At 36.8% G+C, this 72,089-nt stretch overlaps 1 protein-coding gene and 1 pseudogene across 1 annotated transcript; both read left to right on the forward strand.

Moving 5' to 3' along the window:
* Positions 1-1,621: 1,621 nt before the first annotated feature.
* Positions 1,622-2,581, forward strand: LOC141488308 (non-selective voltage-gated ion channel VDAC1 pseudogene; annotated as a pseudogene).
* Positions 2,582-8,477: 5,896 nt separating this feature from the next.
* RAB39A (RAB39A, member RAS oncogene family) lies at positions 8,478-31,385 on the forward strand. The gene is made up of 2 exons (XM_074216612.1): positions 8,478-8,720; positions 26,456-31,385. Exons 1-2 carry the CDS (start codon positions 8,494-8,496, stop codon positions 26,880-26,882), a joined length of 654 nt encoding a protein of 217 aa, XP_074072713.1. The 5' UTR covers positions 8,478-8,493; the 3' UTR covers positions 26,883-31,385.
* The last annotated feature ends 40,704 nt before the right edge of the window (positions 31,386-72,089 follow it).

Genomic DNA, 72,089 nt, shown 5'->3' on the forward strand with positions numbered 1-72,089 from the left:
AAAATAAAAGAAACAAATCAATAAAATGTCAAATAAGCAAGGCTAAATAACAACAGAACTAGAAAAAAAGGAAAAATCAGAATTTATTAATACAGTAATGTGCTAACAAAATGGAGAACACAAAAGAAACAGAGGGATATTAAAAAAAATAGAAAGAAGACCAAATAGAGATTGTAAAAAATGCAATCTTAAGAACTAGCTGTAGTTACCTTTTCTGATCTTGATGTATTTATAGGAGACTTCTACTGAACTTTTCTAGAACAATTAGTCTTTTAAAGGTACTAGGTTTTTTATTTTATTCATCATTTCCATGAGTCCCTCCCCCCTTGTTTTTCTGTTTCTCCTCTAATTTTTAATATTTCCTCACATAGAGTTGGCTAGGAGACAGAGTGAATAGAATTCTGGGCCTAGAGTCAGGAAGATCTGTGTTCAAATCCTATCTCAAACACTATGTGACCCTAGGCAAGTCACAACTTCTGACTATCCCAGTTTCCTTAACTGAAGTAGGGATATAGATATAGATTAGATATAGAGACAGAGATAATAGATAGAGATAGAGATAGAGATAGAGATAGAGACAGAGACAGAGACAGAGATAGAGACAGAGACAGAGATAGAGATAGAGATGATAGAGAGAGATGATAGAGATAGAGATAGAGATAGAGATAGAGATAGAGACAGAGATAGAGACAGAGACAGAGACAGAGACAGAGACAGAGATAGAGATAGAGAGAGATATAGGTATAGATAGACAGACATAGACATAGACATAGACATAGATATAGGTATAGATATATAAGATGGAGATAATAGGCTTGCTGTGAGGATCAAATGTGATAATATTTAAAGTAGGTGCTTATTAAATGTTTTATTGACTTTTATGTTTATTTTAAATGTGTTTATTCTCTAATTCTTTTAAATGTTTTTTCAGTTTGTTTTGTTAATGTATGATTATAGAGAGAGGATTTTTCTCCTAAAGACTGCATTAATTAGAAAGAAAGTTAAACTTAAATCAATAAATATGTCAATATCCTGGAAATTTTGGCATACTGTTTCATAATGATTATTTACTATCACATAATTATCCATTGTTTCCATGATTTAGTCTCCATGATTTAGTTTCCATGATTTTCAATCTCTCTGAGCTCTAATGATCAATATTTTTAAAATTCCCTGAGATACACACACACACACACACACACACACACACATATATATTCTTTCACAGTTCCATTTGGAAGACAGCATAGGTCTTATTGTTCTAGTTTTTCCAGCAATAAATTCAATTCTATATTTTCCCTTTTGCTTATCTATTAGACTTAACCAAAACTTGGAGAAGGAACTCTCCTAATGCTATTGTGTTATTGTCTGTCTGTTATCCTTTGCAGCATGCTCACACATGCTCTTCCTAGTTCTGGCTAACTATATTGCTGGCATAGCACTTGAGTATATGTACTGAAAATTATTTGTGTGACTTGGCATCGAAAAAAAACATGAGTGCCTTGAAATGGTGAAACAATTTTCTCCCTGACTCCTGGACCAGAAGATCAGATTTCTCAGTAGACCTTTAAAAAGTAAGCAGTTCAGCTCTGAGTCCGCCACCCACTGCTTCTCCCGCTGCGTCCACTGGGAGAGGAAGAAAATGGCTGTGCCACCTATTTATGCTGACCTTGGAAAATCTGCCAGGGATGTGTTTACCAAGGGCTATGGATTTGGCTTAATAAAACTGGATCTGAAAACAAAATCTGAGAATGGACTGGAATTTACAAGTTCAGGTTCAGCAAACACTGAGACCAGCAAAGTTTCAGGCAGTTTGGAAACAAAATATAAATGGTCTGAAGATGGCTTGACATTCATAGAAAAATGGAACACAGACAATACACTGGGCACTGAAATTACTGTTGAGGATCAGCTTGCACGGGGATTGAAGTTGACCTTTGATTCATCCTTCTTGCCTAACACTGGGGAAAAAAGTGCTAAGATTAAGTCAGGATATAAGTGGGAACATATCAATCTTGGCTGTGACATGGATTTCGATATATCTAGACCTTCGATACGAGGAGCTGTGGTACTTGGCTATGAGGGCTGGTTGGCAGGCTACCAGATGAATTTTGAAACTTCTAAATCTTGGGTAACCCAAAGCAACTTTGCTGTTGGTTACAAGACTGATGAATTCCAACTGCACACCAATGTGAATGATGGTACAGAGTTTGGGGGCTCTATTTATCAGAAGGTGAACAAGAAATTGGAAACTGCTGTCAATCTAGCCTGGACAGCTGGAAATAGCAACACTCGTTTTGGAATAGCAGCCAAATATCAGATTGACCCTGATGCCTCTTTCTCTGCTAAGGTGAACAACTCCAGCCTGATAGGCTTAGGTTACACCCAGACTCTAAAACCAGGTATCAAACTGACATTATCAGCTTTGCTGGACGGCAAGAATGTCAATGCTGGTGGCCACAAGCTTGGTCTAGGACTGGAATTTCAAGCATAAAAGAAGTTGTACAATCACATAATTTTAAAATATTTTGCAGGATAGCTACCTTCAGAAATTAGTGTACCTTTTCATGTTGTATGTCTGGGATGCAAGTATTGCTATGCATCAATCACATTAGACCTCCAGGTTAAAGATGACACAGCTTTAAAGTGTTATCCTTTCAGAGATACAGAAGAAACCCGATTCAGAAAAAAAGATCCTTTCAGTTCCAGGCTTTCTCACAACAGCTTTCAGAATTTTCCAAGGATTGAAAGGGGGTGCGCATTGAGCCACCTTTTTCATCTAGAGATAGCTGCTAGTGGAAGGCAATGACATGTAGAAACAGTATGTGTCAACTGATTACATGAATGAAATTTTGACTTTTTGAGAATTCATGGTCCATTGCAGTCAACTTGGCTACATATCTATCCTGAGTGGGTAGAAGGAGGCTCATTCCTTGATGGAGTGAAAACTTGTCTGAAAAGGGGACTCTTTTTTTTTTAAAGTCAAATCCTTATGAATTATTCCAGTCTTGATTAGTTACTTCTGCCAAAAAGTTGTCTGCAGAGTCCTTTAGGGGTCCACTTTGTACCATTTTGTTGTGGAGCCAGTTTGATGTGATGAAGCCAGTAATGTAGTACTTAATTCCCAGTCTCATTGTGGTTCCATTCACTTTGGCTGAGTTACATACAAAGAGGCTGCTAGGACAAGAATCATAAGCAGGGAAGAAGAGTCTGTATAACTGTGCTCACATAGTGACATCATTTGGAATCAAAATTGGACTTCTGTTGTATTCTCACACTAATTTTTTTAAGCAATTAATGGATACATTTTAGTCTTCCATATTGTGTGGAATTAGATGCCTTCCCCTCCAAATACTGTACTTTCCACCACTTAAAAATACAACTTGAATAAAATATTGAAGCCTCATTAAAAAAGTAAGCAGTTCAGTCAACATGTCTTTCATGAATTTAGATGTTAAGAATTTGTAATATATGTTTTATGTTGATATATGTGTTTGTCTGTGTTTTTCCCCCAGAATAATGTAGTTTCGTTGTTCATCTATTTTGAGTTTTTAATTTTTGTTTTTGCCTTGTCTGATAGCATGATTATAACTCTATTTTTTTTGTAATCATTTGATTCATGGTATAGGGGAAATACTTCATTATTTTTAACCTAACTTTATGTGACTAAATGATGTTAAAATCCACTTACCTCAGAAACCCTCTAAGGAAGTCAGAGACTGCCAATTATGTTAACATTTCACCCAGGTCTTGTCTTGAGTTTGTCCAAAAGATTTGTGTTTTAGATCTGACCAAATTTTATTGAATGTTTATATTATATTTTCACTGTTAATTAAACTCAGTTTACTTGTTTGAACTCTATATAATGTGAAATTGAACAGAAATTCAAGGGGAAACCACACCTCTTCCCAGTTTTCCTCTGTCAAATGACTTAATGAAATAATTTCCAAAACTTTTTCAGATTTTATTCTCAACCAACAGAAGTAAACTTTTTTAATCCTGTCATTTTTATTTTGAGTTTGTCTTCATTTGCAGGAGCAGAGGCAATTGGGATTAAATGACTTACCAATGTCACATAACTAGTAAATATCTGAGTCACATTTGAACTCAGGTCCTCCTGAGTCTAGGGCTGGTGCTCTACTCACTATGTTACCTAGTTGCCCCTATGTCTTCATTTTTAAAATATGTTTCTTATATCTGTGACTTTAATATTAAAGATCATACTATTACAAAGTGGGAAAGAAGTAGATGATGTATCTCATAATTATGAATAGGAGATTAATTCTTAAATGAGAGATAGAGGCAATTATAAAAAATAAAATAGACAACCAGTTACATGAAACTGAAAAGCTTCTCTACAGACAAAACTAACACACCTAGGATAAGAGGGGGAACTGGGTGAATAGGGAAAAAAAATCTTATATCAATCATATAAAAGAATTCTGTAAATCATTAATAAGATAAATGCAAATTAAAGATGTCATTTAAAAACAAATATAAATTTTATCTCCTTTTCTCTAGTAATAATTATCAATTTTCAGGGTGTGAAGTGAAACAAGTGTTGTTTTGATTTTGTTGACATTCATTAATTTGACCTTAATGAAGAATTAAACTCATATGTGTTAAACTCCAGAGTTTGTCCTAATAAGGAAGAAACAGAATTAGGCCAATATAGGTTAGCCTCTAAAATTTGGAAAGAACAAATGGTTAATAAGCTTATTTATTAAGTTCTCTAAGCCTGCATTACACATTTGTGAGGCCTGGTTAGAAATTGGACTCCCAGGTCTGTAGGAAAGAGGTACCCTTTCTGAAGTTAATGAAATTATTAATAATAGTTATTAATAATAATGATCCTTCTGCTCTTGATGAATGTGACTTGAAACATATTAAGGAACTCCTTTGATGGAGTAGTACCAAAAATCCCAACTATTGAGGACTCTGCCTTCTGACTATGCCAATGTATAAATATCCTCCCCCAAAAGGCCTCTGTGAGCTCATCCCTTTCATGCATGATTGACTATGGGCTTAGTGAACAATAAATATGTGAACATTACTCTTTTTGTCCTTTGTTAAAGCCAAACTCTAGGTAATCTTTCTCAAATCATAGGCTGCATTAGTAGAATTATCATGTGCAGAGTAAGTGGGATACCTATTCCATCGTACTCTGTCATTTTCTAGTACACTCTATCTAATTCTGTGCACTGTATTTTACAAAGCAATAGCTGGAGCGCCTTCAGAGAAAAGTAAATAGAATGGTCAGGGAATTAGAAACCATTCCATATTAGAATCAGTTGAAAGACCTAGAGAAAAACATAGTTTAAAGGAGACTTAATAATTGCCCCCCAATAATTTGTTTCTAGAAGAAGGTATAGATTTATTTTTCTTGACTCCAGAGGACAGAATTAGGAAAATTGGATGAAAGTTATAGGGAGGCAAATTTCAACTTAACACAAAGGCAACTTTTCTAATACTAAAATCTTTCCTCAAATGGAACAGCAGAGGAAATATTAGACAGAGGAAAATATTCTATAATTTATCTTTTTCTTTCTGAACTGGCCTTCATCCCATTGTTCAGGGCTATTGAAACTGCTTAAAACCCAACAAATCTGCCAAAACTTTCACTACATAGTCTACCTCATACATACCATTTGAAAACACTAAATTGACCCCTGGACATGCCCAATCTATTTGTTATCTATTCCTTAATTGTTTCCAGCTCTGCCTTAACTCCTCCCCAACTTTCCCAAATCAGACACAAGACCATATTTTAAGAAATCTTTCCTTTTCTCTTAACTTCGCTACTTTCTTAAGATACCTAAGAAATCAAACTCATTTGCAACAACCTTGCAACTGTCCTTAATTTTCTTTCTCTGTGCTCTTAACCCCTGCTGGCTGCTGATATTCAGTCCAGCTGCCACACTCTTATAACTGTCTTTACTTTCCTTCTTTACTTTGCTAAATATCCATTACTGTTGTGTGGGATAAAAATCCACTTAAAAAATAAAGATAGACTCCTCTAAGCAAAAAAAAAAATGTTTATTTTGGCTTTTCTCGAGAAAAGGGCATACTTCAAGTCTCACAAAGGTAGTGAAGATCAAGGAGCTGCCCTGAATTGACAGTCAAGCAAGATTATATGGCCTAATGCGATCCCCTCCACCTTCCTATAGTCCCTCTCTGTAGACTTTGGTTAGTCTTCAGAATTACATTCTACTTGTGAAAATCTACCCCAGCAACAAAGAAAAGAATGAAAGGTTTTCATAAAATATTACCTCACCATCCAGATGGTGAGAATAACCTTCAGGATTATAACTGTTTTATGGCAGTAATGTAACCTGTCTTTGGAACAGAAAGTCGAGAAACAGTCTACTTATCATCAAACAAGAGGAGGCTTATAAGCTTCTTTGGGATGCAAAGTTTTTCTCATGGGAAAAAAAAGTCTACTATCCTCAGTCAGTAAAAATAGTTTTATCAAAAATTAGGAGAGTGTTTGGAATACAAGAGGCTTTCTTCTAGAAATAGTTTAAGAATAATATATTCTTTCTTTAATATTTCTTAACGCTGAGAGGACTTCACTAGAAATATTAATGCTGAAATGTTTTTATTGGGAATATTTCACTCACTGTTTAATTCCTTTGCTTTATTACTTTAAGAGAATAAATCTTTTTTGTCCCTAAGTGCTTCTGAATCCAGTTGTCTTTTATGTGAATTCAATCACACTCTTGAATCTTAGTCTTGACCATCCTAAAACATTTTTCCTTTCATCAATGGAATTTGTGGGGTTTTTTAAGTATCAGAGCTTCAGTAGAAATTAGAATGTTCACTTTTGGAAGATTTGTAAACATAATTAACTTTTTGCTTCAGAATTAGCAAAATGGGGTGGGAGGGAGGGAGATTGGGGGAAAATTGTAAAATTCAAAATTAATTAATTAATTGATTGATTTTTAAAAAAAGAATTAACCAGATGACTTTGGAGGTTCAGTTAAGTCAGATTCTGGGTTCTCAATGTCTCATGTTCTCATTTCTCCCTTTCAGGTTTGGGTCAGCCCACAGAGCAACTGAATTGGGCATTTGAAGCACTTGGTGAGAATGGGGAGGAAGAGTGATAGTAAATGTCTGCCCTTGGAGAACTCTATTCCTCTTAACTCTATCATCATCATCATTATTATTGTTATTATTATTATTAATTAACTGTGTTCCTACTAGGGTAAAAAGGTCAGTGGGCTTTGATAAGGAATAGTTTGGGACAAACATGGAGAGAGTAGAAGGGATCGACTAAATGGATCTGCTGGGCATCTAGCCAGTTTGAAAGTGCACTTTCTTAGGTACTTAGTTCCAGGCTTCTAGCTTGAAATGAACAGTAATAAAGGCAGCCCTCAAAGAGTTTTATTTTTAAAGGAGGAAGATTTTTGGAGACAAAGAATGCAGGAAAGGAGGAAATAGCTGCTTGGAAATGGGGGAAGAAATAGTCTTATCAATGGTCATCCTGAAGCAGGTGGCGACTCACTTAAGGCAAGTAGCAGTTAGTTTTTCTTCCATTTTTAAGCACTTTCCCCAACTCCCAAATCAGTGATTTCATGAGAAGGGAATTTCTGGTGAGGTTGACCTCTATTCTGCTTTTTTTCAGTCTTAAGGAAGTTGGCTGAAGGTCTAGTATGTGTCAGAGGGAGGATCTTGGACCTGGGGTCTTCTTACTGCCTCTAGGGTTAGCTCTCTGAACACCACAGCAAGGTTCTTTCCCCCGCCTCACCCCGTAAGAATGCAAAACCCCAGGGAGTTCCTGGTAGGAAAGTCCTTATAAGAGAAAGGGAAGGAAATTGCGACAAGAAGATATGAAAAACGGGAAGTAAAAAAAACCAGGGTTAGCGAATCTTGATCGCAGTCTCTCTTATTTGGAGATTCATGCCACATTTTTGCTTCTTGTTTTGAATTCCCCAATGACTGTCCCCGAGGAAACTGAGGCTGAGAGAGGACAAATGACTCGCAGAGTAGTTTAATTAGTGTCTGTGTGTCAGCGCTGGAACTCGGGTCTCGCGGTCGGGGGTCGGCTCTACTGCAAGCTTGCTCAGCAAACCGGTTCGGCATCGATCTTTGCCCGAACTGAGCCGAGTCCCAGCCTGGGACCTGCAGAAGCCTCACTTTTCATTGGCCCGGAGCTGGCGGGAGCGGCCCCCGCTGCCCGCTTCTCTTTGGTCGTCTCCGCCGTCACTCCGGGCTCGGGCTCCACCCGCTCCGCTCCCTCGCCCGAGGGGGGAAGCCTGGGCTCCGGAGCCCCGAGGGAGCAGCCTGCGGCCCGGGGCGTCTCCCGGGGGCCCCCCGCGCCGCGCCCGCCCCGCCCGCGGGAGCCCAGCTTCTGGCCCGGGGCCCGCGCCCCAGGCCGCCCGCCCCGCCCGGCCCCGGCCCGGGCCCCGCCCTAGGCTCCGGGGCCGAGCCCAGGTTTGGAGGTGGTGCTGAAGGGACAGCTCCTCCGGGCCCGGCCCGGGCGGCATGTGAGCCATGGAGGCCATTTGGATCTACCAGTTCCGCCTGATCGTGATCGGCGACTCCACGGTGGGCAAGTCCTGCCTCCTGCACCGCTTCACGCAGGGCCGCTTCCCGGGGGTGCTGTCCCCAGCCTGCGACCCCACGGTCGGCGTGGACTTCTTCTCCCGCCTGCTGGAGATTGAACCCGGCAAGAGGATCAAGCTGCAGCTGTGGGACACGGCCGGGCAGGAGAGGTTCAGGTACGGCCGCCCGGGCCGGCCTCCCGGGCTGCCTCGCCGAGCCTCGGGCTTCTTCCCCTTTGCCCACTCTCGCTCCCCTCTTCGGGATCCCTGCCTCTGCCGAGGAGGCCCGCCCCAGGCTCACTCCGTCCCTCCCCTCATCTTTCCTTTGCCCACCTTCCAGCCCCTCTGTTTGACCTCCCTCCACCCCGACTCCAGCGCTCCGGCTCCCCCTTGACCTTTGTAACCCTTCGTCCCCTGCCCCCCTTTTCTTCCTCCCAAACTGCCATACCCCGTCAGTCATCTGCCCTTCTCCATCATAGACATCATAGCTAGGTTTGGTGGAGCCCTGTCCCTTGGGGATAGTAGGCTCTTAATCATCATTTGTCCGATTTACAGCAAAAGCTGTTCCAACCCAGTTAGACTGTATGAGATCATTGAGTACCGTCAGGAGGGAGATGAATGGGGTGATGCTTGCTTACTAGAGCATCTCTGTACTTCAGAAGATGGTGTGCTTGTGGTTTCACAGGACAAAAGTGGGTGCAAATTCTTCCTGAGGATGTGTGTCGCTTGTGTGTTCTCGGCAAGTTCACGTAACTCCTCTGGGTCTTAGTTTTGCCATTTGTGAGATGGGAGGACAAATATGGGTTCCTGTTCTTCCGCAGGATACAAGTCACATGTGTGACCTTGGGTAATTCACTTCACTTCTCTGAGTCTTAGTTTTTCCGTCTGTGAGATGGAGGGGAGAGGGAGATACCAAATAACTTCTTAATGTCCCTACCAGCTCTCAATCTATGATCTTGTGAAAACTGGGATAGATTTGAGTGCCATCTTCCACAAAATTGGAGAAAACCTAAGGGAAGGAACTACACACCTCAGGTTTTTTTTTTAAAAGGAGTGAATTGACTTGAAAAGTTTTCAGGAGCTTTGATGAGGTGCTATTTAAGGAAAGGAGATATTTAGAGATTTCTCAGTTGTTTTGATTTTCTATTTTGAATGTTTAGAATTTAAATTTCTTGGGTAAAAGTAGACTATTAAAAATGTATCTTCGGGGCAGCTAGGTGGTGCAGTGGATAAAACACCGGCCTTGGAGTCAGGAGTACCTAGGTTCAAATCCGGTCTCAGATACTTAATAATTACCTAGCTGTGTGGCCTTGGGCAAGCCACTTAACCCCATTTGCCTTGCAAAAAAAAAATGTATCTTCATATATATATATATATATATATATATATATATATATATATATATATATATGAAAGAATGAAGAAAAATAGATTTTTCAAACTTAAAATGAAAGCTTTCAAAAACAGTAGCTAGCACTCATATAACACTTACTATGTGTTTTTTGATAAGCACTTTACAATTATTATCTCATTTGATCTTCTCAATAACCCTGAGAGTTAGTTACTGTTTTTATCCTCAAACAAAGGTTGAGTGGTTTGCTCAAGATTTCACAGCTAAAATTCTCAGGAACAAAAAAAGATAAAACAAATTTATTTCTTTTCTAAATATTACAAAATGATAAGATTTTAGACTAGGGAAACTTTAGAGTTGATCCAAACTAACTCTCTTGCTTAATGCCCAGCAAGAACCAGAAAGGTTAAATGTGTTTCCTAGAGTTACAGCTAGTAAGATACTTAGGGGATATATTGGATAGAGCAATGATTCTGGACTCAGGAAAACTTGCATTCAAATGTGCCCTCAGACATTTACTAGCAGTGTGAACCTGGGCAAGTCACTTAATCCAATTTACTTCTCTCTATTGCAGCATTTGTAAAATAAACTGAAAAAAGAAATGGTAAACCACTTCAGTATCTTTGCTTTCAAAAAAGCCCCAACAGAGTCAAGAGTCAGACAATTGTAAACCAAATCTCCAGATCAATCAACCCATCAATAAAGATTTTTCAGATGTCTAAAGTAAGCTACTAGATCTAGGATTCACTAAAAGACCAGAGTGGGTAGAGGAGTGCTTATAAGGGAGAACCTTTAATGTTGCTTTTTTTTATAAATTTATTTTTTAATGCCAGAAAATTCCAGTCATTGTGATAGATGTGCATCCTGGCATAGTGGAAAGGGTAGTATATGTGAGGTAAAACATCTTGGCTCTGAATCCTAGCTCTGCTATTCATTTTAGCCTATGTGGGTCTTAATTTCCACATTTATATAAGTGGGTTGAACTAAATAATTTATGAAATTGCTTGCAGCTTGAATATTCTTTATTACATTGAAGATTCAAAATCTCTGGTAGAGAGAAACAAAACTAAAAGTTCAATTTTTGAAGCCTGCCTAGGGCTTTCTTCCTGCTACTGACTCCTAATCCATTAATCTTTGCATTATATCATTCTACTACTTTAGACAAATATAACAACATTTGTTTAATATTATTAGGGTAAGGTATATTTTGGGGAGAAGGAAATGAAGAGAAATGATTAGAAAGTTTGGGAAAGGGAAAGATAAGCATCATTGATTGAATTCATGCAAAGAGATATTTGTCATGTGAATCATATATTCAACAACATGATAGAGTTATAGGAGTGGAATTTTCCAATGATGTCTTTTTTTTTTCCTAACCTCCCAATAGACTGTCATCCTCCATAGAGTTTTAAATGATGTCTTCTTTTTTTTTAACATCTCTCTATGCTGTCATCCTCTATAGATGAGATCAGCTTCCATATGAGCACACTAAGCTCATGATTGAAGGTTTTGGTTTATAGTCTCAGTTCTGAGGTTAAACTGTAGAACAAATAACATTACTCTCTCTTCATATTCTGCACAATAGTCAAAAGGATCTATTTGCTGTTCTCCAAAGTTTGCATTCCATATGTCATATCTTTGCATAGGCTGTCCCATACCTAGAGTGTGCACTTTCCTCATTTCTGCCTCTTAGAATCCTTAATTTCTTCCAAGGGTGCTCCAACCTACAGGATACCTGTCCTGATTCCCTGCCTCTCATCCTATGCTCTCCCCATCTTCGCCCTTTTTAAGATTTGAATTTACATTTGTATCCCCAGTACAATGCAAATTCCTTAAAGATAGATTGCTTTTATTTTTGTATCCACAGTGCCTTGAGGAGCTATTGAACTGAAATGGATATGTGTGAGCTGATTAGCCCTTGTTGTTTGTTGTTCAGACATTTCAGCTCTGTCTGACTCCATTTGGAGTTTTCTTGGGAAAGATATTGGAGTGGTTTGCTATTTCCTTTTTTTTTCAAATGAAGAACTGAGGTTTACAGGGTTAAGTGACTTGGCCAAGGTCACATAGCTAGTAAGTATCTGAAGCTGTATTTGAACTCAGGAAGTTTTCCTGACTCCATGGTCAGTGCTCTATATCCAATGGGCTACTTAGCTTAAACTTTCCCCTGTATAAATGCCAGACCTTTGACAGAGAGTAAACAAAGAATCCTGACCCAGATGACAGAAGATCTAAGATCTAGTTCTAGCTCTGAAGCAAGTGACTTTACAACTCTGTGCCTTTAATGATTTTTCCACTTCTAACATGCTATGAATTATTAAGAGTTATATATGGAGCACTAATAATTCATTGAAAGAAATTTTTCAGCCTTTTCAGAAGGTCAAGCTTGATGAAACTAGCTTCTATGGACCTTAGTTTTTTCATTTTAGAATTAATTTAGGTGGTCTGGCTCTAAAATTCTATTATTCTGATCTCATTTACTAGATTCCTTCACTTGTAATCTAAACCAGGTATGAATCAAGGATAATGACAGTTATTTATTTAGCTGTTCTTTCACTAACTACTCAGTAGTTGACATGGTGATAATTTTAAAAAAATTACTCCTGAACTTTTACCATTATGGGTTAAATTGCAGTGATATGAAGAAGAATACAATTTTAAAAAACTCACTTTAAAAACCTACTTGACATGAAGACAAAAGAGCTGTTAAATGCTTTGATTTGATTCCTAGATTTTTTTCAGTAACCAGTCCTACCTAACTTTTCCCATGAAGAAAACTTTTTGAGAAGAATATTTTATTAATTTGATATTATCAATATTGTGTCTTTAAAATGTAATGCATACATATTTAAGAACTAGTTTCAAGTATTTCATACACTAGAACACTTTAGTTATTTTCATATTAAATAGGAATAAAATCAAAATGAAAAAAGTTATTGTGAAAGCATTTTTCTATTTAGTCAAAGAAATGAGAGGTATTTGTGATTAAATAATAGAAAGGAGTGTGAATTTTATTACAAGGGAAGGTATTAAGTTGGTGAAAAATGGATTCATTTAAGCTGACTATCATGTTTGAAGGTTTATTAGCAGTTGTCAATTTTAAAACTAATCTAACATGGAAGACTAAAAAAAAAAAAGAAAACTTATGGGGGAAAGTTTACTATAGGAAGATAACTCACCTAATATGTAGTACTTAAAAGCATTTAAAAGCAACCCTGTAAGGTAGGTGGTAGAAGTATTTTATTATTCATATTTTACCTAAGGCTCAGAAAAGAGTTTTGAGGAGGCAGGAGACTATTTCATTTCACTGTACCAAGGAGATTAATATTCAACCTAGGGAGCAGTCATCAGGCCCTCCCACTTCCAGAGTTTGGATGCAGTGAAAAATTCTGTACACCTTTCAGCACCAAAATAAAGCAATGAGAGAGGCTAGGTTGCTCAGTGAATAGAGCACCAGCCCTGGAGTCAGGAGTACCTGAGTTCAAATCCTGACTCAGACACTTAATAATTAGCTAGCTGTGTGGCCTTGGTCAAGCCATTTAACCTCACTGCCTTGCAAAAAAAAAAAAAACCTAAAAAAAAGCAATGAACTCACTTATATAGTCTTGATTTATTCTAATTAAACAACATATAATGCTCCACAGCAGGTTGATCCTTAATTAGAATTAGATATTGTTGCCTTTGGCTCCTCATACATGAATTTCCAATACTCCCTGCAAAGCATATGTTTTCAGGGTCTCTCTAGTCCTGTGTCACTGAAAAGGATGAGTCTTCCATGGGAAAAGGCTGTAAACAGTGGCTCAATCTTTGTGCCATTATACTTCAGGGGTCCTGCTTCAAGGGTGCTATCTTTGATTCTCTGCTTCTTAATCTCCACTTAGAACTTTCTAACAGTTTAATTGATGAAGAGAAAAGGCATCTTTTTTGCCTCTTTGTCTCTTCTAGATTTTTTAATTGAAAGTCTTAAATATCTTAATTGATGAGAGCATGTGATTAGTGATTAGAACATATGTTGAGAAACACTTTGCATGGCTTTGCATAGATAGATAGATAGATATAGGTATAGAGATAGAGATAGAGATAGAGATAGAGATAGAGATGATATAGATAGATATAGATATAGATATAGATATAGATATAGATATAGATATAGATATAGATATAGATATAGATATAGATATAGATTTAGATATAGATTTAGATTTAGATTTAGATAGATATAGATATAGATATAGATAGATATAGATATAGATATAGATAGATATAGATATAATATAGATATAGCCTGGGAATGGAGGTTAAGAGGGAAGGGGAGGGAAGAGATAGCTGTAAGACCACCTTAAATTCTGTAATAAAAGAAGCAAGCAAAGCTTTATGTATTTATGCATATGCATGCTTTATTGAAAATAGCTCTCTTTTTAGTTGCATCCTCCTATATATATAGGGGTATGATCTTATAATTGCATCATACACATCTAATCAGAACCTGAAGTTCATAACAATCAGCCACTTGGGGTGGAAAGGTTGGGAAACAAAATTTTATTAAGTTTATTAAATTTTATTAGTTCCAGGCACTCTGCTGCCCACTTTGCCAATATAATCTCATTTGATCCTGACAATCCTGGAAAATAGGTTTATTTATTATCACCATTTCATAGATGAGGATACTGAGGTAACAGAGATTAAGGGACTTGCCTCCACAGCTATAAAGTATCTGAGATCAAAGTTGAACTCAAGTCTTCCTGATTCCAGGTCCAGCATTCTTGGCTGGCTCTAGGCCACATACAGTATTACCACCACTACAAAAAAATTATGACATTCTCAGTATCATACAGCTAAGAACAGTCAGAGTTAGTATTCAACAACACATAATGCTCCACATTATTAATTAAATTTGACAACTTCAGATTCATATCTCTTTCTTCTAAACCATATTGCATCCTTAACATTGGAAAACAGAAATATACTATAATATACCAATACAATGTTTTTAAAAATTAAACATAAATCCTGTGGTTTTCTTATTTAAGTTTAAATTAACATTATTGGACACAGGAACTTGAATAAAAGAAAAAATTCAAATGTGAGAAAAAATTAAAGAAAATTTAGGAAAGAGAACAAGAAGATTATTCAATATAGTAGAAGTAGTTTTAGAAGGCTCAAAAGTATGAAGATTATCAAATGTAATAATACAGCATTTGAATTTTTCATATAGGAAACCTCTGGGGAAATGTAGATAGTAAGGAAATACTAAAGATAAAGTGAGATATCATATGTGGAGCCTTGGGATAATGATGCTCTAGTCTTCTCTATTCTCTATATGTAGCCCAGAGAAGAGCACCAGTGCCTGGAGGTTTGGCAATTTCATTGGTCTAAATATATAGCATTAAAAAGTTGTCTGAGGCTTAAGAAACTAAGGGGCTTGATTACGGTCATATAGGGTCAGGAATATAACAGAAAATGCCACAAACTATAATCTTAATCATTTTAATAATCTTATTATCTTAATAAGCTACACTGTTTAACTCCTTTTTTTTTAGATTTTTCAAGGCAATGGGGTTAAGTGGCTTGCCCAAGGCCACACAGCTAGGTAACCACTAAATTAAGTGTCTGAGGTCGGATTTGAACCCAGGTACTCCTGACTCCAAGGCCAGTGCTCTATCCACTGCACTACCTAGCTGCCCTTAACTCCTTTTGAGTAGAGCCTCCAAACCTCAGAATTTTAGAGCTGTTAAAGAAGTTCAAATTCTGGATAATCAACTTTCCAAAGAGTAATAAATAATAGGTGATGATAGGCTGAAGTCTTAGGCTAACTGAAATTACAGGGTATGACCTCCAAATAACACTTTCCTCAAAACCTGATTTTTTTTCTTCCTTCTGTCTACACATCTTTCTCCAACCTTTATCTTTCCCTCTGTCTCTTTGTTTTTTTCTGAATATCTTTCCATCTATATCTTTGCCACTAAAACTGTTTTTCCAGTTGTATACCATGTCTCTGTCACTTTCTATCCTTCACCTTTTTCTTCTTCTTCTTCTTCTTCCTCTTCTATCTCTTCTTTACCTATTTCTTCAATTCTTTCATATTCTATATAACATACCTTTCTATCTGCCTCATTTATTTTGTATCTCCTCCTAGGATGGAATGTGAGCTCCTTGAAGTCAGGTACTGTCAAACTTTTGTATTTGTATCCCTTTAATTACTACATTGCCTGGTCAGTAGATAGCTAATAAATGCCTGTTAATATATTCATTCATCTGCATCTACTGATTTATTTAGTGTCTACTTTGTAAATTGAAGATTGGGAAAGATAGACATTCAAGTACGGTTCAAATATAAGGTGATTCTGAATGTAGGCTATATCACTAAAATGAATCCTTTTTGAAAAATGAAGTAAGCTGGGCAGGTACTCAGCTTTTTTTGGACCCTAGTTCCTCATCTATAAAATGAGAGATTGAACTAGATGGTCTCTTAAGTTCTCTTTCAAACTAAATACATGATATATGATTTTTACTGGCATAGATTAGCCAGTGTAGATTACATCCCTCTATGCTCTTTATTTAGAAAACTATCTTTTTAAATTACTGTGCCAATTATCACCCCACTCCCAAGTCTTTGATGAAGAGTCTCCAAATTTAGGCTTATCCTCCAATTAAGGAATACAGACATAGAATATGTAATAGTCAAAGCCCTTCTAGCTAAATGGGACCCTCAAGAACTTGCACTGCTTGTGCAGCTTTTGAGAACTTTTTATGAGGCATTGATATAAAATTTTAGTTGAAAATAGAAACATATATATGTATATATATATAATTTTTGCTATAATATCCAAATTTAAATAGATGGTACTTAGAAATTTTTGTCACTCATGAGAAAGTTAATACCAGTAAATTTTGCTCATCTTCTCTCTTACAGCTTCCCCCTCTTCCTCTCTCTTAGGATAGTGGCTCCTTACTCATTCGCAAAGTTTGTAAACCCCACTCTTCTGTGTATCTACCTGTTCTTCCTTCTCCTGCTTATTTGTTAACTATATCTGCAGCTATAAGAAGTCCAAATCCCAAGGCAGGGATTAAAAATGAAAACTCTTTGGAGAAAAAGAGTCCCAAGGATCCCCTCCCATTATCCATTCTAACCTTGGAAGACTTCACAAGATCCTTGTTCCTGAGGTACTAAGGACAGAGATTCCAGCAATCCCCTCAAAGCATGCAAAGATAGAAGAGATGAGTCTCCCTTACCTTTCTGCATGAGCAGCCAGAGCATTTGACACAGACTTTTCTAGCTAATGTGTGCTGCTGAGGAAGTAGTTGCTATGGTTTCCACTGCTGCTGGGAAACCAGGAAGGATTACGTTGTATCCTCAGCACTAAAAGCTTGATTATAGGCTACACTCAAGTTTTCTAAGTGAAAGATTAAGTACAAAAGTATGGTCTGGATTTGAGACTATCTTTAGATCAATGTAATAAGAAGCAATGTTATATTCTTAAGGCTATAGTGTCTTTTCTATCTTTCTCCCTTGATCTCACTGATTTTATTATGATTACTACTACTAGTAATAATAATAATATTTAAGTACCTCATATGTGCAACCCGATATTATAATTTTAATTTCAAAGCATCTATGAATTCCAACCATTGGTATCTAGATTTTTTTTAACCCAAAAGTAAGATTCTATATTTATCCCTATTTAAGGTCCTCTTACTCAATTCAGACCAGTGTTCTATCCTAACAAGCACCTTTTGGATTCTGACTCTTATCTATTGTCTTAGTTATCCCTTCTGACACTTTATCATCTAAAATTTGAGAAGCTTCTAATCTATACTTTTATCTAAATCTGTTAAAGTACAAGGCAGAACACAGCTACTTGGACTTTAAGAGACATTAAAAACTGACATCAAACCATTAATGATTTCTATTTGCCATTCAAACTTATTCTTATCTGTCTGTACTCTTACCTAATCTATATCTTTATATCTTATTCATAAGAATAACATGAATAGGGGCAGCTAGGTGGCGCAGTTGATAGAGCACTGGCCCTGGAGTCAGGAGTATCTGAGTTCAAATCTGGCCTCAGACACTTAATAATTACCTAGCTGTGTGGCCTTGGGCAAGCCACTTAACCCCATTTGCCTTGCAAAACTAAAAAAAATTAAAATAAAATAACATGAATGTCATATTTAAATGTAATTTTGAAATCTAGGCCTGTTATGAATACAGTATCCCTGAGCCTGCCTAGTCAAGTAACTATTTTAAGCTTATGTGCTAAAAGGTGACAAATACTCTCCCTTGGAATCCTACCTTTTGGCCAACTCTCTTTGTTAGGCAATTTGAACAAAGCCTAGAATTGGAGTCCAGTCTCATCCACCCAAATAGCAATCTATCCTGTAAAGAAAATATAAAGGAATTGTAGTAGAACTGTCATTTCCCCTCTTCATATCTATAGTTTTCTCCTAGGCTAAAGAGAGAGAATAGAACCCACTGGATGCCATCTTCAATTATATATATACATATATATATGTATATTATCTTCTATTAATCTATACAAAGTATCATAGGATCATGCATTAATAAATGGAAGGGACCTTAGAGGCCAACTCTGATCACCTTAACTTAGAGATGAAGACATTGAGGCACAGAGAGGTTAAGTGACTTGGCCAGGGTGACACAACTTAAAAAATGTTTGAATAAGATTTGAACACAAATCCTCCTGACTCCAAGTCACATGATTTTAATGGAAAGAATCCCAAGCTATATTCTTCCTAGTCTTCTCCCCCCACCAAAAAAAAAAAAATTAGCTCCTGATGCTTGACTAGAGAAAGAATGTAGTTTATTTGTGGGAAGGAGAAACATAATTAAATAGACTGAATTAACTGGTCCCCTACTTATTCAATAGCAGAAATTAGTCCTGAAATGGAGGAAAATGAAGATGGGATAGAGGAGGACTTCTCTTTTTATACCCAATTTGAACGCTCTTCTAATAACAGTCCAAAGGAAATCAGAATAGACATGCTAATAGAATGATCATTTGTGATTTCAGAAGACTAATGATAAAGTCTGTCTCCTGACAGAAAGGTAATGGACTAGAATTGTAGAGTGATTTTCATTTTTTGGACATGACATGAACATGCATCATTATGCATATTTTTACAAAGTTTTTTCTTCTTTTTTTTCCTGAATTGAGACTGCATAGGAAATGGTGGGTAGCAAGAAGGGATAAGATAGGTAAAGATAAGGTTGCACCCCCCCCCCAAAAAAGGAAAGAAGGTCATTGAAATATGCTTTTGAAATATACAGAAGAGAACCAGAAAGGCCAGAGGGAATCACAGACAAGCAAGACAACTTTGAAAGTTCCATGTTGAATTTATTATGTGTTTGGGGGGAAAAAAAAAGAAGGCTCTATGAATATAATAGAGATTTGCAGTTTCATGTACAATCTTCTCTACTCTACTATGTATGATAGTATTGTATTTGTTAAATTCAATCTGAATAAAATGAGCAAAAATAAAGCTGGAAATATATTGAAAGAAATAAATGAACCTTAGAAAATACTGTTTTATTACTGATAAATTACTAAATCTATTTTTTATATCTGTAGTACAGAGTGTTTTCTCTATTCATTTGTACTGTGATTTTCTATTGATTGATTTTATTACACTAGTTAGCTAATCTATGTGATTCCACAGGTAGAGAATTCAAGAACATTGTATTTAGGTTAGAGGTAGTTGAAAAGAAGTACTATACTTAATTACTTACAATGAAATCCTGACTTTGTCTATTGGACAAGGTTAATCCGTTAGTTTTTATTCTTTAGGTGGTACAGTGGCTAGAACACTGACTTTGGAGTCAGGTGGATGGGAGTTCAAATCCAGCCTCAGATGCTTGATAATTACTAACTGTGTGGCCTTGGGCAAGTCACTTAACCCTGACTGCCTCACAACTAGGGCCATTTCCAGTCTTGTCCCATCCATATGTGGCCTCTGGACCCAGATGACTCTGGAGAAGAAAGTGAGGTTGGTGACTCAGCATAACACTCCACCCCCTCCACTCAAATCCAATTCATATGCTTGCCATGGAAGCACCTCCCTGATGTTATTAAGATTGATGGAAGAGGGGCAACTAGGTGGTGCAGTGGATAAAGCACCAGCCCTGGAGTCAGGAGTACCTGAGTTCAAATCTGGCCTCAGACACTTAATAATTACCTAGCTGTGTGGCCTTGGGCAAGCCACTTAATCTCATTGCCTTGCAAAAAAACCTTAAAAAAAAAAGATTGAGGGAAGGAAGCAAGAAAGGAATTCAGGAGATAGCTATTTTGAACTAGTTTTAAACCTAAAAATCACGGAATAAAAAGAGAAATAAATTATCAGAGAAATAAATTAGATTTGTGGTTTCCTATGCTCAGATTCTTCTGAACCTGAGACCTTCTTCTATTCTGTCATCATTCTTTTTCATCTTCCATCCCAAAGGTCTTTCCAACTAATTACAGCTTAGATCTTTAAAACTTCTGACTAAAAACTTCCCTCCTGCTTAGTGATCCTTTGAGAAGACAAATTCACCCAAACTATGTGTTTTTTTTCCTCTCACTCCATTTCATGATAGGCCATGAAGACAAAATTGCTTGAGGAAAAGATATATTTAAACATATTAAATTATATAGTTTTGTTCCCTTTATAAGATTATTATAGTATAAGATTATTTGCCTTATTCAGATTTTTTTAGGTACAATAATGAATCATATTCAATCTGGCAAAGAAGACAAGAATATTTTTCACCATCCTAAATGGAGATGTTTTTAAAAATTTGAGCTAAGATTTTCTGATGGTGGAAATATGATTTTTGATAATAACTGAACTGATACTAATATTGCCCTTGTGACACTGCTCTAATATCTACTAGTGGTAAAATTCCATAGGAATTGGCAGTCCACTTAAAGATGATAAGTCTAAACTAGATGTCTGACCTTAACATCCAGGGAATTAAAGGGTTGTTCTGCCTTTCAAATTCAGAGTATCAGAATCTCTTGCCAAAGAGGGAAGCAGGTAGAGAATTAATTTTTTAAGCATTTTAATAGTCTTTGGTCTCAACTGCACCTAGTCATTAAGTTATTTATCATTAATCTGATATCATTTATTCATGGAAAATCATGGCAATATCAGAAGATCATGGCAAAATTTGATTACTCAGAGAAGTTCAACATTGTATATCATTGTAATGATGGCATGTTTGCATGGGTTCTGGATAAGGGATTATCTCTTACACTTTCCTAGCTACCAATGGAATGAAACAGAGTTGTATGCTTACTCCCATGCTTGTTAGCATGACGTTTGCAGGGAAGCTGAATACAACATCAAGGTCAGCTACTGCAATGATGATAAATCCTTCAACTTGAAAAGACTACAAGCCAAGACTAAAGTGGAAGGGGAGTTGTTGTCTGACTTTTTGTTTACAGATGATTATGCACTCAATGTATCCTCTGAGGTGGAGAAGCAACAAAGTATAGATTGATTCTCCACTGCTTGTGCTAATTTTGACCTGACAATTCACACCAAAAATCCAGGGTTTTCCACCATTTATATGTAGAATCACTGATTACAGCAAATGGAGAAATTTTGAATGCTGTACACCTTGGCAGTCTACTTTTCAAAGATATATTCATAAATAATGAGGATGGTGCACACATTGCCAGAGCTAACTAAGTTTTGGAGTGGCTATGAAGGAAAGTATAGGAGGGAAGAGGTATTAGGCAGCTTTCCAGATTGAAGGTCTACAGAGTTCTTATGCTGACCTCATTATTGTATGACTACGAAACCTGGACATTGTGTCAGTGCCATGCTGGGAAACTGAATCACTTCCATTTAAACTGTTTTAGGAAGATTCTGAAGATCACCTGGCAAGATAGGGTACTAAAGACCTTGAGGTCCTTTCTTGAACTGAACTGCCAAAGCATTCAAGCATTACTGCAAATGGTGTAACTCAGATGGGCTGTTTTGTTTGAAGACAAATGACTATTTGCCCAAAAGACTTAGGAAAACCTAATACAAGGCATGTGCTCACAAAGAAGTCAGAAGAAACATTACAAGGCTACTCTCAAGCTCTCTCTGAAGAACTTCACAATTGAGAAACATGGGAGACACTGGCACAGAATTGCCCAAGATGAATGCCCATCAAAGAAGTCTGTGCTTTCTCTGAAGAAAGGAGAATTGCAGTAGCTCAAAAGAAACATGAGGTGCACAACTTTGGAGATATCTCTATTCCAAATGCTTATATGGAGTATTTGTGTTTGACCTATGGTAGAGCTCATATTTGGTCTTAGCCACAGTAAAACATACTCCGACATAGCAATATCATTTTTGTCCTTGACCCCAACATAGTGATATCATTTTTGTCCTCTTTGAACAATGAAGAACAACCAACTAATCACAAGGTTGCTTTTTAATTAAAAACTAAAGGTAACTTTACCTTTTATTATCCTTCTGTAGTCTTTTTTTTTAACCTTTTTATCTTTTGTAGTTTTTTTTAACCAACTGTAGTCTTTAATTATCAAGTTCATCTGTGGGTTTTGTAAGAATTTTCTTTAGCAACTAATTTTTTCAGGGCAGCTAGGTGGCTCAGTGGATAGAGCACCGGCCCTGGAGTCAGGAGTACCTGGGCTCAGATCCAACCTCAGACAATTAATAATTACCTAGCTGTGTGGCCTTGGGCAAGTCACTTAACCCCATTTGCCTTGCAAACAAATCCTAATTTTTTCAAATTAGTTTATTCTATTGTTAAATATTTTTTTGCCTTTTTTAAAAATCAGTCATTAATGACTAGAACTAAAAGGATAGCTAATTTCTTTTCCTCATAATTTCTTTTTTTCATTCTACAACTGCCATAACTAGATTCAATGAATCATTAAATCACAAATCAAATTTGAATTAGGGATTCTGTTAAGTTCAACAAATTTATTAAGCCACCTGCGATGTGCAAAGTTCTGTGCTAGGCTCTGAGGATATGAAGTTAATTCTCAAGGAATTTATACAGATAAGTATAGGAGATAGTATCTGAGCTCATCGTGGAAGAAAGATATGGCAGTGATGAGGAGTGAATACATTTCTGCCCTGGGGGACAGCTTGTTCAAAAATACCAAGATAGGAAATGGAATGCTATTGTTCGGGAATGGCAAGTAGATCAACTTTACTGAATTGTTAAGTGTGTGGAGGGGAGTAACATGAAATAGGTTTAGAAGATAAATGAGAGCTAAGTGGTTGGAAAGCTTTAAATGCCAAGCTGAGGAGTTTATATTTTTCTCCTAGAAGTAATAGGGAGCCATTGAAGATTTTTGGGTATTGGAATGATTTGGAGAAACCTGGACCTTAGGAAAATTATTTTGGCAGTTTCATAGAGAATGAATGTATAGCCTTTCAAAATTAAGGTAAACTGTGAGACTGTGGTCTGAGCATGATCAGTTTTAAGCTAGACTAGTAGTTTTTAGGTAGCACAGTGGATAGAGCAGCATATTAGAAATCAGGAAGACCTGAATTCAAATCCAGCCTCAGATATTTTATTAGCTGTGTGATCCTGGACAAGAGGCTTAACTTCATTTGCCTCAATGTCTTCATCTTGATAAAAGGAGAATGAAAATCATTACAGTATCTTCCCAAATGGGTTTCTAAAGATTGGTCAGATAGTAGATGAAGTTACAAAGGTAGACAATACAGGAATAGAGATACAATTGCTATAATACTCTTTCTGAGCTATTTGCATAACTTATCACTTACTTGTTTGTTGGTTGGTTCCCCAGGGGACAATTACTGCTTATTTGGGTTCATAGAATATTCTGTGGGTCCACACTCCTAAAACTACAGCTCAAGAGCTCCCACGCATGAGCTTACCTTTAATAAAAAAAAGCTATTGTATACAATCAACTCAAAACAAAGATGTTTATTAAAATGACATGAAAAGTAGCTAGAATATTTCCCCCACCCCACCTCCCTAAATCTGATCTGACTTTGCCCTTATGTTAATATGTTAATATCTCTTTATTTCTGTTATCTACCCTGACTTTCTGTGATTACATAACCTGAGTGGCTGGAGTGCCAAATCCCTCAATACATTAGTAACTTTGGAGAAAACAATTTCACTTGAGTCAGACTGTAAGAAGTTAGCAAGAAGCGGAAGAAGCCGAGTATAGACTATTCTTTTGAATAGCTTGTTAGGGAAAGAGGATGACAGAATCCATTGAAGATTTTGGTTTCATAAAACAGGTAAGATCTGGCCATCTTTGTAGGGCAAAACTATAACTAAGGAGAGATTAAAGGAGGGAGAATAACTGGATAGGTAAACTCCAGAATAAAATGCAAGAGGTTTGAGTTAAAGGGAAGAAGAAAAGGGACTTTATCAAAGAGAAAGAGATGGATGAAGAGGAAGAGGATTTTACATATACAATAGGAAAGGAATTGCTTACAGTCAGATGGCCTGCATTTTCTCAGTCAAGTTGGAGGTAAGGATATCTGTGGAGAGGAAAGGAGAATGTTATACTGAAAGCTTAAGGAGAAATTTGGAATGCACCCTGTAATAATGCTACTTATGCTTTTTATTCAAACAGGATTGGCAAATGGCATCTCCATATAAGTAAGCTAAAAAGCAGAAATTACTAAATTGTCTAGTAAATTTGGGGTAATTCAGTAATTCAGATGAAAGCAAAATGTGTGGTCTATGTAATGGATTGAATATCTGTATTCCTCAAATCCTCCAGAATATTATGCAGATGTCAGTTCACTTCTAAGCTGCCTGCTTGTTATTTTAGGATATATTATTCCATTCTATTCCTGAAGCTTCCCATACCAATAGAAACCAAGGGGAGAATACAGTGTCTTGATTATGACATTTGGACATTTAACCACCTAACTTCAACTACCTCCAACGCCACTACACCCAAGAATACTTAATTCATAATCCAAGTTATGTGAAGGCATATTGTTTAGATGCCCAGAGGGCTCCTTCTCACCCTATTCCAACTCCCAATCCCTTTCCTTTCCTTGTTTTCATTCTACTCAAATAACCATATAATTATCCTCTGGATGCAGGGTAAGAAGAAGTTACTTGCAGAACTATATCCTATTCCAGTCCCAATGTGTGGAGGCAGCTTCCAGGACAGGAAAATTGCTGATACTAGTCAGTCATGTCTTGTTCCCAACTCTGTTAATAAGCTATCAGAAATGGATTTCTGTTTAGAATGTGTATACACACACACACACACACATACACACACACACACACACACACATGCACACACTTTTATCTCAATGATCTGAAGGTAATGAGAAACTGAGGCCACTAGCATAGTCCTTGTTTATTTTGTACCATTCCCTTTCTCAGAAGTTAGTACTATTCAGGTTAACTTTTGACTTAAGGAATAAAAAAGGAATTGTAATCAAATTGTGCCCCTTTTTCTCTATGTCATCCTCTGATACCTATGTCTAATTTTACACTAATGTAGAGAAATTCAGCAAGTTAAAAAAAAAGACACTTGGTGGTTTTGAAGTCTGTCATTCTGTCAGTTAGCAATTATTAAATATCTGCTATGGCCCAGGCACTCTGCTAAGTTCAGTAAATGCAAAGAAAGGTAAAAGGCTATCCCTTCATTCAGAAAGCTCGTGGTATACTGAGAAAGATAACATGAAAATATCTATGAACAAACAATTTATGTACAGGATAAAAATGGAAACAATCAATACAGAGAAGGCACTAAAATCAATGGGACAGCAGTAGGGATTCCCCACAGTAGAAGGAATTTTTGCCTAGGAATTGAAGGAAACCAGGGAAGCCAAGAGAAGAGGGCATTCCAACAAAGAGCATTCCAATCCCTTCTTTATTCCTTAAGTCAAAACTTATCCTGAGTAGTACTAACTTCTGAGAAAGGGATGGTGCAAAGAGGAAAGCATCACTGGATTGGAGGGAATATGAGAGGGTGTAAAGTGTTTCCAAGAAAAGGGGAAGCGTGGAGGAGGGAGCAGCATATAAAGAACTTCGAGTGCCAGAGGAATTTATATTTGATCCTAGACGTGGAGTTTATTAAAAGTAGGAAACCAAAGTCAGACTTGTGTTTTCAAGATCCCTTTGAGAGCTGAGTGAAGTACAGACTGATGTGGGGAAAGACTTGAGACAGAGGGACCCACCTGCAAGCTAATACAGTAATCCAGGATTGATGTATAAAGCCCTACACCAGGGAGATGGCAGCCTGTCAAAGGAGAAGTGAATCTAGATTGTTCATTTTAAGCTTTCTAGTTCAAATTAAGAAAAATTGTTAGGAAGCACTCTGAAGTGAAAATGCCATCTAAGTTCATTAATAAGAATCTGTCTTTCCAATTATTATGCCTTCAAAACTCTGACACTGTTTGCAACTCACCTGCTTTTTTACTCACAGAATGCTTTTCTTTTGTTAAACTGATCCATTTTGATGACTAAATTCCCACCCAAACTGCTTATGCCATTTCCCAGCTTTGCTGCAAACTCAAACACATTATACTGTTTGGAAATGCTAAGAAAAAAGAAAACGTTTTTGTTTACAAGTTTCTATTCATTTTTCAGATCAATAACTCGATCTTATTACCGCAACTCAGTCGGTGGATTTCTGGTATTTGACATCACAAACCGGAGATCTTTTGAACATGTGCGAGATTGGTTAGAAGAAGCCAAAATGTATGTGCAGCCATTTCGGATTGTATTTCTGTTAGTGGGACATAAATGTGATCTCGTGTCACAGCGTCAAGTTTCAAGGGAAGAAGCTGAAAAAATGTCAGCAGCCTGTGGTATGAAGTATATAGAAACCTCAGCAAAAGATGCTACAAATGTTGAAGAATCTTTCACAATCCTGACAAGAGATATATATGAACTTATTAAAAAAGGAGAAATTTGCATTCAAGATGGTTGGGAAGGGGTTAAAAGTGGCTTTGTACCAAATATTGTACATTCTTCAGAAGAAGCAGTAAAGCCTATGAAACAATGTCTTTGCTGAATTCATAAGCAGCTCCAGAATGAGTATAAGTAAATCAGGTATTTATTTTAGGACAAATACCAACATTAAGAGCAAAGTGATAGCTATGGAAACATAAAAATCATTGATTTTCCTGGATCACTAATCATTGTTTCTGCCTCTTTTATAAGATATTTCATTTAAAATACTAAGGCAGTAATATAGTAATAGTTAAAGCAGAAAATATATTATTTTGAAGACATTAATATTTGTAAACAAAAATGCAATATTTACTTAGCAAATTGACATATCAAAGATTTTGACTAGGACTAAAACAGAAGTCCATTTTCAAGGGACCAGATTTTTCATGCATTCCTATGTTTTAATAAGTATTGAATGTGAAGAATTATATATTATATTAATATTTTTTCCTTTATTGGTTCACTATTCTGAAATATAGTTTTTATGTTTTATAGAGACAGCTGAGATTATAGTCAGAATTATTATATTCCCAATAATTTCAAAGAAAGGAAAATATATCATTATTCATAAGGAAACATTTTTATATGATAATATTTTAAAGTTCTCCACACTTATGAAATCATAGATCTACCTGTAAATTTCAATGAGGGGGAAATTCAGTTGATCCGGATCCAGTTTGTTGTCTGACTTGTCAATATAAACAAATCTGAGGGGTAGTATCTTGGGTCAGGAAAATCTAGCGTCAAGTCTTGCCTCTGACATATACTGGCTGTGGATCCTGAAAAAGTCATTTAATTTTTTAGTATTCTAGGTAACTGTTCTGAGATTAAAAACTGCAGATAAAGTGTCAAACTGCATTGAAAGAGGAAGTTTTTACTAGGAACTACAATTTAAAACAAAAATGAATAAAATATAAAATATTTTTGTCATAAGTTCTAGTTGAATGAACTTTTAAGCTTAAAAAATATTTATTATTAGGTCCAAGAAAACCTCATTTTTTTCAACGAGGATGTTGAAAGGGGTATTCTAATAAAATAATATCTCAATGTTGAACCAAATTTGTTTAAATCATTTGATATTCAAACCTTCCAATATCATTAGTGAAAGTTGGAGAATTTTGATGAAAGAATATGTATGTGTATATATTTATGTGTGCAAATATAAAGATATATATACATATGTATATAGAACAGTTACTTAGTTTTAATTAGAAATTTTTTACTTTATTGCATTTTTACAACCATTTCTATAGTTAACAAGAAAGCATTGACAAGTAAAAATTATTTCTTCTAGCAATCCTAATTGTATTATTGTTAAATTACAAGTTGTTTTGTCTGTTTAAGTAATTATGTGCATGTCATCCAGAAAAGTTGAGAATCATGTTTTCTCCTGTTTTCTCCAGTCCCTTCCTCCATTGCCTTCCCTTTCCAGTAGAAGTTACTTATTGGTAACTCTTATTGGGTTTCATATAATTAGGAAATTCCATGGCACTGAGGTTTCCCCTCTGATTCAGCCTTTCTGTATTGGAAAAAAAAAAAAAAAACAAATGCTTCTTAGTTGTAGAAGTGGTTGGCAGAAAATCCCAACAGAACTTCAAGCTAACTAGAAGCCCTGGCAGGGACAGGGTATTTAAATCATTGAACCATTTGACTAAATTATTGTGAGTTTTCTTCTTTAAAAGTTTTCTTAAGACCACAACAGGTTTTTCTTGACAGGAACTTGAGTTTCAAACAACTCCACTGAGGATTTTCCCAACTGGTTTTCCTCTTGTCAGTGTATCAGTTAAAAAGACCTGACACTTATTGGCATTCTTTATCGTGCTGAATTATCAAGCAAAAAAAAAGCTTTTATTCTAGGTCAAATTATCTGGAGAATAGATAATATCTAGTCTTCTTTGCTAGTACAGATATAGCATATTAATGTATTAATACTAATTAATTTTCTTTTGAAGGCTGAAAGTGATTTTTCCTTTCTTCAAGATCTATATGTATTTGTACATAGTTTGTACAATTTATAGGCCTATTTTAAGTATTCTTTTTATAAGGGCTGATAGAGGGAAATGAACATGAATTAAAACATAACAAAAGTTTGAAAATCTCTATAATTACATTCCATTGACATTCATAAATTAATTATAGTTGATGCTTTAACTAGAATTGTCCACTTAAAAAAATACCAGACCAGAAAAATCAAAAGTAAATATAGTACAATCTATTTTGAATATTATATGATTTTAATTTATTTTCAAGTAATTTATTTGATACCAGTTCATATGTTGGGTCTTTATCAACATTTTAAATTAGCAATTTCAGAGGTCTAAGTCTTCTTAAATGAGCAGCCAAAATACCAAAGTGCTTTGGATATATAGTAGAACACAAATATAATGCTGACTTACACCGTGATTAATGGCTATGATGTAGGATTACATCTAGAAAAGAATGACAACCTCCAATCTTTGAGAACATTTAGTCCAACAGATAAGGAAACTGAGGCCTTGACAGCTCAAGTGCCTTGCCCAGGCTCACACATGGTCATTAGTTATTTAGTAGAGTCTGGATAAAATCCAGGGGTAGAAAGTACCCTTTTGATTCTACCATGCTGCTTGTATGGGGTTGGGGCTTTACATGATACATTGCAGTTGTGCAATGACAAGCAGGTTAGAATAGGGTTAAATTATATGTTGCTATAATAGGGGAACACTTACCATCAAACAGTAATATGCAATATAATCTGAAGAAAAAAACTGGGAATTCCAGTTATAATTTATTAATATATGAGAAAAGTCTAATAAACTTAGTTGTGTGGAAAATGATCTTTTCTTAAATAGCCTTAGTCTGGATGTGGTCAGTAAGGGTCATGCCAGTGAATCTTTCTTGTTCAGGCAAATTACTTTGCCTACTGGTTTCTTGGAAGTCAGTTAGCCATTTCATTTTAAAAAATTAAATGATGATGTTCTGATGACTAGATGTCATAGATCAATGAGAATGGAAGGAATGAAGGAAAGGAAGCAAGGAAGAAAGAAAAAGAAGGGAGAGAGAGGGATGGAGAATGAGAGTGAGAATGGGAAGGAAAGAGGGAGGGAGGAAGGAAAATACAGATGTTCTGGTATTCCCTATGTTGTAATAATATGCTACCTGAGAGAAAAGTGCTTATATGGGGGGTACATTAACTCAGACCACTATGGTAGCATTTAATAATAGTTCTTTAAATGGTATAAATGAGCCAAAATAATTATCCATTGCTATAAAGATTTATAAATAAGGCCCTTAAATCAATATGCATACTTAATAGCAAGAAAGTTTTCTTAAACTTCTCAAAAAAAAAACTTCATGCTTCAAAATGTCTTATAAACATATTGTATGGTTTCAAAAAATCCTTTACCTCAAGTGTCATTTTGGAAAATGGGAAGTGAGTGCTGATGAAAATTAGTCTTTTCTATTTGAGTTAAAATAGTTTCCTAAAAGAAAAACTTCCTCCAATAGATCCTTAGATAATTATAAAATTAAAGATTTGAATCCACAAGACTAGCATTTTGATAAGAGGTTTGGTTTTTTGTTTTTGCATTCCAGCTTTCATAGAGTTTTTTGGAATACATTCAAGCAGACTTCCCACTTACTTCAGTGTTCACTATATTGAGCTGATACTCTGTCTATATTATAGACCTGTAACAGTCATACATCAGAGCATATACTGGCTTTTTATTAACAAAGAATTGTGCCTTTAGTTGTTTAGTCATATGAAGAGTATATGCAAGCTTGAGGGGGGAAGAAAGCTATTTTTAACCACTATAGATAGGCCCTACTATTTTAAAATAATAGAATGCAATGCCAAATATAAGTCTATTGGCATGAAATTTAACATATACAAGCTGTATCCTTTCCTTCAAACACTTCCTCATAATTTAATTCATTCCAGAAACTTTCTCTTAAGTGGAAGTGAGTTATGACTCTCCATTGGACCCTAAAGTAACTGGCAAACCACACCTCTGAGCCCAAAAGAAAATGCCAAAAGAATAAATTGAATCATGACTGATATTTTCATTTCAATAGTCTTAATAATTATTACAGATTAACATAATTGATTCAGCTGTGACAATCAATATTGATAATGAACCAGACAGAAAAAAAGTAAATTACCCACCTGAAAGGAAAAAGAACTGAAATACAGAATAATTTAAAATATTAGCATTCTTGTTTGCTTTATCTCTGTTAGATTATAAGGAGAATTCATGTCTACTCTTGAATTGTGCCTAGGATAGTGTCTTACATGTATAGACACTGAATTAATGTTTAATCATATTAACTTTTAACCAATACAATTAAATCCAGTTCCTGCAGATTCAGTTTTCATTGCAAATATCCTGAAATAAAAGATGTTTTGCTATAACTAAATTTTAACATTTTTGGAAAAATGGTAGTTGACTAAAGAAAATTGCTAAGAGAACATATGCTATTAAATCTCTTTGAAATGTGCTGTAAATGTTGTTTGTTAAAAAAAGTTAATAAAAAGAATGTGAAGAAATCTTGTCATAGGACTATTCTATGTTGTCCATGATAGCATTTGCAGATGGCAGATTTTTTAAAGAAAACATCCATGTTAATATTCATGTTAATTGTAGCTCTTCCAGTTTTCATAGAAATTTCTCAAAATGACTGAAAATTTAATGTAATATAATTCAGGAAGTATCTAATAAAATGCCATCCGTATGCAAATAACTGTGCCAGGCACTTGGATGCCATTTTTTACAAAGACATAAAATATCACAGTTGCTTCCTTCCAGGAGCTTACAAATTAAGAAAATAGATAAAGACATAAACATATAAGTATGATAAAAGGTAAAATACAATAAAGACAAAGGAAAGATCCAGATTTTAAAATCAAGAAGAAGATCATGTTCATCTGTTGAGGGGTAGAAGGGGGGAGGCAGAACCAGAAACGGCTTCAGGCAGTTACTATGGATAAAAAAGAAAGGCAAAAATAACATCTCTTCACTTGATGAGTTCCTAATCTAATAGGAAAGACAACATGCAAACAGCTATGTACTTACCAGAAATATGCTGGGTAAGTGGAAGATAATTTCTGAGGGAAAGGCATTGTAAGGAAGGATAGGAAAGAATGAAGAAGGGAAAACCCTCTTCTAGAATATTATATTTGAGTTGACTGAAGAGGCAAAAGAAACCAAGAGTTGACAGGGAGGAGGGAGAGCATTCCAGAAATAGGGGAATAGCCAGGCAAAAAGCATTGGGGTATCATGTTGGAAGAAACAGAAAAGAGGCTGTGTCACTGGATTGTAATGCACATGACAGGGAAAGTGTAAAAAGACTAGAAAGATAAGAAGGGATTAGGTTATAAAGGGCTTTAAAAGCAGAACAGAGGATTTAATATTTGATTCTACAGTTAATAGGAAGCACTAGAACTTTTCGAATAGGAAGACAACATAGTAAGATCTGATTTTTAAAAAGATGACTGGTGACTGAATGGAGAATAGACTGGAGTGGAGGGAGCCTTGAGACTAGGAGCCCAGGACAAGAACATAGTGAAAATGAAGCCATGAAGTGTTAAGATGGCAGCCGTTTAAATGGAGCCAAAGAGATGTTGTGAAGCAACAAATGATAAGGCCTGGCAACAGACTGGATATGAGGATTGAGTGAAAATAAGGAGTTGATGATGACACTAACATTACAATCCTATAAGATCAGGAGGTTGAAGGGACCCTCTACAGGGAAATTCTGAAGAGGGGAGGCTTTCACCAAAAGATACTGAGTTCTGTTTGGAAATATTGATTGTGAGATGCCCATGGAGCATCCAATTTGAAAAGAAAAAAATATTGTGTGCCTCAGGAGGTTAAGACTGAAAAAATAGATCTGAGAATCATCTGCATGAAGAAGCAGAGCAGACAAAATCAAGTTAGACAGTATTGAGGGAAAAGAGGACCCACTTTGAAAGATAGTCAAAATTTGGGGGTGTAACCCAGAAGAGGATTCAGCAAAGAAGACTAAGAAATAGTCTGATAGGTGGGAAATGGACCAGGAGAGAGCAGAGTCTAGAAAACTTATAGAAGAATATCCAGGGGGAAGAGGGAAATGTCAAAGTTTGAAAAGAGTTTGAAAAGATGAGGACTGAGAAAAAGTCATTGGATATAGCAATTAAAGAGTTCACTAGTAATTTTCAGTTTCAGTTGAATGATGAGATTAGAAGCCAGAATAAAGAGGGTTTAAAGAAGAGTAGAATCAATAGAGAAACATTTATTTAGTGCTACCTATGTGCAAAGCATTGTAAATATAAAGGGAGGAAGATATACCACTACCTCAAAACAAGTACCTGAGCTCTGCTATAAAGGAAAAGAAGGATTTAAACAGGCAAAAATGTGGAGAGAATGAGACAAAGTCTGTATAAATACAGAGGCAGGAGAAAGCAAGATTGGAGAATGATTAGTAGTTTGTCTTAGCTAGAACAAAGAATAAATTGAAATATGCTGTGAGTCTGAAGTAGAAAGAAAGCAAGCAAACTGAAAAATTATTTTGGAACAACATCATAGAGGGCCTTAAATGCCTGAAAAAGGCATTTAATGAGTTTGTATTTTATATTATAGGCTATGAGGAGCCATCAAAGGCTTTCAAGTGGCGGGGGGAGTTAATAGCTATATGAAAGATGGATTTGTCAGAGGAAGAATGAAAATGGGGAATTTATTTTTTAATAATATTTTATTTTCCCTCAATTACATGTAAAAACATTTTTACCATTTTTTTTAAGTTTTTGAGTTCCAAATTTTAACCTTCCCTCTCTTGCCCCCCCCCTTCTGGAATAGTAAGCAGTGGAATATAGTTTACATATGAAAAAATGAATTTTAAAAAAGAAAGATAAAAAGTTGCATATTTTGGTGTGTATTCAGACATCAGTTTTTTCTATGGAGACAGAAAACATTTTTTCAGCATAAGTCTTTGGGATTATCTTGGATCATTGAATTGTTGAGAATAGGTAAGTCATTCACAGTTGTTCATCATACCATATTGCTGTTACTATGTACAATGTTTTCCTGGTTCTGCTCATTTCACTTTGTGTCAGGTCATATAAATCTAGGTTTTTCTAACATCATCTTTCTCATCATTTCTCATAGCACAATCATATTTCATTATAATCACATAACCACAAATTGTGGTATTCCCCAATTGATAGGCATCCCTTCAATTTTCAGGTGAAAGAAGACTATTTCAGTTGTCCTTGTAATGAGGTATTGAACTGGGATGATGACAATGTAAAGTGGTATTGTGGCACTGTTAGTGAGAAAGAGATGGATATAAGGGATATGGATGTAGAAATAAATGTAGAAAAGGACTTGGCAGCTGACTAGATGTGCATTTTGAGCTTACATGACTGAAGAGTGGTGGTGATAATGGAAATAAGAAGAGACCAGGGGACCAGGGACAGATTTTGTGAAATGAGGGGTTTTTTTAGGGGAGAATATCAGTTTTGGAGACATCTTGGGCATATTTATTGTCTGGTTGACAGCTGAAAATATGAGAAAGATTAGAACAGTCATAGATGTAGAAATCATCAGCATAGATATGATCATTGAAGCCATAGAACAGGATGAAATCCCAAAGAATTCAAACCCCCAAAGATTAAATCCCAACACCCCCAGGCCCAGGAGATGCTCCCCAGCCCCCACCTCAGGTAGTGGACCATCTTACCATGCACCCTTATACAAGCTGAATTAGTGGAGTTGGCAAGAGCATGTATAGTCCTCATCTGGCTGGCTTAGGTGACATGGGGTCTGGGGGTTGATGGGGGTCCCTCTGTCAGGATAGGAGAATGGAGCAACTGGCTGCCACCATTGTGTATCCAAGCCTCACACAACATCCAGGTAATTATTCCTTGCTACAGGGGGTTTTGGCTGCATGCTGTCTAGTGTACCCCAGTACAGATGGTGTCATGGTGGTGGTGAATAAATGGCACCCTTATGCTGAATTGCAACAAGGATTATAGAAGATGGGCATGAAAATTGCAGTTTGCAATCTGCAGACCATTGGGACAGATGGGAAACATTTTACACCCTGTATGAAAGACCTGACCTTGCAGACCATCCCAGGGGCCCTGCTTAACTCCCTAATTGCTATCCTTACCCCTCATGTGAATCAACCGATATTGGCCCTCCCAGATAGTTGCTGACTTGGGAGAGGCTGAAGTGGTGCAGGAAAGGGGTGCAGTGATGGGTGGAGGCTAAGCACAAAGGGGGGAAGGGGGCAAAGGCCCAGAGTGTGCCACAGGAAAAGCAACAGGATGGGAAAAGCAACAGGGAGCCGCTTGAACTTTGGCAAGGAGGTGTCAGAAGAAGCAATCACGAGTGGAGAGCACCTGAGATACTATCAGGACCCTGTGCCTTGAAGATTTCCTGAAGAATAAAGCCAGGTTTGCAGGAATGGGGTCAGAGCTGGTGTTTTACAATTAGGGGAAGGCCAAGGGCCAAGGTTCCTTATTGGGGGGGTCACAGGGGACTGGAGGTCTCATGTGGAGTTATCCATCTGCTGGTCCCCCACAAAGGTGCAGAGTACTAGCTTTGATTGCCACTGAGGCTGAATGTACCCTACTCTACTGCAACTCAGAGGGGTTTGAGGGACCCTCTGAGGCAACTGATGGCTATGGGGGGAAGAGGATACAGGTCCAAGCAATGAATGTTCACTTGGTCATTGGCCAGAGTACCTGTATCTGTATCCCCTATCCCCAAACACAGTTTGGGGATTAATGTCTTGTAATGTTTATGGTTACAAATCACAGATGCTGAGTTTCAGCTCTGCATCCATGTGGTGAAGGCCATGTTGAGGGGCCATTCCCAGAACCCCCCTTTGGTGCTTCCCACCCCACATGGAGACACAGCAATGTAAGTTCCCAGGGGGGCTACAAAATACACATACACAGGTTGGAGAAGGTGGCCATAATCTGCCCCTCCACCAGTTTCTTCAACTCTCCAGTGTGGCTGGTTACAGAAGCCTGACGGCTTGTGGGAAATGGTGGTAGCTTACTGGTACAAGATTGTACAAGGCTGTCCCTCTACTCCATGCCCTGGTCCCTTCGGGGCATGACATATTGGACCAATTGTTGTAGAGTTGGCTACCTATCACTATAGTATATGCCCTCTCTATAGACATAACCCCTGAGAGTCAAGACCAGTTAGCGTTCACATGCGAAGGGAAGCAATGGACTTACACTGAATTGCCTGAAGGGCAATTTGTACAACCCTATATTGTGTCAAAACTTGGTGGGATTTGACTAAATTTGACTCACTGGGCTATGATGGTAATGTTTCAATACATTGATGATGTATTATTAACTAGTGAATCGCTTGTATACTTCTCAAAGACTGCTTCTGCCCTAGTAGTTCATCTAAAAAATGTGGTGAGCTTTGAATGAAGTCAAAGTCCAAGGACCTGGGTTATTGATCAAGTTCTTGGGAGTTATCTGGTCAGATAAGACCAAAGTGATACCAGAATCTGTGTTTAACAAGGTGCAAGCATTCCCAGCCCCTTCCACTGTACAGGAATTGCAGGAATTTGTGGATTTCCTTGGTTATTAGTGGACTTTTAAATTCATTTAGCCCAGGTTCTACACCCTTTATATTGGCTTTCAAAAAAACGGTACCTCATGGGAATAGGGAGACAGTGGCCTTCAAGGCTGCTAAATGAGGTATCCAATAAGCCCAGGTGCTGATAACTTTTAATGTGTCCCAGTTCTGCAAGCTGAATGTATGTCACCCAGTATGGCTTCAGTTGGGGCTTGTTTCAGGGAACTGAATGCCTACTCTACCTGTTGGGTTCTGGTTACCACTGGGTTCTGGTGTGGGGCCAAGGAGCATTGCACACATAGCAAAAAAGCAGTTTGCAGGTGTGTGTGAGCTGCTGTCCAAGCAATGGAGGCTGAAACAACATAGCCCATCATGGGATGGATGCAAGATTGGCATGTGAACTACTGGATGATCACAGTTAGACCTTTGTGGGACCAGGTTATGTGGAAAGACCTTTGGGATATGAGACATAATGAGGTGGTGGTGTCCATGTGACAGGGAATGATGAGGCTGACAGCTTGGCAAAAGTATGTTGGCTAGAGCGGGCCCCCAAAATAGATTTGGATGAATGGCTACATTGAAGGCTGCTAAATGCTGGAGTAATGACTATATGTGGGATGTACCCCTTTCTTATAAGGAAGTAGTGGCTGTACCCACCCAAAGCCCCACCTGCTCCCTGGAATAGTCTAAGAATTCATGGACATATCTCATGAGGCAATGGCCCCATGCAGCGATGGCAGGTCAATTTCATAGGACCCCTACCAAAGGTGGGTCCTGGACATGCATTCACGGCTATCAATGTGGAGGCTGTTCTGAAGTTTGCACATCTGCCACCGCTCCTGATCAGAAGATAGTCATACTAGGGCTGGAGCACTTGGTGCATCCTTTGGTTGACCCTACAGATAGAAAGTGATAGAGGTACTCACTTCACAGAAATGGGCCACAGCCCATGACATTGTTTGGTCTAATTCTCAAGCAGCTGGACTTAGAGAATGGTACAAGGTTAGGCTCCTGAAACAGGGCCTCAAAGATGACAAGAACACCCTCAAGAGGCAGGTATCTAGGCTGTGGGCCATCTTATAGACTCAACCAGCAATGACAATATGAGCACCTGTTCCCTGAGGAGATGATAACCCATTAAATTTTGATCCCATTACATATTCAGATAGTTTCTTGGGACCCCTCTCTGGCTCCATAGTATGAGTACATGAACAATATTTTACTACCAGCCCCTGCCCCCTTAGCACCCAGGGCAATGGCTGACTGGTCCTGGTCCTGGGACCCAATGTAAACAGACAAGCATTGGGGTAACCCATATAGCCCTGTGGGGAAGTAGGCTTGATCTAGGACTGTTGGTAAGTCTCTGGGTGTTGACATCACTGCAACCCACCTTACATATTGAATTGCCTAAGGGCCAGGAAGGGATCAAGAAGGGCTAAATTATACTTTATGGCCAATGCCTATACTGCCAGTGACTTGGCACTTACAGGTCCCTATATCCTGAATGTCAGGACAATCTGTAGGGGAGGGCCCCTGTATCTGCTGTTGTATTGTCTATGACAGGACAAACTGTCTGTATCCTTCTGGAAGGGCAGGATTTGCATTTGATTGTTCTATAATGCATTTGTCTTTTCATCCTTAGATTATGCTTTGATTCATACTAAATGTTATGTGTGTATATTCCTGATAACCATAAAAATGTCACTCTCGTTCTCTGGGAACAACAGACCCCCTCCCCAACCCCCACCCCCAGATATCCAATATAGATACTTTATCTCTGATCCTTTAAGTGATCATGGACTACTTGCCCACCCTTGGAAGATGATGTTACTCTGCTTGTATTACTGTTCATTGTTTGTAGGTATTGTGCATTGTATTGTTGTGGTGGTCTTTGGATGCAATGCTCATCCTAATGATGAGGAGGGCCCTTCTGTTGTCCTTGACTTAAGGTGACCCAAGGGGTGGAGTGTAAGGCAAATCACACCAAGCTGAACTTGGTTGGAAGTAAAAGCTCATGTCTGAACCAGGATGAAGTACAACTATATTCCCTTACCCATGATTACCTGGATGCAAGTTCCTATATTTGGATATTCACTTAGTAATATTTATATAATGAGAGATTGAGGAAGCAAGTTAGGCAAGAAGTCAGACAAGAGGAAAGATCATTTCATCCTCTGAGTCTAAAGAGGGGGAAAGAATGGGTGAAAAAAAGGTTTTGAAGGGGGGACAACAAAGGAATTTACATCCAGAAGAAAAATGGAGTATTATGACTTCAGAGTTTTCTCATAACTTGATTGCAGCATTCTACTTTAAGTAATTTATTTTTGTCCCAATTCAGAATATAACTGCTTGGATATAATATTATCATATGTTTCTTCTATATCCAGTTTAGCCAGTGTTGCCCAGGAGTCCAGTGTTAGAATACCAAAGTCTAATTTTCAGTACCACTGTCTTGATATTTACTAATAAATAAATTATTTTTATAATATTTTATAATAAATAAATTATTTCTAATAAAAAGAATAAATAAAAGAATAAATTTAAATTGTCTAAATCCAAAATTTAAGTGAAATCACTGCTATAAACTCTCAACATAAAAATGTATCTTCAACATTCAATAGAGGTGGGCCAATAGTAGGTGTTACAAAAAGGAGAGATGAAAGTAGTGATGTGCAAATCAAAGAACAACTATTCCATGTTTGTGGTCGATAACAACTGCTCTTCAGTGTTAGTCTTTTTCAATCATGGGTATGGACATAATCATATTTTTTGCATGATCTCTCCTAATAAAAAATAATCTCTCCCTCCTATAAATCACCTATCTTTATAGTATGGTTTTTTGGTTTATATGTATTATCCTTTTCTAAGATTTTAAGTTCCTCAAAGGCACAGTTTTTCTTATTTATCTTTATTTCTTCCACAAAGCCTAGCTCATATTAGGGACTCATTGAATCCAGATTTCATTCATTTCAGACTTGAATTTTTTTGTCTCGTCATTCCTTGGTTTCATGCATTTTACTAACATATGTTGTCTGTCTGTATTGTAAAGAAACTGATAGCTATAATATCTTTATCAATTGGTATGATATGTTTATTGACTAGAATGGTTAGAACTTCCTTACTTTCCAAGGAACTCTGGCTTGGAAGCTGAGGCTGAAACTGAAGAAATCAATCAGGCCTCTTCATCCATTTGACATACTAATAGTCCCTTGCTTTGTAACCATCAAGGTACTCCCCTGTTGTGGAAGAGTGAAAAGTCCTAGCCCTGATTCCATGCTTAAACCACAAGTCCCAGCAACTCTAACAACTCTGAGAACTGTTTACCCAAGAACACCTGTGATTTCTCTATTTGTGATTATATACTTCCCCTGCTGTAAACGGGTGAGTCTTCCTTCTTTGTAAAGGAGACTCCACTTGCAAACTTTTCCCTCACAAAGAAATAAACTCCTGCTGTTGTTCTTTAACCAGCTGGTCCTGGACTACTCTGTTCTGTTGTGACCTCCATAGAATCTGATAGTGTTCAGTATGTAGGTATGTATGCATATATATATATATATATATATATATATATATATATATATGCATGGAATAGCTAAGTTGCTAATTACAAATTAAAATCCTGCAAAATTTTGACATTTATATTCTGTTATGCTTGTGGAGGCACAGCCTCCACTGGGGATATTTGAATATACAAAGGACCTATGATTCTGCCACTGTCAGAAACTTCCACTCTGGAAATTTCTTCTACCAAAACAGATGTCAAGCAGTTTATGACTTAGATAAATTTAGAAGAGTAAATTGAGCTTTCTGAGACACCTAGAGGTTTAGTGTCTTGATCAGAATTGATTAGCTAATAAGTATTAGACCTAAGTATTTTCTTTTTTCACTTAATAGTATTTTATTTTTTCCAGTTGCACGTAAAGGTAATTTTCGACATTCATTTTTATAAGATGTTGAGTTCCAAATTTTTCTCCCTCCCTTTTTTACCCCCCTCCCCAAAACAGCAAGCAATATAATATAGGTAATATAGATAAAAGATATTTCCACATTAGTCATGTGAAAGAAGAATCAGAACAAAAAAGGGGGGGGAAGGGGGGAAAATAATATGCTTCAATCTGCATTCAGACTCCATAGTTCTTTCTCTGGATATTCTTGAGCCTTTTGGAATTATCTTAGACCAGTGTATTGCTGAGAATAGCTAACTCTGTCATAGTTAATAATCACACAGTGTTACTGTTAAAGTATAGTGTTCACTTCACTCAGCATCAGTTCATGTGAGCATTTCCAGGCTCTTCTGAAATCCTCCTGCCCATCATTTCTTATACCACAATAGTATTCCATTACTTTTATAACCACAATTTGTTCAGTCATTCTCCAATTGATGGGCATCACCTCAGTTTCCAATTCTTTGCCATAACAAAAAGAACTGCTATGATATTTTTGTACATTGGACCCTTTTCCCTTTTTTTATGATTTTTTTTGGATATAGACCTAACAGTAAACTGAAGTCTTCCTTCCACCAATCCCAGCATTCTAACTATACTGCCTTAATAGGATAAAAATTATCAAAAAGTCAAATATAATTTGTCATATCAGTTGTGTTATGTTTCTAAGGTCGTTTTCTTGAATATTCATAACTAATGAATTACATTGGTCTCAAAAACTTCCTAGAAAAGTTAATTCTAGGGAAGTTTAGAAAAAAGACTAGATGGTTACTACCTCATTAAGACTTCACTTTTAACCCTATCAGCATAAGCTAATACTTCTAATTCTGGAACATTGACCTAACTGTAATTATGATGAGAATAGCCAAAATAGGATGCCTCACATTTATAGAGAATTTTATGGTCTACAAAGTACTTCCACAGGCATTCTTGTTTCTTTCCTTTCTTTTTTTGTGTGACTGGCCTTTCCTGTCTTGCCCAGGATGTAAGAACAACAGTCACCTAGCTCAGTCTAAAAGCTATGTGATTTGAAAGCTTTAATCTACTCCACTTTTCTGAGCTGGGCTGGGTTGCCCCTTAGTTCACTGAACTGGTCCAGCCCATTCTAGAAAGCAATTTGGAACTATGGCCCCAAAGTTACCAACCTGTGACCCATTGATGCCACTGATAATAATAAAAGCTATCATTAATATAACATTTTAAGATTTCAAACTGTTTTACCTAAAGTTTCTCATCTGTTCTTCATAACAACCATGGGAGGTTGATGTTATTATTATCTGTTTTATAGAAGAGGAAATTGAGGCAGATAAAGGTTGTCAACTGGAGGCACAACAAACAGTGACAGTGAGGCAAAATTGCCTAGTGACAAAAAGATCTGGGCCAGGTGGCACTTGTCTGAGCTCAGAAGATGAGTGCAAAGGATTATTGTTAGACCAAGCTCAGGGCATTGCCTGCTTGCTGGGCCATAGCTCTGGAAAAGAGGTATCTCCTAATATCTCGACAAGCTTATGACATCTCCTAAATCATACAATTAGTGTCTGAGATGATTTTAACCCAGAACCTCTTGATTATATGTCAAATATCCTCAGTGCTATGAACTGTTTGTGGGTGTGGATAAACACAGAAGAAAATGAAATACTGAATAAGAGTTTGTATAGATTATAGAATTCAATCAATGATGATTCTTCCTGAGATCTCATATTTTTAAAAAAAGCAAAGTAAATTTTGATATGCACAGTTATCAAAATCCCTTGTATTGTTTATAATTAAAGCTCTTTCAAGGTTCTGTTATACCAACTATCCAACTTTTGAGTTATCTATATGTTACTATTGAATTTACTTGGAAAAAAACAAATTTAAAAAAATGGACAAACGAAAGAGACCAGAAATCTGACAGTTCAGTATAGCTTTGTTGGATTTTTAGGAGAGAAATTCTTTAAGTCAAATTTGGTTAAGAATGCCAATGATTATGAAGGCAACTGAACAAAAAAGTTACATGTATATTTATATATATATATAAATACATGTGCATATATACAGATACATAAACAGATACATCTAGCCTACATCTTTCTGATGTCAAGATATCAATGGCAGGAGTTATTTTTTAGATAGTCATTGATATAGATATGCATGTATACACATATAAAAATATGCCTCTATATCCATAATATATGTATTATGACAAAAGAAAAGATTTTCTTCAAGAACTCATATAGGCAACATATAGAACTCATATTTGGGTATCATAATCAGAGCAAAAGTAATAGAAATGGTAGCATAGATTTAATTCTGAGAATATGTTTAAAAAAAGTTAAAAGGGAAAAACAAATCTCACACTCTCCTGACAGCTACTGGAAAAAATGACATGGAATTGCATCAGAAACGCTTGTTATTTAAAGTCAAGAAGGTTTTAATAGAAGTCATTCATTAAAAAGACCTACTAATTATTTCCATTAAGTAAAGCATTTGTGAACTAAAAAATGTTTAATTAAAACAGAAAGAATTGCAATGAGCTAAATGAGTTTTTCATCTGTCCTGCAACCAAGATCTGGTCTATAGATAATAAATACCAACTAAATTTAGGATGTGATGAGTCTAAGATTTTTAGTACACACAAAAAATAAAGAATTCAGCAGGTATTTATCACAGACTAAATGCTAAGCATTTTATAGACATCTCATTTGATTCTCAAAACAACCTTGGGAGGTAAGTGCTATTATTATCCCCACTTTACAGTTAAGGAAACTGAGACAGAAATTAAGTGACTTCCCTAGGGTCACACAGCTAGTTAATGTCTGAGAAGCAATTTGAGCTCACATCTTCTAGGTCCAGCACTTGATCCACTGTACCACCCAACTGCCTCACATGAGCTGGTAAGCTACTAAGTCCTACCTTTCTCTTGATCAGTTGCCCCATTTGAGGTTTAGATCCATTTCTTATTGTTTTAAAAAAAAAAACACAGTCCTCACATATGGGTTACTGATCCTGTAGTCCATTACTAAAACTTTTTGGCTTATCTCAGGCCTGACCCTTACTTATAAGGCCTAACTACTTATTTAACTCTCATTCATTTCCCTTCCTCTCCTTGCTTTTTTTCCCTCATACCATTTTGGATTTTTTCTTCCCCCTTCCCTTTCTTCCCGTCTCTTCTCATACTTTCTTCAGATGAAAATCCAGTTTTATAAAAGATTGGAAAGATAATTCACGTCACCAAGAAGTGCTTTCCTAACTTTCTCTTAAAAGGTTCTGTCAGCTTTTGTGTTTCTATTCTAATAACCCCTGAATTCTTCCCCTTCCTCACTAGTAACTGAGATGCTCTTTACCTTCTGCTTTCCCATTCCAGTCTCCTGGCCTTTAAGAGTGGAGTAGGAGGGGCAAGGTAAACCACTGACAACCTTTCCAGTCTTTTGGTTCACATGAGAAATTGCTCTGCAAATGGTTTTCATCCTTTGTACACAGCAGTGACTCTTATATACCTTTGATATCCAACTATCTATAATTCACCTAGGAAGACAGATGAATAAACTGATACTGATACATAATTTGCTTATTGGCAAAATACATATAAAAATGCCACTTTTGCTTTTGTTTTTATCTATCTGCTAAATCCCTTTTCAATGGAATTGAATTCAATGGAATTCTTAAGTCTAAAGTTAGACATTTGATGATTTTTTTAAAAAATGGATTTATTACAATCTATTAAACTACAAATCTGTCATTAGTTTTATTAAAAGATATTATAGTTTAAGCCACTTACCAGTTAAGAGACCTAAAAATTCTGGAACCCCATCATGCTCTATTTCAATAAATAAAATTCAGGAAATAAAAAGCAGGAAATTTGAGTTTCCAAAGTAAGTTCAAATATAAGTTATATGAATATACTAATAATGATCAGTATTCTAATTAATGTAGGAACTTCCTCCAATCATGCATATCCCAAGTTCACTTTGCTCTCATATATGTAATATCTATTCCATGTCCCTTTTGGACATGAGCCCTTTCTCCTTGACAAAGGGCCCATCCAAGATGTCAGAGTTCTTCCTTGAAATCAGAAGTTTTTAATCTTGTTTTGTATTATGAACCCCTTTAGCAATTAGCTCCAGGTGCCTTATCAGAATAATGCTTTTAAATGCTACCCAAAATACATAGGCTTTCAAAGGAAATACATATAATTATAGTTATCAGTTTTTTTAAGTTCATAGGCTTCATGTTAAGAATGCACTGCACTACATTTCTTGATATCAGTAGAATGTATGACCACAAAATAGACAAGATCAAGAAATGCTCCATTGGAGAACATCATTAAAAACAGACTAGATAATTTTGATTACAATAAATTAAAAAACTTTTGCACAGACAAAACCACTGTAACTAAGATCAAAAAAATGTAGTAAATTGGGAAACAACTTTTATAGCTACTATTTCTGACAAAGGACTCATTTCTAAAATATACAGAGAACTGAGTCAAATTTTCAAAAAAACAAGCCATTCCCCAATTAACAAATGGTCAAAGGCTATGCAAAGGAAATTTACAGATGAGGAAATCAAAGAGATCCAATCATACAAAAAATTTATCTAAATCATTACTTATTAGAGAAATGCAAATTAAAGCACCTGTGAAGTACCACCTCACACTTCTCAGGCTGGATAATATGACCAGAAAGGACAATGATCAATGTTGGAAGGGATGTGGGAAATCTGGGACACTGATACATTGTTGGTGGAGCTGTGAACTCATCCAACCTTTCAGGAGAGCAATTTGGAATTATGTCCAAAGGGTAACAAAAATGTGCATACCCTTTGATCCAGCAATACCACTACTGGGTCTATATCCTAAAGAGATCATGAAAAAGGGTAAAAACATCACTTGTACAAAATTATTCATAGCAGCCATGTTGGGCACAAATAGTTGATGTGAACACCTGGGTGGGTACTCTAAACTTACATATGTCATGTTTCCTTTGAGCTGCTTCAATTCTGCCTTCTTCATAGAGTGTAGTCCCCTCTCTGATGAAGGCACGCCAGTCTGGGAGGTCCTGTGCCAGTGTCTTCCAAGCTGTACAGTCAATTCTAAAGTACTTCAACAAGACCTTCAGAGTGTCATGGTATTGCTTTTTCTGATCCCCTTTTGAGCACTTGCCCTGTGTAAGTTCTCCATAAAATAGTTTGGGAGTTTTTTTGGCTGCACTTACTGTAGTAAGCCTAGCTCTAGCAATGCGAGTGTCAACCTTATTGTCAATGTATATCTCCTTGGAAAGGACACTGCCAAGGTAAGTGAACTTGTCCACAGTATTCAAAACCTCTGCATTTTCTGTAATCAATGGTTCCATATACAGATGATGTGGTGCTGGCTGATGTAGCACCTGTGTTTTCTTGGTGTTGTTAGACCAAAATTAGCACAAGCAGTGGAGACTCCAACCATATTTTGCCACATCTCAGCTTCAGAGGCTGCATTGAGTGTATAATCATCTGCAAACAGAAGTTAATGCACCAACACTCACTCCACTTGGACTTGGCTTGTAGCCTTTTAAAGTTAAAGAATTTGCCATCAGAGTAGCTGACCTTGAGGCCATGTTCATATTTGCTGAAGGCATTTGATAACATGGCTGAAAACATCTTGCTAAGAAGTAAGGGATCATGGACACATCCTTGTTTTACTCCACTGATGACTAGGAAATCTCTGGAGCATCATCCACTGTTTAGAACCTGGGTATGTATGGCATCATGGGACTGAAGTACAATACTGATGAACTTCTCTGGGCAACCAAATTTTGACATAATTTTCTATAAAATCCTCATGACTGGTGGTATCAAAGGTCTTGGTCAGATCTACAAATGTATACAGAACTCTGTTCTGTTTCTGGCATTTTTCCTGGAGTTGTCAGGCAGCAAACACAATATCGACTGTTCCCCAACCCTTTCTGAAGCCACACTGGCTCTCAGGATGGTGACCAACTTCCCGGTGAAGAATGAGCATATTGAGAAGGTCTCTGACAAGAATCTTACCAACAATGATTAAAAGAGAAATACTCTGCAAAGGCAATTTATAGATGAGAAAATCAAAACAATCCATATCATATGAAAAATTGCTCTAAATCACTACTTATTAGAGAAATAAATTAAAGCATCTCTAAGGTACCACTTCACACCTCTCAGACTGGTCAATATGACCAGAAAGGACAATGATCAATGTTGGAAGGGATGTGGAAAATGTGGGACATTAATATATTGTTGGTGAAGCTGTGAACTCATCCAACATTTCTGGAAAGCAATTAGGAATTATGCCCAAAAGGCAACAAAAATGTGCGTATCCTTTTATCCAGTAATAAAACTACTGGGTCTGTACCATGAAGAGATTATGGAAAAAAGGGTAAAAACATCACCTGCATAAAAATATTCATAGCAGCTCTGTTTGTGGTGGCAAGGAATTGAAAATTAAGTGAATGTCCATCAATTGGGGAATGGCTTAATAAACTGTGGTATATATGTATGTGATGGAACACTATTGTTCAGTTGGAAACTAGGAGGCATAGTAATTCAGGGAAGCCTGGAAGGATTTGCATGAACTTATGCTGAGCAACATGAGCAGAACCAGAAGCATATTGTACACCCTAACAGCAACATGGGAGTGATAATCAACCTTAATGGACTTGCTCATACCAACAGGGCAACAATCAGGCACAATTTTGGGATATCTGCGATGGAGAATGCCATCTGTGTCCTGAGAAAGAATTGTGGAGTTTGAACAAAGAACAAAAACTATTACATTTAATTTTTTTTTAAAAAATGTTATCTTATTACGTAATTCTGCTATATCTCATACTTTATGTTTCTCCTTACGTCCTTAAGGATATGATTTCTCTCTCATCACATTCAACTTAGATCAATGTATATCATGGAAACAATGTAAAGTCTAACAAACTGCCTTCTGTGAGGAGTGGGGGGAGGGAAGCAAGATTAGGGGAAAAAATTGTAAAATTCAAAATAAATAAAACCTTTCAAAAATTAAAAAAAATAAAAAATAAAAGAGAAATACCTACAGAACAATCTATTCCTTTTACCTCTATAGAGATGGATGATGGAGGTATCTTTGAATTCATGGGGGATAACCTCTTCATACCATATATCCTGGAAAATTTCAATCAGATTTTGGATGAGCAATGGACCACCCACCTTGTAGATCTCAGCTGGAAGAGAATCAGCACCAGGTGCTTTGCCACTTGAAAGGAGCCTAATTGCATTCAAAACCTCTTCTTCAGTTGGAACTTCAGCTGGCAACTGATTATTTTCAATATGAAGAGGGCAGTCAATCACTTCTGCATTGATTGATAATTGTCTGTTAAGAACACTATGGAAGTGTTCAGCCCACCTCTCTAGGATCAAGTCCCTCTCCTTAATCAATGTGGACCTATCAGCACTGAGTAGCTGAGATGTACCATATGTCTTTGGTCCATAAATAACTTTCAAAGCATCATAAAAGCATTTTGGTATGTTACTGTCTGCATAAAATTGAATTTCATCTGCCTTCTTACTGAGCCAAGAGTCCTGAATCTCTCTAAGCTTCACTTGGACTTTACTTTTAATGAAATTAAATGCTACCTTCTTAGAAATGGATGAACCATCCTGCTAGTAAACCCTGTAGAGTTCTTGTTTTTTCATTTAACAACTTCTGTATTTCCCAATCATTTTCATCAAACCAGTTTTGCTGTTTGCGAGTGTCCATCATCTATATAATCATACAAGATGAAAGAAATTAGTAGCCACAAATGCAGTTGTTAGGATGGAGAGAGGTCAAGGAGTAAAAATTGTAAACATGAAAGAGCCAGGATCCAATTCTCTATTGAAACATAACTGGATCTGCCTAATATCAGTGTGTAGGGCAGAAGGATAAACTTTAATTTCAGGTTAAACAGACAGAGCTCAAACTAATTAAAAGATCTAAAAACAAACGAATTTAGATAAAAAATCAATTCAATGCTTTAATTGTGTCCCTAGTTTCAATGTTGTTGGCTCTTTTTTCAAAAATTAGTATAGTATTCAAGAAAATGAAGATAGGGAACTAAAAAATACTTTGAAATAGGAAAAAAGATACTTAATTCTAGCTGACATGTTGCCTGTAAGAGTTATGGTTGTACAGGTAGTTTAGATTAGACATACTCTTTGGAAGTTATGTGTGGAAGAAGCTTTAAAGGAAAATAATAGGGGCAGCTATTTCTTGGCTTTTAATTTAGTGTTAGAGTTGGGTTTTAGTTTTGAGATGAGGGGAGTAATGTCTCAAGTCACAGGTTTCTCATGATGTGTTTTCTGCACTCTGTCTGGGTGCCCGACCTCAGGTACTACTCTCTTCCTCTGAACTTTGACTAGAGTACCCAGCAACTCTTACTGCAAATACTCTTACTTCCTGGAGTACCTGGGTTCAAATCCGGTCTCAGACCCTTAATAATTACCTAGCTGTGTGGACTTGGGCAAGCCACTTAACCCCATTTGCCTTGCAAAAACCTAAAAAAAAAATGGAATCACTAAAGGAAAAATAATAAAATGTTTTAAAAAAATTAGACCCACAAAACTTTAAATACACTTCATATTCTACCCAACTATTACTGATCCTATAATGCCCAATCTCACATCTAAGCATTCCCAGAAGTACAATGCATGATCCTGATTCAGGCTGGTACCCTCTTAATTTACGTTTAGTACTAAATGGAAATGAAATACACATAATTTATTCAACAGTTATAACAAAGGGAAGTTTACTTAACCAAAGCATTTTGCATGGGTAGATGCAGTTCCCTTCACTTTCATATGGAAATGCATCTGATGAGCAGAATGAACTTTAGAACAGCTTTCAAGTCTACAGAGCCTCTCCTCCATGCAGATGAGCCTTTTTATGACCTTAGGTGACATAATCAACCATATCAACATAGTCAGAAGCTACTAGGGAGCCAAGTCAAGGGAGCCATGTTCTGAGACTTTATCACCTGAGTCAACACAGTCCTGGGGACAACTTTATCACCTTTCAGGGAAGAAACTAACCTAACCTATATGGTTGGGAAAGAGGAAACTCCAGTAGATAGTGACTCTAGTCCATTCATACCTAGAATACTTGCTTGTCTCATCCTGCCTGTTAAAGTCTTTTTCCTGGTTAGTAGAAATTTATGGCATTAAAAACTAATTAGAGACTAAAATTGTAACTGAAATGTATATCTTTACTGTAAACTTCCAAATTGTGATTTAGATTTTTTGTATATGAGATTAAGATGGCAGAATAAGATAGGAAATTTCCTGGCTCTACCAAATTCATCCAGAAACAATTTAAAATCCTGCCTCAAAGTGAACTTTAGTACAGCAGAAATAATTAAAAGTTGGGGTAAAGCAGTTATTCAGCCTTAGGAAATTTGGGAGAACATTAGGAAAGTCCTGACCTCCTGGGATGGTGTCTGACCTGATTAGATCAGTGCAATGGATAGAGCACCAACCCTGAGGTCAAGAGTACCTGAGTTCAAATCCAGCCTCAGACAGTAATTGCCTAGCTGTGTGACCTTGGGCAAGTCACTTAACCCCATTGCCATAAATTTTTAAAAAAAGTTAAAAGATTAGATTGTAAACACTGCTTAATTGCAGCCTTAGCTTTAGGAACTTTCATCCCACGGACAGTGTAAGAGTCAGATGGCTTATCAGGGGAATCCATTGGAAGACCCTTTGCTAAAACTGGATACAAGGCCCAGGTGAACTGACCAGACTTGGTACCAGATTGTGGGTATGAAGGAGCAGGCGCACTCTGATAAGTGAGGTGGCAGAGGGTCAGGGGCCTAGCTGGCTGTGGTCATGTGCAGAAGAATGGGAACTCCAGGAAGTAAGGGTATTTGCAGTAAGAGTTGCTGGGTACTCTAGTCAAAGTTCAGAGGAAGAGAGTAGTACCTGAGGTCGGGCACCCAGACAGAGTGCAGAAAACACATCATGAGAAACCTGTGACTTGAGACATTACTCCCCTCATCTCAAAACTAAAACCCAACTCTAACACTAAATTAAAAGCCAAAAAATAATTGCCTTTTTAAAAAAAATAAGCAAGCAAAAGAGAAAGAATGCAATCATAGACAGTTACTAAGGTGATAGATGAGTTGGATATTCCCTATTAAGAGTTAATATTACTAGTGAAGTCCTCTCAGGGTTAAGAACCATTAAAACAGAGTCATATCATTACTCTTACTCTTAGAAGAAAGAGGGAGAAAGACCTTGCATTCAAAGCCACTTACCCTCCCAACTGGTGGGGAGGAAACAGTGGTCTATTTCCAGAGAGACCTTGCATTTTTAGTTAGTCACTTATTTGATGATAAAACTATCTTAACTGGGAGAATAGTAGACTGTTCCCATGAGAAAAACCTCGCATTCCAAGTAAGCTCATAAGACTCCTCTTGTTTGATGATAGGTAGACTGTTACTTCAATAAGATAGTTATAATCCTGAAGGTTATTCTCACCATTTGGATGGTGATGTAATATTTTATGAAAACCTTTCATTCTTTTCTCTGTTGCTGGGGTAGATTTTCACAAGCAGAATGCAACTTTGAAGACTAACCAATGAGTCAAAAGAGAGGGGTGATAAGGAGGAAGGGGGATCGTGTTAGACAATATAATCTTGCTTGACTGTAAATTCAGGGCAGCTCCTTGAACTTCACTACCTTTGTGAGACTTGGAGTGTGCCCTTTTCTTGAGAAAAGCCAAAATAAATTTTCCTTTTTGTTCAGAGGAGTCTCTAAATTTTTTACTTTTTTTTAGGTTTTTGAAAGGCAAACAGGGTTAAGTGGCTTGCCCAAGGCCACACAGCTAGGTAATTATTAAGTGTCTGAGACTAGATTTGAACCCAGGTACTCCTGACTCTAGGACCGGTGCTTTATCCACTATGCCACCTAGCTGCCCCTAAGTCTCTATATTTTTTAAGTGGACTTTTATCCCACACAGTTTGGTTCCCTGACTGGGAATTAACCCCCTCCTTAAGACTCTCTTGGACACACACATAAGCAGGCACCAGGCTGGAAATTGTCAAAAGCTTGTGATTTAGTGCCCAGGCAGATCCCTTGAGGAGCAAGGGAAGAATCCCAAAGAGAGACTTAGCTTGAGCAAAACTGAAAGCCAGAGAACCCCCCAGAGGCAGTACTACAAGGAGACAGGCCCCACCACAGGAGAAGACCCAGAGATGGCACCACGATCCATATGTTTGTGTACGCAAGCCCAGGTAGCCCTGGGTGACCAACACCTGTCATCGTTCCCACATCAGATCAAATCTGCAGGTTGATCTGATAAGAGCACAAAAAGGGCAGGGAGGGAAATACTCCCAAGCAATTAATACAATTTTCAGGGAGAGATTCCAAAGAAGTCCAAGGGGTTAGAGGCTGAAGGGACAAAACAGAAGGGTCCAGAAGTGCCGACTGAGAGCTCTAAGGTCTAGACTTAATAATGAGGAATAAATCCAAAGTATAAAAGGGAAAAGTGCAGAAAATGATAAAATGCTGTTGACTTTTTTCTCTTCCCCACTTTTTCACTGTGATTCTATGTTGCCAGAATGTTTTCTCCTATTCTCCCTCCTCCCCCTCCCTGCTTCTTTTCTCCAGGGTGCTTGCCTGGGTTTTTTTTTTTTTTGGTTTGTTATCTCTCAACCTTGAGAGGAAAATGGGAGTTAAAAAGGGAATTTATTAAGAAAAAGGATTAATTAATAATAGAGAGAATTGTTTCATGAAGACTTAGTAAAACAAATGTTAAAAGGGACTTTATTTTGAAGTTAAAGAGGCAGGAAATAGACAATGAAAATTACCAAATATGTCAAATAAAGAAATCACAGAAAGAAATGTTATTTTAAATTTGAAAAAGTTTTGGAGAAGTAAATTCCAGAAGGTCAAGAGAATCAGGTTAATTCTAAAGTATATAATTTGGTTACACAGAAATGCCAGAAAAGGGAGACTAAATATTTAATTTTTTACCAGAATGACATGGTAAATTATAGTTTCAGGAGTTTATTAGTATATATTCTTATAAAGTTAGTTATTACACAGAGAAATGGAACAGGTAGGAACCTAAGAACATAAGAGCCCCCAAGAAAGATTTTGGACCTGCCTCCTTATGAGAAAAGTTATGTGATCTATTCTATCTGAAGAGGGGATCAGGTGATATTCTAATTAGGCTGAGAGATTTTTTAAAGTAGCTGTTTGCCTTCTCAAGTTTTACCAGTTAAAATCAAGAAGTGTTAAATATTAAATCCTTTGAATGGAAAATGTTTTGTGGAAAGTGGAATCATGTCTGTGGTTTATAGAGCTAGTTCAGAACAGTATTAACTACAGTCAAAAAGAGTTAGTGAAAAAGAATAGTGGAACAGAATATTAAGGGAAAATGTAAGTTGTATAATTTGATTAAGAGGGTCTGAAAGGGGGCAGCTAGGTGGCATAGTGGATAAAACACTGACCCTGGAGTCAGGGGTACCTGGGTTCAAATCCGGTCTCAGACACTTAATAATTACCTAGATGTGTGGCCTTGGGCAAGCCACTTAAATCCATTTGCCCTCTGGATTCCCTGAAATTTTTAAATGATGTGTTGGATCTTGCTCTAGGTAGGTCCAGGTATAAATGTAATAATGGAAAGATTGCTTTGTGAAATCTAGTTCTTAATGTGTTACACTTATTACTATTTGGTTAAATTTAGAGACCCTTAAGATATTCTAATGGGTTGAATGAATTCTGAAAATTAATAATTTGTATTTCAAACATGGTTAATAATTAAACAGATTTATTATAGAGAATTGTTTGCATAAGAACTTGCCAATTTTATATATATATATATATGTATATATATATATATATGAATTTTGTGGTAATATGTGTATATACTTATATTTATAATCTCAAAGTTGTAGTTGTTTACTTTGAAGTAAAAGCACCTGAGCAACATAGGAAAGAAAATAATGATAATAATTTGTGGTTTTGGGGGGGGGCAATCTCTGGCTAATTGTTAAATGAGAATTCTTAGAATAATCTTTAGCCAAAGGAGCTGTTTATTTATTGTAATACAACAGGCTAGCCAAGAGGCCTCTAATATGCCAACTTTGTCCAGAAATAAAATAGATATGATTTCAGACAAAGGGATGTGGGTCTGTAGATCAGAGGTTAGTGCCACCAGGAGGATAAACCTTCTAGTTGAATTATGAAACACATTTGTGAGAAGTTGGTTTTTTGGGGTTTTTTTGGTATGTCAAGGAATACTCCAGATGCTGGGGGGAACTTGACTACTTTTTGAATGTTTAGAAAGCCACTTTACTTAATGTATTCTGATAGAGTAGAATATAGGTGATATATGTGTAGGGAAAGGGAGCTGATTGATTGATTGTGATCCCCCCCAATCCAGATTAGATTTAGCATTTATTTAGTCCTTGTGAAATAGGATTCACTTTGAGATCTAATTACATGGAATTACTATTTTAGATCATGGGACTTTTAATTGACTTCTGTTTTGTGTCTGACATCATATACAATCAGCAAAGGAAGTGCTGTTGAGTCAATGCTCTCTTGAAGTCTGGAAGCCTGAAGTAGGTTTGAACACTACACAGGTGACAGGTGTATTGGGAGAAAAAGTAAAAGGGGTGACTTTTCAGTGCAACCTGAGGCTGGACCTTTTTGACTTGACTTCCCCAAATGTGACATTTGATTAATGTCTTATCTGATAAATCTAAAATTTGACTTAAGGCATTTGACTATCCACATGACCTCTGCCTGCAAACTGACACTCAAAATTATATCTATAAAGGAATTTTCCTTTGATATCCTAGACCTTTATAGTAAATCACTAAAAGTCAATCTGATATAGAAATTTTAGGTCAAGTAGAGTTTAATAACTAGTTTAATAGCATGTGGTTTTAACCTCTGCTGTTAGCTATATATTTTGAGAATAATTAAGATTCTTTGATTTTATTTTGTTTTGTGCTAGCGAAAGGATATTTAGGTAATGAGAATAAAGAAGGTTATATAATCTCAAGATGCACTCCTGTGTAATAGCAGTTTCAAGTTCTACTTTGAGAAGGAAATGTAAGAGTTGAGTATATCTGGAGAGGAATCACCTATAGTTTAGTTAAGAAACATTTTGGGAAGGAAGAAGAATTTATTTTAGTTAAGGATACTTGAGTTATTATTTTAATGAAGAGCAAGAAATAAAGGCTATTTGTATGTTGCTTGCTGGACACTGTACAAAGATGGTCATCTAATATAAATGTTATAAGCTCAGTTAACTTGATAATTTTCAACATATTCACTTGTGAAGTGAACAGTTATGGAAGTTGTATTTTTGTTAAAGGAAAGTATGTATATCAATGTGACAGTGAGTAAGGCAAAATGTGAATTTTAATAGCTTTAGAATTTTATGGTCTAATGATGAAAATATGTATCTATCTGATAAGATGTTGTGTTAAGAAGTTCCTTTACCAGAAGAGGAGATCTCAACAAGTCATCTGCACTGGATATTGGAATGGACTCTGCAGATACAGAAAGATATTTAATGTCTCCAGGGGAAAAGAGAGAGAAACCGGATAAGTTCATCTTCCTTCATTGTGTCTATGTATGCGTATGGGTTGTTTGGTCAGGGTTCCAAGGAGAAGTTGGGTCCCAAGTGGACAGGAAGAGAGAGAATAGAACCTGAATGGGTATCAAGGATAGTGTGAGAGGACTTCAGATGCCAAATATATATGTATATATATTTAGGAAAAAAAGAGGAAGGATTGAGGGGATATTTCTTCTTAAGAGTTAATATTTCTAGTGAAGTCCTCTCAAGGTTAAAAATCATTAAAAAAAAAAACAAAGACAGATTATTACTCTTAGACTATTCTTAGAAGAAAGAGGGAGAGAGACCTTGCATTCCAAGCCAGGCACCTTCTTGATTCTGTTGGGAGAGGAAACAGGGGACTATTTCCAGAGAGACCTTGCATTTTTAGTTAGTCACCTATTTAATGATAAAACTATTTTAACTGGGAGAACAGTAGACTGTTACTATGAGAAAAACTTTGCATTCCAACAAAGTTCACAAGACTCCTCTTATTTGATGATAAGCAGACTGCTATTTCAATAAGATAGTTATAATCCTGAAGTTTATTCTCACCATCTGGATCCCGTTAGGCCATATAATCTTGCTTGACTGTCAATTCAGGGCAGCTCCTTGATCTTCACTACCTTTGTGAGACTTGGAGTGTTCCCTATTCTTGAGAAAAGCCAAAATAAACTTTCTTTTTTGTTCAGAGGAGTCTCTATATTTTTTAAGTGGATTTTATCCCACACATAGAGAGATCTGGTTCAAACTCAGAAGAAAATAGTGAAGTCAAAACATCTACTTCTACTTCAAAGAAAAATGGAAAATGGTCAGAAACTCCAAAGGAGTTTTTGGAAAAGTTTTTTTTTTTATTTAAGGCAATGGGGTTAAGTGACTTGCCCAAGTTCATACAGCTAGGCAATTATTAATTGTCTGAGGCAAGATTTGAACTCAGGTACTCCCGACTCCAGGGCTGGTGTTCTATCCATTGTATCACCTGGCTGCCCCAAGTTTTTGGAAAAGTTTAAAAAGGTTTTTAAAAAATCAAATAAGAGAGGTTAAGGGAAAAGATTAAACAAATAGAATAGTATTTATAACTTTGTGAATGGTATGGACCTAACCATAAAATGGAAATGGAGAGAAGAATGAATTAAAATGAATTAAAAACCACAATCCAACAATATGTTGTTCACAAGAAACACATTTCAAACCTTATATATAGGAACAGCAACATTGTTTGAAGCTATGAAGGACTACATTATTCTCAATATTAAAAATACCAAAATCGGCTACAAAAAACCTTTGAAGGAATATGCTATCCACTTCCAGAGAAAGAACTGAAAAAAAAAACACAGTTGTATAAATACATGGTAGACACAAAAAAAGTAGCAATTAATGGGTAGTGTATAAGGAGAGATTCAGACTAGATAAGTCTAGAATGATTTTTTAAAAAAAAGATGAGATTAATTTAAGAAAAGTAGTTGAAGAGGCAGCTAGGTGCTGCAGTGGATAGAGCATCAGCCCTGGAGACAGAAGGACCTGAATTCAAATGTGACCTTAGACCCTTAATAATTGCCTAGCTCTATGACCTTGGGCAAGTCATTTAATCCCATTGTCATAAATAAAAACTTAGGAAAAACCTTTTAAAAAAAAAGTAATGGACTTCCGGCCAAGATGGCGGAGAGAAGACAGGCACTGTTCTAAAGTCTCCTGATCTCTTCCCCATCTATCACATGAAACAAACCTCTTAAAAGAAATCCGAACCAGGAAACCCAAAAAGAAAAGCCAGGAGAGGAACATCTACCTCAGAATTTGTCTCCAGCAGCAGCCTTGGCTGAGTAGAGGCAGGTGAGTCTGGGCTCCGAGGGAAGATCAGCCCGGGATCAGCCAGATTGACAGATGAATTGGAACCAGGAGTCTGAGGGCCCGAGAGCTAGACCTGCTGGATCAGCGGTGGGGCTGTATGAGGGGGGCTTGGGTCCATGGGGAAGCAGAGGGGCTGGTGTTGGTGCTGTCCCCTGGAGCTTGGGGAAGGGGCTGGGGGGAGAGGTCTCGTGCGGAGAGCTGCAGACACCATCCCTGGGCTCCTCAGGTCTGAGAAGCTCTGAGTCCACACCTCCATTGCACAGAGGCCTCCTCCCAAACAAATGCAAACTAATTATGCCTCAGGCCCAGGTGTGTGAGCAGAAGAACCAGCCCAGCTGAGGAATGACCTCAGGCCAGGGTAAAGACCACCATTGATTGAAGGCAAAGGAATTCAATAGTTCCAACTCCTCCCTTTGGGCAAAGGGAGAAGGCCTCCCAAACAAGGTCACAGACACTCCAGAGAGGACAACCAGCACCTCCTACTGGCCAGCCAGAGAAACTGCACTCAGTAAAGCCCTTAGAGATCCCAAGCCCAGGTGAACCAGCCCCCCCCCCCAACTCAAGGTCTTAGCATAATGAAGAAGGGTCAGCGGAAAGGTGGATCCATAGAAAAATTCCTGGAAGGGAAAGACCCCAACTCAGAGAGACCTGGAACCTCTGAGGAGAATACAATCTGGTCTCCAGCACAGAAAGACTTCCTTGAAGAAATAAGGAAGGAGCTTAAAAATTTGGGAGAGACAATTAATACCTTGCAACAAGAAAAAAAACCTAAGAAAGTACAATTGGACAATCACAAAAGGAGAACAAATCTCTCAAATCCTCAAATGAGCAAATGCAAAAAGAAATTAATTCTCTCAAAACCTCAATTGGTCAAATGGAAAGCTGTTTCAAAAGTAGAATTGACCAATTGGAAAAGGTTAATGAAGAAAACTCCTCCCCCCAAAAAAAGAACAGAGTCTACAGAAACTAATGACTCCATGAGACAGCAAGAGTCAGTTAAACAAAATCAAAAAATAGAAAAAAATAGAAGCAAATGTAAAATACCTCATCAACAAAACCACTGACCTCAAGAATAGATAGAGGAGGGGCAACCTGAAAATTATAGGACTTCCTGAAAACATTGAAGAGAAAAAAAGCCTGGACTTAATATTACAGGATTTAGTGATGGAAAACTGCCCTGATATCATGGAATTGGAGGGCAAAGTAGTTATTGAAAGAGTACATCAATCCCCACCAGAAAAAGATCCTAAAATGAAAACACCAAGGAATGTTGTGGCCAAACTGCAGAACTATCAGATAAAAGAGAAAATCCTGCAAGCAGCCGGAAAGAAGCAATTTAAATATCAAGGAGCCACAGTAAGGATCACACAGGACCTGGCTGCATCAACTTTAAGGGATCGAAGGGCCTGGAACAAGATATTTCAAAGAGCACGGGAGCTTGGAATACAGCCAAGAATCTACTTTCCTGCAAAGCTGAGCCTTCTCTTCCAGGGAAAAAGATGGACATTTAATGAAATGGAAGAGTTCCAAAAATTTCTGATGAAAAGACCAGAGCTAAAAAGAAAATTTGGACATCAAACAGGAGGTTCAAGAGACACATGAAAAGGTAAAAAAAAAAGGAGGGGGGCGGTAAAAGGAAAAAAATGCAATCCAGTAAGTTGAAATTGGCTATATTCCAACATGGGGGGGGGGGGAGAGACTCTCATAAATGCTGAGAAATGTAACTCTAACAGAGAGAATACACCTAGCCAGAAATTATGGACATCCATGACCTATCCATGAGACTGCTATCTAATGGGATGTAACTGGCTTTAACCCCACTTGGGAGAAAGACTCCAATAACTCTCAGGAATTTTGACTCTATCCAATAGAATATACTGAACTAGAAGGGACAGACACTCAGAATTTTCTATGACCTAGATAGAATGATCTAAAAAAATACACTACCTCCCTAAAAAGGGGGACAGGAAAGAGATGGGAGGAGGGAGGGGATTGAATGGGACAAATCTCATTACACTAAGAGGTACCAAAAAAACCTATGGTAATAGAGGGCAAGAAGGGAGCAGATGAGAAAAACCTGAATCTTCTTCTTCTCATCAGACTTGGCTTAAAGTCAACCTACACATACTCAGTTAACTTATAAAACATCTAACCTTTCAAGTATTAAAAGGGGAAAAGTGGAGGGGGGATGGAGAAAGGGAAGGGGAGTGGGGGAAATAAGGGGAAATAACAAAAGGAAGGGAAGGGAAAAGGGAAAAAGGGAAAGGTGTGATAAAGGAGGACAAACATACTGAAGGGGGTGGTATTCAAAAACAAAATGCTGAGAAATATGGATAAAAGGGGGGAAAGGGGGGAAAATACAAACAGAGGGAAGATAGCACAGAGGGCAATAAAGAATTAGTAATCATAACCTTGAATGTGAATGGGATGAACTCTCCCATAAAACGTAAGCAAATAGCAGAGTGGATTAAAAACCAGAATCCTACAATATGCTGCTTACAAGAAACTCATTTGAAGCAGAGAGATACATATAGAGTAAAGGTAAAAGGTTGGAGCAAAATATATTTTGCTTCAGCTGAAGTAAAAAAAGCAGGGGTAGCAATCCTTATCTCAGACAAAGCAGCAGCAAAAATAGATAGCGTTAAAAGAGATAAAGAAGGAAACTTTATCCTCCTAAAAGGTACCAGAGACAATAAAGTCATTTCAATATTGAATGTATATGCACCCAGTGGGACAGCACCCAAATTCTTAGAGGAGAAGCTGAAAGAATTACAGGAAGACATAGACAGAAAAACTCTACTAGTAGGAGAACTCAACCTCCCACTATCAGATCTAGATAAATCAAATCATAAAACAAACAAGAAAGAAATTAGGGAGGTAAATAGATTGTTAGAAAAATTAGATATGGTAGACTTATGGAGGAAACTGAATGGGGATAGAAAGGAATATACCTTTTTCTCTGCAGTACATGGAACTTATACAAAAATTGACCATGTACTAGGACATAAAAACCTAATGATCAACTGCAGAAAGGCAGAAATAGTGAATACATCTTTCTCAGATCACAATGCAATAAAAGTCATATGCAATACTGGGCCAAGGAGATATAGACCCAGAGCAAATTGGAAACTGAATAACCTCATTTTAAAAAAGGAGTGGGCCAAAAAACAAATTATAGAATTAACCATTTTATCCTAGATAATGATAATAATGAAACAACATACCAAAACCTATGGGATTCATTCAAAGCAACTCTCAGAGGATATATTATAGCTCTAAATGCTTATATGAATAAATTGGAGAAAGAGGAAATCAATGAACTAAACATGCAACTAAAAAAATTAGAGAAAGAACAAATCAAAAATCCCCAAATACCAAATTAAAAATTTTAAAAATTAAGGGAGAAATTAATAAAATTGAAAGCAAAAAAAATTATTGAATTAATAAATAAAACCAAAAGTTGGTATTGTGAAAAAACCAATAAAATTGATAAACCTCTGGTCAATTTGATTAAAAAAAAGAAAGAAGAAAACCAAATTGCTAGTATTACAAATGAAAAAGGTAAACTCACAACCAATGAGGAAGATATTAAAGTAATAATTTGAATTTATTTTGCCCAACTTTATGCCAATAAATTTGATAATCTAAGTGAAATGGATGAATATTTACAAAAATATAAGTTGCCCAGGTTAAATGAAGAAGAGATTAAATACCTAAACAACCCTATCTCAGAAAATGAAATTCAACAAGCCATTACTGAACTCCATAAAAAAAAAAATCTCCAGGGCCTGATGGATTCACAAGTGAATTCTACCAAACATTTAAGGAACAATTGGTTCCAATCCTATATAAACTCTTTGGAAAAATAGGGAAAGATGGAACTCTGCCTAACTCTTTCTACAAAACCAATATGGTACTGTTACCTAAAGCAGGAAGAGTTAAAACAGAGAAAGAAAATTATAGACCTATTTCCCTGATGAATATGGATGCAAAAATCCTAAATAAAATCTTAGCAAAACGACTACAACAAGTCATCACTAGGATAATACATTATGATCAAGTAGGATTTATTCCAGGAATGCAGGGATGGTTCAATATTAGTAAAACTGTTAGTATACTCAATTATATCAACAACAAACCTATCAGAAATCATATGATTATATCAATAGATGCTGAAAAAGCTTTTGACAAAATACAGCATCCACTCCTATTGAAAACACTAGAGAGTATAGGAATAAATGGTCTGTTCCTTAAAATAATTAGCAGTATCTATCTGAAACCATCAATAAGCATTATATTCAATGGGGAGAGGCTAAAGGCATTTCCAATAAGATCAGGGGTCAAACAAGGGTGCCCATTATTACCACTACTATTCAATATTGTATTAGAAATGTTAGCATCAGCAATTAGAGAAGAAAAAGAAATTGAAGGAATTAGAATTGGGAAGGAAGAGACAAAACTCTCACTCTTCGCAGATGACATGATGGTCTACCTAGAGAATCCCAAGAAATCATCTAAAAAACTACTGGAAACAATTAGCAATTTTAGCAAAGTTGCAGGTTATAAAATAAACCCTCATAAATCCTCAACTTTTCTATATATGTCTAGCAAGAAACAGCAGGGAGAGCTAGAAAGAGAAATCCCATTCAAAGGAACCTCAGACAGTGTAAAATATTTGGGAGTCTATTTGCCAAGACAGACTCAGAATCTTTTTGAAAACAATTATAAAACACTTCCCACACAAATTAAATAAGATTTAAATAACTGGGCAAATATCAACTGCTCATGGATAGGGAGAGCTAATATAATAAAAATGACAATTCTACCAAAACTAAGCTATCTGTTTAGTGCCCTACCAATCAAAATTCCAAAAAATTACTTTAATGAGTTAGAAAAAAGTGTAAGTAAATTCATATGGAGAAATAAAAAGTCAAGAATTGCCAGGAGCTTAATGAAAAAAAATGCAAACGAAGGTGGCTTAGCACTACCCAATCTAAAATTATATTATAAAGCATCAGTCATCAAAACTGTTTGGTATTGGCTAAGAAATAGAGTGGTGGACCAGTGGAATAGACTAGGTGTAAAAGCAGGAGAGGAGTATAGTAATCTGCTGTTTGATAAACCCAAAGAGTCCGGCCACTGGTATAAAAACTACCTCTTTGATAAAAACTGCTGGGATAATTGGAAGTTAGTATGGAAGAAACTTAGATTAGACCAACACCTGACACCCTTTACCAAGATAAGATCCAAATGGTTACAGGACATAGACATAAAAAACAATACTATAAGCAAATTAGAAGATCAAGGACTAGTCTACCTGTCAGATCTATGGAAAGGCGAACAGTTTATGACTAAGGAAGAGTTGGAGAACATCACTAAAAACCAATTAGATGATTTTGATTACATTAAATTAAAAAGCTTTTGCACAGATAAAACCAATGTAATCAAGATCAGAAGAGAAGTAGTAAATTGGGAAACAATCTTTACAATTAATGATTCTGACAAAGGACTCATTTCTAAAATATACAGAGAACTGAGTCATATTTTTAAAACAAAAAGGCATTCCCCAATTGACAAATGGTCAAAGGATATGCAAAGGCAATTTACAGATGAGGAGATCAAAGCAATCCATAGCCATATGAAAAAATGCTCTAAATCATTAATTATTAGAGAAATGCAAATTAAAGCTTCTCTGAGGTACCACCTCACACCTCTCAGATTGGCCAGTATGACCAGGAAGGATAATGATCATTGTTGGAAGGGATGTGGGAAATCTGGGACACTATTACACTGTTGGTGGAGCTGTGAACTCATCCAGCCCTTCTGGAAAGCTATTTGGAACTATTCCCAAAGGGCAACAAAAATGTGCATACCCTTTGACCCAGCAATACCACTACTGGGTCTGTACCCTGAAGAGATGAGGGAAAAGGGCAAAAACATTACTTGTACAAAAATATTTATAGCAGCCCTGTTTGTGGTGGCAAAGAATTGGAAATCCAGTAAATGTTCTTCAATTGGGGAATGGCTTAGCAAACTGTGGTATATGTATGTCATGGAACACTATTGTTCTATTAGAAACCAGGAGGGATGGGATTTCAGGGAAACCTGGAGGGATTTGCATGAACTGATGCTGAGTGAGATGAGCAGAACCAGAAAAACACTGTATACCCTAACAGCAACATGGGAGTGATGTTCAACCTTGAAGGACTTGTTCATTCCATCAGTGCAACAATTGGGAACAAGTTTGGGCTGTCTGCAAAAGAGAGTGCCATCTGTATCCAGATAAGGAGCTGTGGAGTTTGAACAAAGTACAAGGACTATTCCCTTTAATTTGGAAAAAAAAACAGATATCTTATTATCTGATCTGGTTACCTCTGAGAATTCTGTTCTCTTTAAGGATATGATTTCTCTCTCATCACACCCAATTTGGAGCAAGGTACAACATGGAAACAAAGTAAAAACTGACAGAGTGCTATCTGTGGGCTGGGGGTGGAGGGAGGGAAGCAAGATTGGGAGAAAATTGTAAAACTCAAATAATATCTTTAATAAAAAAAGAAAAAAGTAATGAAGATAAAATGATGTATTGAATCAGAGTAAAATGCAGTTTTGAAATTTGAAGGACTTTAGTCAAAGTTCACTGGAAAGAAGAAAAATTTTGCATAAGAGAAAATTTAAACAAAGAAAGAGCAGAAGACAGTGAGTGGAACCTTAATGAAATATGTAGTCCCTTTTTACTGACAGTGTTGATAGGTTTTGAAAGTAAAGAGTTTGGGTAAAATGTCTGAAGGAAGAAAAATGACAAGATTGGAGGTAATATGGAAAAATTAGGACACTAATTCATTGGTGGTGGAACTGTGAACTGATTCAATCATTTTGAGAGCAGTCTGGAAACTGCACAGTTATTAAACTGCCTATACCCTTTCACCCAGCAATACCACTGTTAGATCTATTTCCAAAGATGATTAGGGGAAAAGGGAAAAAAACCTAAATGCTTTAAAGTATTTATAGCAGCTTTCTTTGTGGTAGTAAAGAACTGGAAATTTCAGGGTATAGCTGAACAAGTTGTTCATATCTGTGACTATGATGGAATACTACTATGCTATGAGAAATAATGAACTCTTTGATTTTTAGAAACACATGTATAGACTTACATGAAATAATGAAGAATGAAATGAACAGAATCAAGAGAATGTTGTATACAGTGATAGCAATAATGTTTTAAGAACAATTTTAAGCAACTAAGTTGTATTGACTGTTATAAATACTGAAATTAACTACAAAAGACATATGAAGGAAAATCCTACCTGCATCTAGAGAAAGAATTAATAAATAGAAGTATGTACAAAATGTGTGTGCATGTGTGTGTGAGTATGTGTTTCTAATGGTAACTTTCTCTAGGGCAGGAAGGAAAAAAAAGAAAAAAGTTCTATAACTTTATTATATATTTAAAAGAACTAAAAAGTTGTACATAATAGAATTGTAGTTTCATGTCCAATCAATCTTTTAATTATACTATGATATGGAAATGATTGTTTTATTTCATAAATTACAAATAAAATAAAATAAAACATTTTAAAAAAACAAAGTAAAGGTTTAGAGTTGGAAAGAAGTTTGAGATTTTTTTATTTCATTGAGCTTAGAAAGATATGAGAAATTTTTTTGGAAAATGCCCAATAATAATACAATTTCAAATAGTATTCTATCATGTTATTACATTTACCAAATGGAAATTAAAGAAATAAATTTATAGCATAGAATTATTTGATTATAGCACATTGAAATTCAGTTTTTAAGGACCAATAGAAGGGGTGTGTGGAGCTTTATGGGCTCCAAAAGAGGAGGATCAAAATATAACACTACTTCCATAAATCTTTGGAAGTGAGCTAACTAAAAGTCATGAGAGCTATAACTCTAGGTGCTGGCAACTAAGGGCCCTTAGGAAAATTAAGATTTTAACTATTACCATTTGTGATTGTATATATCCAGATTTGATTTGGTTGAAATTTAAACCTGAAACTGAACTATAGATTCTGGCCCCAGGGCAGAGCCAAGATGGTGACAAGAGAGGATCATTTCTTAGGTGCTCTCTCATAAAACTTATAAACTAAGGACTCTAACTAAATTTTCCAGAGACAGAACCCACAGAGGGACCCAGTGAAGCAGTTCTCCTACTCAGGGTAACCTAGAAAAGAGCAGAAAGGCTCTGCTCCCCAGGTCAGAGCCTGCCAGAGGGGTAGCCCATAAGAGCAAAAGAACTTCAGCCTCTCAGAGGCAGCCCCAGGGCACTGGGAGTCACAGCTCACAACAGCGGGGGAGTCTCCTGACCTGTTGGGGGGGGTACCTCTGCCAGAATGAGCATGTGAAGCCCAGACCTCAGGGCACACAGCCAGCAGTGTAGCCACAGCAGTCCAGATCCAGGAACAGGAAGCAGAAGCCAGTAAGCAGGAGCCTCCAGGGCATGAATTCACTGAGCCTAGGGAGGGAAATGAAGAGAGATTGCAGAGCTCTGTCCTCTGCCTCTGGAACAGGATGCTGGGGTTCTGACCACATTCAGATTCTGATCACAGTCTAGGACCCCCATAGAACAGCAGGGGCCCCCTCCACCTCAGCCCCGTGGCAGAGGGGGGAACTTATGGTCATTCACAGACCAGGAGGGAGGACAGAGCCTCACATACTGAGATCCTTGTGGGGGTGTCCCAAAAGCTCAGGAAGCACCCCAAAACCAGGCTCAGGATGAGTAAGCAGAGAAAAAAAGAGGAACACCATTGAGAGATATTTTTCCTGTGAGCCCAAGAAGGATCAAAACACTTAGTCTAAAGATGAGGAAGCACAAGCTCCTGCATCTAAAGACTCCAAGAAAAACAGAAATTGGGCTCAGGCTATGACAGAGCTCAAAAAAGACTTTGAAAATCAAATGAGGGAGATAGAAGAAAAACTGGGAAAAGAAATGAGAGCGATGTAGGAAAAACAAGAAAATGAAGTCAGCAGCTTAGTCAAGGAGATCCAAAAGAATGCTGAGGAAAATAGCATGCTGAAAACCAACTTAGGTCAAATGGATAAAACAGTTCAAAAAGTTAATGAGGAGAAGAATGCTTTAAAAAGCAAAATTGGCCAGATGAAAAAAAAGAGATAAAAAAGCTCTCTGAGGAAAACTAATCCTTCAGACAAAGAATAGAAGTCAGGGAGATAGATGAATTTACGAGAAATCAGAACTCAATACTTCAAAACCAAAAGAATGAAAAATTAGAAGAAAATGTGAAACATCTCATTGAAAAAACAGCTGATATGGAAAACAGATGTAGGAAAGATAATCTAAAAATTATTGGAATACCTGAAAGTCATGATCAGGAAAAGAGCCTTGACATCATTTTCAAAGAATTACTACAGGAAAATTGACCTGATATCCTAGAAGCAGAGGGCAAAATAGAAATGGAGAGAATCCACCAAACTCCCCAAGAAAGAGATCCAAAAAAAACCAACCCCCAGGAATATTATAGCCAAGTTCCAGAACTCCCAAGTCAAAGAGAAAATATTACAAGCAGCCAGAAGGATCTCACAGGACTTAGCAGCAACTACATTGGAAGCTTGTAGGGCTTGGAATCTGATATACTGGAAGGCAAAAGAGCTTAGAATACAACCAAGAATCAACTACCCAGCAAAACTGAACATCCTCTTCCAGGGAAAAAGATGGACTTTCAATGAACCAGGGGAATTTCAAATGTTCCTGTTGGAATAGGAAGAGCTGAACAGAAGGTTTGATCTTCAAATACAGGACTCAGTTGAAGCATAGAGATTGGAGGAGAAGGGGAAAATTTGAGGGACTTAATGGTGATGAACTATGCATGTATTCCTGTATAGAAAAATGACACTGATAATACTCATATGAGCCTTCTCAAATAACAGAGCAGGTAGAAGGAGATTTTATAGATGAAGCACAGGAGAAAGCTGAATCTGAAGATAAAATATGGTGTAAAAATGGAGTCAATAGAAAAAAGGGAAATGTAATGGGAGAAAGAAAAAGGAGACGGGGAATAGGCCAAGATATTTCATATAATAAGATTTTTCTTTATTACAATGAGCTATTTCAATGATATGGAAGGGGGGAAGGTAAGGGGGAAATGAGGGAATCTTCTCTCTCATCAGAGGTAGCTAGGAGAGGAAACAGCATATATACTCAATGGGGCATAGGCATCTGGAGTAACAAGGAAGGGAGGGACAGGGGGAAGGGGGGGATGTGAGTGATGGAGGAGAGGATGGACCATGGGGGGAGAGTGGTCAGATATAGCACATTTTCTTTTTTACTTCTTGCAAAGGGCTGGGATTGGATGGCCTGTCCAGGACCATAGTGCCAGGTGGATGCTGGGCCTAAGGGGTGGTATGGGGGCTCAGGGCCTCTTGCCTCCAGGGCCAGGGATCTGTCTCCTATGCCACTCAGCTACCCTATAGCAGAGTCAGAGTGAAAGGAGAGAGAAAATATAGTACATGGTAGTGGAGAAATACGAAAGGAGGGAGTTGCGATCAGCAACTGCAATGGCAGAAAAATATGGAAGTAATTTTTTTGATGGACTTATCATAAAGAATATGATCCACCCACAACAGAGTTGATGGTGTTGGAACACAGAACAAAGCACATTTATTATTATTATTATTTGGGGGGGTACAGGGCAAATATGGCTAGGTGGCCTGTCTGGGGCCACATAGCAGGGTGATCATTGGGTGTCTGAGACCAGATTTGGACTGGGGTGCTCCTGTCTCAAGGGCCAGTGCTCTGTCCGCCACCCAGCCACCCCTACTATTATTACTATTTTATTTTATTTGAGGTCTTTTTTTTCTTTTTGGGGTTTTTGCAGAGCAGTGGGGTTGGGGTGGCTTGCATGTCACACAGCTGGGTGATTGTTGGGTGTACGGGGCCAGATGGGCTCTGGTGCTCCTGGCTCCAGGTCTGGTGCTCTGTCCACTGTGCCATCTGGCCATACCTACAATTATTACTATTATTTTTTTATTTTAATTTTAATTTTTTCTCTCCACTTTATCGCTCAAGAGAGCCTATATTTTTGGGGAGAAGGGGTATTTTGTGTACTCTTAAACAAGAATATTTTATTAATTATAAAAACATTATTTTTACAAAATGAGAATAAATAAATATTAAATTAAAAAAGAAACTGAACTATAACATGGTCTTGTAAGTTGAATTCTCTTATTAAGATAATTGTGGTAGATAAGGGCTTAATGCAAAATATACTTGCTATTTGGCATGAAGGTGATAATATGCTTGGAAATTGTATGGATCAGGAAAATCTAAATTCAAATCAGTCTCAAATGTTTATTAGTTCTGTAACCCTGAGCAAGTCACTTTATCTCTATTTGCCTTGGTTTTCTCATCTATAAAAATGGGGATAATGATAACGCCTATTTGTTGGTTATTAGGTGATCAAATAACAAAATAATAATAATAATAATTATTATTATTGTTACTGATTGTTTCACTACTAGCTTTTGAATGATTAGTATAGAATGTTAAATTGATAGAGGCTTAGAGCAAGTAGTCAGCATTTTTTAATTCTGAGTAAACTATCAATATATTGCCTATATGAAACTCTGGAATATGATACTGACTTCTGTCCAGATAGATTTAAACTGGAAAGGATGAATAAGATAAAGTCAAGTACCAAGGAATCACAGTCTGGATCACACATGATATAGCAACCACCACTAAAAAAAAGAAGCAGAGAACTTAAAATATAAAATCAAGAAAGTAAAATATATAGTCTTATAGCCAAGAATAATTTATTCAGCAAAACTGAGTATAATCCTTCTAGGAAGAAAATGGATATTTAATGAAGACAAATAATTTGATATAAACTTTGAAGGACAATCACAAGAGTGAAAAGAAACACAAAAAAAAGCTAAACACAGTGATAAAGGACTAAAGAAGGAAAAACCTCTTACATTCAAATATAAGTTGATATTTTTGCTCCCACTGAACTCTGTCTTTGTTGAGGATAAAGAGAGCTTAATTAGTCAAGGCCAGGAAGTAGTTTTGTTATGTGTCCATGACTTTAAGAGAAAAAAATGTAAAAAGAGGGGAAGAAGAATACACTAAGGAAGTAAGGGAAAAAGAAGGTTAGGGAAAATTATCTCACATAACCTAGATTTGCAAGTCGAAGTGTATGCAAACTGGGAGATGTGGTGTATGTGGTTGGCAGTGGGGGGTGGCAGGGGGAGAGGTTGATCCTGGAACCTCATTCTCATCTGAACTGGTGAAAGGAAAAAAGAACACAAGGGCATACACATAGTTAAGTACAGAAATATATTTCATTCAATAGGAGAGAGAAGGGAGAAGGAAAAGGGGATTAGAAGAAGAGTAAATTAAGAGAAGGCTTAGTTCTAAGCAAAACAAATTCTAAAGCTGTACAAAATATATTTAAAACTTTTTTACATGGCAAAGATTGGGAATCTAACTGGATACTCATCAACAAAGAAATTGGACAAGTTATATTTGAATAATTATGAAGGAATACTATTATACTGTATTAAATATTGAAGAGGATGATTTGAGAGAAACCTAAGAAAATTTAATAAGCACTGATGCAGAATGAAGTGAGTTGAACCAGGAGAATGATTTATACAATGACAATATTATAAAGTCAAACAACTTTGAAAGACTTAGGAACTGTGATCAGCACAATGTCTGACTAACAGTGAAAGCTTCTGCCCACTTTCTGATAGAGAGGTGAGACTTGGGATGCAAAATGAGATCTTTTTTTTTGACAAGGTCAATTTAGATATTTGTTTACTTTACCACACATTTAAATTAGAACTTTTTTTTTTTTATTTTTCTCTTAATTATGAGGGGACAGTTAGGTGGGAGGGGAAAAATTTCGCTAAGGAAAAAAAGTTTTGCTAATTGACAAAATGTAATTAAAAAATAAAGATAAGAGAACTGATTCTGTCTTTAGGAAGCAGAGGAGAAACTAATAGGAAAACATTAAAAGTTAGAGAAAAAGAATAATAGGATAAATCTCCTGAAGAAGAAGACGGGAGGGGATGAAATCATGGGTATATCAAAATCATGGGTGATTTTTCAGAATGGCTACTTTTTTTTGTCAGAAACTAGAGCAAAATGGAAGATAAGAGAGGATAAATAGTAGGGGATTTTGAGTTGAAAAGGTAGGAGGAGCTCATAGTGAATGGAAACATACCACAATGATAACACTGTATCTTTCTGCCTTTTCACTCAAACATTCCCCAAATTTCTTCTCTCTGATCTCTGTATGTCTTTAAATGAATATATTTTCTATAAATAGATATATGTGTAAACATAACATCTATCTCTTTGAAGGCAGCTAGGTAGCTTAGCAAATAAAGTACTGGGTCTGGAATCAGAAAGACCATCATTCAAATCCTGCCTCAGGTACTCACTAGCTATGTAACACTGGAAAAATCACTTAGCCTCTGTTTGCCTAATCCATGGTAGTAGGAAATGGCAAACCATTCCAATAACTTTGCCAAGAAAACCCATATGGTGTTATAGTCAAATAGGTCTGAGTGACTGAATAACAAAAAAAAAAAATCTATTTATCTATCTATGATATTCCCACATTCTAATTTATCTCTCCTATCCTTTTGATTTAAGTATTTTCTTCCAGTTATTGGTTGATGAGATCACAGTTGCCTCCTTGAATTAGGGTTTAAAATTTAATATTTTGCTTTTCCCAATTACATATAGAAACAATTTTTAACATTCATTTAAAAAATTGAATTGCAAATTCTTTCCTTTCCTTCTCTACCCCCTCCCTGTGAAGGCAAGAAACTGAATATAAAACTATAGAGGAGTTGTCATACAAAACATATTTACTGGGGCGGCTAGGTGGCGCAGTGAATAGAGCACTGGCCTTGGAGTCAGGAGTACCTGGGTCAAATCCGAGTCAGACACTTAATAATTACCTAGCCTTGGGCAAGCCACTTAACCCCATTGCCTTGAAAAATCTAAAAAACAAAAGAAAAGAAACATATTTACATATTAATCCCATTGTTAAAGAAAACCCAGACCAAAAACAGAAAGAAAAATAAATTGTCCATGTCCTGTAGTTTCTTGAAGTCTCACGAAGTCATCAGCTTCCACTTGCCTAATTCTGATTTTTAAAGAATTATTTGCTTCTGTAAGCTTTAATTCCAGCTTTTTCATGTGTCCATATTGCTTTTTTAAGGAATTGTTCTATTCTATGAATTTTTGTGCTTCTTATACCATTTGGCCTATTCTTTTTTACAAGCTATTATTTTCTTCAGTGGTTTCGTTTGTGTGTTTGTGTGTGTGTGTGTGTGTGTGTGTGTGTGTGTGTGTGTCTCCTTTACCAAGCTGTTGGCTTTTCAATGATTTTCATGAATCACTTTCATTTCTTTCCCCAATTTTTCCTTTGTCTTTTTTTTTTATTTTTTAAAATCATTTTTGAGCTCTTCCAGGATTTATTTTGAACCTGAATCCAAGTCACATATTTTCTTTGAGGCTTTAAGTGGAGTTGTTTGATTTATTTTCTTCTGAGTTTGTTTTGTACTTCCTTGTTACCATAGTAACTTCAAATGACAAGATTCTAGTGTTGTTTTCTCATTTTTCTTGATTTTTAACCTTATATTAAATATAGAGCTCTGGTCCCAGAGTGAAAAGGGCATTTTCCTGAACTTCGGGGCTTTTGTGCAGTTAATTTCAGAGCTAGTTCTGGGGATCTGTTAAGTTTTCAATTTTTCTAAGGTGCCATGATCTAAGAAAAAGTATATGTACAACTCTCTTGTCCTGTGCTTTAGAAATGTGGTCACAAGAACTCTTTTCTGCTCTGATACGGTGAAGAGGATCCCACTCCACTGTGACCACAAGCTCTGGTGGGCTCCTCCTCACCTTGCAACTGCATCCCAGTTCTGTACTGCAAGAGCCCTGTACCTAGTACTAGCTAAGGGACCCTGTAATCTTCCAAGCAGTTGTCTGATAACCTTACTATCTGTGTACTGAGAGTTCCAGAAGCTGCTGACTCCAGATTAGTTGCCACTAAGGCCTACAGCTGGCTTGCCTGGGTGTTGACCGTGTTGCACTGAGCTCCACTATCAACCCAGTGATATTGTTGAGGTTGACCTTCTAAATTGTCTTGGGTTGAAAAATTGTTTTAGCCCAGGCTTAAGGTTCTGCCACTTCAGAATTCATCTTGAGGTGTTAGTTTAAAGTTGTTTGGAGGGGAATTTGGAGACCTCAGCTGAGTTTCTGTCTCATGTCTGACATCTTGGTTCCATTCCCCTGCATTAGAATTTTATTAATCTAGGGATAGACATTTAAGCCATAGGCTTTATTACTG

Source organism: Macrotis lagotis, chromosome 1, assembly GCF_037893015.1.
Source record: "Macrotis lagotis isolate mMagLag1 chromosome 1, bilby.v1.9.chrom.fasta, whole genome shotgun sequence".
Taxonomy (NCBI): Eukaryota; Metazoa; Chordata; class Mammalia; order Peramelemorphia; family Peramelidae; genus Macrotis; species Macrotis lagotis.

Excerpts from the sequence above, each read along its gene's own strand:
- RAB39A (XM_074216612.1), top strand. The coding sequence starts at position 8,494 with ATGGAGGCCATTTGGATCTACCAGTTCCGCCTGATCGTGATCGGCGAC. Across the intron at positions 8,721-26,455 it reads GCCGGGCAGGAGAGGTTCAG|ATCAATAACTCGATCTTATT; the intron begins GTACGGCCGCCC and ends TTCATTTTTCAG.